Here is a 62,482-nt window from a genome sequence, read left to right as displayed (position 1 = left end):
AGGGACCTATTGAAATTGTAGTGGTAGGCAAAAAGACTCAAAACACATTCTTCTATATCTATTGGCAAGGTTAAAGGTACGGTGCCGAGGTGAGGCCGGGCACCACCACACACATAGCATGCGGTTCTGTTATGTTTGTTGGCATTATATTTCATCCATTCCAACCATAAATTAACATCATTAAAACCTGTTTCAGCGGCCATGGTATCTTCAAAGGTGGGGTTCGCAATGGCCATCATGTCTTTAAAGGACTGGATGTGTGGTTTTAATGGATTTGAGACCATATGGGTGGCCCCTTGCCACTCTGGAGAGTGGCACATATCATTCAGGTACACAAACATAGGGGTCCTTTGAATGAGGAATATCTCTATAGATATTTTGAATCTGTGATGTAGGGAATGGGCATTCTACAATGTCACAGTAATCAAAAGTATAAGTAGCCACACGGGTACATGAAGAATTGTACCAGAAGGTATACCCACTGGCATCTTTGGTGATGGCTACTTGCTGGGTCTTAGTTAGGCTAACTAAGGAGAAGATGTACCAGAGGTACATGGTTGTGCGGTATCTGCTTCCTCTGGGGCAGGAACTTTCTTGCAATGGGAAGCGTGGATCCAATGTGGCCTGCCAGCCAATTTGACGGAGGTTGCAGTGATCAGGAGAACTTGAAATGGCCCGTCAAATCTTGGTTCCAGGGTGTGTTTCCGCACAAATTTCTTGACTAGAACCCAATCTCCGGGAAGCAGGTTGTGGGTACCCGTATCAGATTCGGGATCTGGAATTGAAGAGAAAACTTGGGCATGTATTTTGTTTAAGGCATTTGCAAGTTCAGTTACATAGTCTACTAAAACATCAGTTTGAAGCTGCAACTGTTGCGGGTAATAACAACCTAGTCTGGGTGCAGTCCCAAATAGAATCTCATATGGGGATAGTGAGTGCTTCCCTCTAGGTGTGTGCCTAACACTGAATAAAGCTACTGACAAGCTTTCTGGCCAGGGCATCTTTGTTTCTTGTGACATTTTTAACATTCTGGCTTTTAGGGTGCCATTCATGCGTTCCACTTTGCCACTACTTTGTGGGTGGTAAGGGGTGTGAAGAGCTAGGGTCACTCCCAGAGCATTCCAAATTTCTATAGTCACTGTTGCTGTAAAGGCTGGGCCCTGGTCACTTTCAATGACTTCTGGAAGTCCAAATCTACATACAATATCTGCAAGTAGACGTTTTGCTGTTGTCTTGGCAGTGATATTGGCCACTGGGTAGGCTTCTGGCCAGCCTGAGAACATGTCCACTATTACTAGTGCATACTCATGAGGCCCACTCTTGGGCATTTGTATGTGATCAATCTGAATTCTCTGGAATGGGTACATGGGCTTAGCCAGGTGTTTCAAGGGCACCTTGGTTGGTTTTCCTGGGTTGCATTTTGCACAAATGACACAGGCCCTACAGAAGCTGTTGATCAATGTTGTGATTCCAGGTGCTTCATAATACTTTTGTATGAGGGCGGCCATTAAGTCCTTTGACAGGTGTGCAGGTCCATGTGCCCATTGGACAACTGCTGGATATAAATTCTTAGGAAGGCAGAATCTAAAGTTGTTGTAATATACTCCATCCTTTAGGACTGCTCCTTTCTTCTTCCACTTCTGTATTTCTTCGGGGGTAGTTGTAGCTTGCTGTTCCCGTAAGATTCTTAGGTCAGTAGGAAGGGTCTGCAAGGCAAAAATAGAAATTTCTTCGTGTCCGGACACTTCTTCATCCACTTCCTGCAATTTTCTTAGCAGCCTGATCAGCCAAATGGTTGCCCCTTGCTTCATCTGTATCCAACTTCCCATGTGCCTTCACTTTCAAGAGGGCCACTTCTTCAGGGAGTAGGAGGGCATCCATTAGTTCCTTAATTGCAGAGCTGTGTTTGACTGGTGTACCGGCAGTGGTAAGAAATCCTCTTGTTTTCCAAATTAGGCCGAAGTCATGTGCCACACCCAGAGCATATCTTGAATCTGTGTAGATGTTGGCACGTTTTCCTTCGGAGATTTTGCATGCTGAAGTCAGGGCTTGCAATTCAGCTTCTTGTGCAGACATTGCTGGTGGTAAAGGTGATGATTTGATAACTTCATCTGTTGTGGTTACGGCATATCCTGTGTGGTATTTTCCTTCTTCATCAGCATACCTTGAACCGTCCACAAACAGAGTGAAATCAGGATTTGTTAATGGATTCTCATGTACAGTTGGTAAGTGTATTGTCTCCATTTTCATCTGTTCAAAACAGTCATGAGGTGTCTCTGGGTCATAATCATTCACTATGACCAGATCTTGAAATTCATTTTCCAGGAAGTGGCGTGGCCATGCTTCAAGATGGTCAGTTGTTGGGTATTTGACAATGCCATTTTCCTGTAGCTGTGATTCATCCATGGTGGCCCATAATTTTGCCATGGGCCCAAGATCATTCCATGATTTTGTTTTCAACTTGGTGACAGGGACATGTGGAATGGCAGTATCCCAATGACGGTACAAGTATTTGAGTTCTGAAGGTAATTGAATCAAGGCCATGCTGTTGCCTTCAGAGTCACAGTAGAAGTCTTGGGCAGTGAGTTTCGCCTCCACTAGGTGATAAAGCTCATCTTCGTAGCAAGGCTCAGGAGTGCTGTTTGGCTTATACCACATGGTACAGAAGGCATATCCTGGTCCCTCGCAGAGAGGAGCTTGTCCATCATGAAAGGATAAATCAGGATGCATTCTCTTGATTGTACCAGCAAGAAGGTAGATGTAGGTTTCATCCATGATAAACCCATAGTGGATACCTCCCTCAGGTAGTGCGAGAAGAGTGGACGGATTGAGAACTTGACATCTTTGTATGGTAATGTTGTCAGGTAACAGGAGATGACATTGGAGGCGTAGGTGTCTTGCAGGAGACACATGCTTGAGTTGTACTTGGTTGATGATGGCAGAAATGTCATGAGGGACCAAGACAACTAGAGGGTGGCCAAGGACCAGGTCTGCAGTTCTTTCAATGAGTTCTCTTGCTGCAAAAACTGCCCTAAGGCAAGAAGGGGTCCCTCTGGCCACAATATCCAGCTGGCAGGAGAAAAATCCAATAGGCCTTTGACGGCCTCTTAAGTCATTTGTTTGGGTAAGGACTCCTGTAGCATGGCCTTGTCTTTCAGAGACAAACAATTTGAAGGGTTTGGTATAGTCTGGTAGGCCTAGAGCAGGAGCAGATGCAATGGCACGTTTTAGTGTATTGAAATTATCCAGTGCTTCATTGGTCAGGCAGAATGGGTCTGACTTGAGTGCATCATAGAGTGGTTGCATGAGCAGAGAGGCTTCTGGGATCCATGCTCGGCAATAGGAAATGAGGCCTAAGAAGGCATGTAGAGATTTTGAAGTCCTTGGAGGTGGAATGTCCAGTACTGCTCTGACTCGGTCACGGGTGAGATGTCTGGTACCTTGAGATAGACAATGTCCAAGGAAGATTACTGTAGGTTGACAGAATTGCAGCTTGAGAAGTGAAGCTTTGCATCCTTGTTCTGCTAGATAGCAAAGGAGACTAATTGAACATTCTTCAGTTGTAGGTATGTCATCTCCACAGAGCAGTAAATCATCCACATACTGGAGCAGGACAACTTTTGGATGGTCTGCTTGCCATGGATCAAGGATAGAGCACATGGCCTTTGCAAACTGACTTGGAGAGTTGTGTGCCCCTTGGGGCATGACAGTCCATGTGTACTGTTGCATTTCATGTGTGAAAGCGAACAGGTATTGGCAAATTGGATCCAATGGTACACTGAAGAAGGCATTGGCCAAATCAATGACTGTGAAGTATTTTGCTGAAGGTGGGACCCCAGAGAGCAGAGTGTGTGGGTTAGGCACAATAGGGGTGTCCAGGACTGTTGCTTCATTGACTGCACGGAGATCCTGAACCATTCTATACTTTTCTGGTTCACCTTTTGGAGTTTTCTTCTTCACAGGAAATAATGGGGTGTTACATTTTGATTCACATTTCACGAGAGCACCCTTCTCCAAGAGTGCTTTGATTTGAATTGAAATAGCTGCAGCTTGAGCTGGTTTTAAAGGATATTGTGGTTTTCTTGGTAACTTTGCTCCTGGAATGAGCTTTACCACCACAGGTGGAACTTTTAGGTGACCTATGTCCTCTGGGCCTGAGGACCATAATTTTGCAGGTACCTTTGTCTTTAGTGCATCTGGAAAATTGGACCTCTGTTCCTTTGCTTCCCCACGGGGTTCTTCTAAATGCAGCATCAGAGGCAGGGAGCACAAGGCTGAGGTGTCTGATTCAGATAGAGGAGTAGACAGTTCTACTTGTCCATCTGGAGTGAAGATGATAGATGCCTGCAGGCGTGAGAGGACATCAGCGCCTAACAGGTTAATTGGGCATGTGGAGGATACCACAAAACGAGCAAGCAAGCTAGGGTAGTTGCCAACTCGTAATGGAGTTGTTAAAGGACTGTGTCTTGGTTGGCCGTCCACTCCAACACAAGAGACATCAATATTTGACAGAAAAGATGGGTCTGGCAGGTCTTGATCTCGTAGAACACTTCGGGCTGCACCTGTGTCAACAAGAAATGTGGTAGGTTGTCCTTCAATGGGTAGAGTCACAGCGGCAAGTGGCCCCCCCTTATCCCCTGAAGACACTGCCATGACAGGGGTTAATGACACAGGCTTGCCAATTTCCTAATCATCTGGTTCCTCAACAATTGGAACTGTTTTTGGGGCTTTGGGGACAGGTGCAGCCTTTGTCACTTTCTTGGTCTCTTTCTTGGGCTCTGGGCATTCACCTCTGAAATGTCCTTTAGCACCACAATTAAAGCAATGTCCATCCTCGGGTTTGGTGCCTTTTGGGACAGGTCCGGTGCGGGACACCATGAGGGGAGCTGAACTGGGCCTTCTAGGAGTCTGGGCAGATTCCAGACCCCTAGCAACTAAGAGTAAGGTATCCAGAGGGACCACCTTATATTCAGGGCGTGCAGCAATGATTCCCTTGCGTATGGAGTCTTTAACACCTTGGACAAATGCACCAGACAGCATTTGAGAATGGATCTTGTCTGTGAGATCAAATCCTAAATCTGTAAACATTTGAAACAGTCTTGCATGAAACCTTTCCACTGATTCTCCTTTGTCTTGTACAATATCAGTAAGGCCAGCAGCCTGATCTGCAAGTTTGTCCTTAGCCCATTCTTTTAGTTGGTTACAAAAAGTTACTCCGCAGGGGTAATCAATGTCACTTATGAGCAGATCTGTACTGAGGTGGCGGGCCATGCTGGGCCAATATGCATCCCCGGCCTTAATAGCACAAATGCTCAGTAAATCACGCCATGCTGCGGAATAAGTCTTTTGAATCTGAACTATCCCTCGGTAAAAAGGCATAGATTGCTTTTCTGGGTCAGGGAGTGATTTCATCAGGGCACTAGCCTGAGTAGGATTAAAAGCTACATATTTAGGAGGGGCCCGATCCCCCCGGCCCATATGTCCGAAAGGATCATCGAGGGAACGGCGAGGCGGGGGCCCCGTGGCATCCTGTGAGCCCTGGGATCCCTCCTCATACTCATCTTCATCTGTGACCTGGACCCCTCTGATTAATGGGGCCAATTGAGGTGTCAGAACCGGGGGAAATGAGGGAATCCCAGAAGCTGGGGTGGCCAGTGGATTATGAGCTTGGGGTGAGTAATCACCGGGAAGTACCGGCATTAAGGGTGCCGGATGACTGGGGGCCGCCATATTGGAGGCGTGAAAGGAAGCTGTGTTAGGGTTAAGGGAAGAAGTGGTGGCCATGTTGGATGTGGGCACATCCGGGGCAGACTGTGCCGGACTGGGCATGACCGGGGTCTGGGGAGTGGCTTGGGAAAGGAGGTAGGCTTGGTTTGGATAGGGCAGGGCCAAGGGGTAAGGGAAGGGGTAGGGCCAAGACAACTGGGTAGGATTTTGGGCGGAACCTGGGGAGGGTGGGTTAGTTGGGCAGGGATTAGGGGAGGAGGTGGGACATCCGAGATACGGATATGAAACTGAAGGGGTGGGAACCTGGGCTGTGGGAGGGGTGGGAAGGAGAGAGAGCGGAGAGGGATTAGCAAAAGCAGGTGTAGTAGGAGGAGCTGGAGCGGATGTAGTAGGATTGACAGTAGCAAGAGGGGAGGGGTTAGTTAACTGGGTGGATGCAGAGGGGAGGGGAGGATTATTGACGGAGAGAGAGCGTAGAGAAGGAATGGCGGATGAAATGCTAGGATTAGGCAGAGAAGGTAGTGCAGGGATGGATGAGGATGATGGGAATGTTAGGGATGATGATGGGGAAAATAATGATCCATCAGAATTCAGGACCGGACAAACAGGGGAAATGACGGAATGGGTGTTGGGAGGATTGGGAGTGGGGAACATGGTCAGCTGGCTGTCACTTATTGCTGACTGAACCTTGGGGATGGACATCCCCTGGGCGCCATTTTGGGGCGCTGGCTGAGGGAATGCCCCAGCAACACAATTATTATGGTACACAAACAATTTTACACCTTTGTGATTTATTTCTTCCTCAACCCAACCTTCCTGCTGAATAGCCTTCGCTACTCTGTACCATGCTTCAGCAGTACGCAATAAATCATTATCTGTAAGCTTGCCTTTCTTCTCTGTCAGTAATCTACGCCAGCTTTCTGGCTGCAATCTACCACATGAAGGCACAGCAATTTTACACACTTTAGCAATCTTTTCAACTCCTTTAACCATCTCTTCACCCTCTCTATCCTCAACTAAATCACACGCTAGCCAGCCCTTACCGGGCTTACTCAATTCCTGTCCCATCCCATATCCCCCTATAAAAGGCGTCCCAGACATAGGGAAAGGAAAATGAAACAGAACGTCTACAATGCTCGACTGCCACTCAAGAAGGGTGGGTCCCCCTCAAGTGCGTCTTCCCAAAACGTAGACTAGTCACTAAATCCGCCTACCCGAGGTGGTAGTCACGGATTGGAGCGGGGTGAGAAGTGTGTGACCAATCACTTCTCTCACAAGAGAAATAGGAGTGGAAAGTGTAAATAACACAGGAAGTAGAGTAAAAGTAAAAGTAAAGTGAAATTTAGAGACAGACACAGGAGTTTGAATGACTCCCAATTTAAACAAAAACAACAATACAATTGAAATACAGTGCATGCATCACAGTTCAAATAAAATCAACAGTAATCCCTTTCCTTTACTCATGTGACCAAAGTCACCTCCCTCAACCTCGTAGTGTCCCCGCTCGGAGAACAACTTTCGTAAGTTACACTACCAGCGGCCACAGGAAACAGCAACCATCTCCGACCCGAATCCTGTATAGCCTCCCTTGTTACAGCAGTCCACTAAGTGTGGCTACCACTATCCTCACCCCCGTAGCGCCCCTACGGACCCACCCATAAGTCTCACTACCACGTGGTGCTGGAGACAGCAATGCCTGCTTGAATCCACCCGCCACAAATAAAATTGGAATTCCACCAGCCTCAGCGCTCGAAGCTGGAGGGTACCACCTCTCTGCAAGCAGAGTTATGTACACAATGAGGCTAGCTAGGCTATCAAAGTGACACCATGGGGAATCCCCAGGAAGCAATGAGTCTACACCCCCTCCACAGATTCCCCCCTCCTCTTTTTCCTTACTGCTGCAGCTACCCAGCACCTAAAAGAGGTAAACAGGCAAAGAAGACCCCCATGAAAACTTCCACAGGTCCACCCCCCCTTTTTCCCTACAGCCACAGCCACGTGGCTCCTAAAAGGGGTAAACAGGCAACAGAGGACCCCCAGGCAAACACCACAGGTCCACCCCCCTTTATCCCAAAAGGGGCACACAGACAAACACTCCACCCGGGCACTTAAACTAAACAAGCCAGTACAAACACTCCCAGGCAACAGATAGACTAAATGCAGGTAAACAGGTGGGTAACAACAAGACACCGGGCAAGATATTACCTGTCTTTGATGTCCTCCCGGTAGCAGTCACAGACACGTGGACGGGTCAATCAAAGGGGCTGGAACATACCGGATAAACTCTGCAGTAGTCTCTACCGTGTACAGGGAGGTGATCAATCTCCTTTCCTTCCCCCCGGATTCCTCCGTCCAACAGCGTCTTCCTTAGGACGGCTTACCGGCCAGAGGCCATAGCCCGGTGCCCCACGTTCTGGGCGCCAAATTGATGTAGATTAATTTAGAAATAAACAAATATGTTTAAAAATCTATCTGTTCCTGTCCAAATTTGAGATGATTAAATTGCGTATACGCAGAAGTAAATTCACACTGACACACGGAGTTCAGGTTAAAATAACTTCGAGAAAATTGAATGGCATCTGAAGAAAAGCGGGCTCGCAGACCCTTATAAGAGCGAAATTACATCATCATTGATTATCGAGATATCAGTAAATCAACATCATTAATTGGATTAAATGTTAAGTGGCTATGTCAATGTCCACCCATCAATATTATTAATTGGCTCTAGAACTAAGTGGTTAGCTAGGTGTCCTCCCACCGGGAGGTGGTATTGTTCTGGACACGGGTGTGGACAGATGGCTCAAGCGCCATCTTACCCAGCACGAGGCTTACTCGGCGGGAAGGGGGGCTTGAGCGTCATTTTGGGTAGTTAGTGATGTCAGACTCGTGGTCAGGTGTCGGGTTCTTTTATGAATGGAACATTTCATTAGGCCAGCTTCTCATGGCCTTGGCTATGGCCTTGGTTATACTTTGTTGCATGTTACAGGAGATTCAATAATTCTGGGGTTAGTCATGTCTTTATAGAAAATACAGTCTCTATTCATTACACTAAATGCTGTTAGGAAATTATGTCATGTAATGTAATTTAAAATGGAGGATTCTGTCAGGTAGTGTGGGTTAAAATGGAGTTAGTGCAAAAATTCAACACATGTTCAATACAGGTTTTTAATAATTCTACATCACTCAGTTCTGTATATTTATTAACAGATGAAACATAATTCTGCATCTTAACCCCTTAAGCACAAAGGCAATGATCTAACTTCTGGACCAAAACCATCGTATTAAAATTGAAGTGCACCATACAGAGGTGGCTCTCTAGGCGAGTTAGTGGCCACCTAACTCCCCTAACTGGAGATGGAGACTTGCCTTATACTAATAATGGGGCGGCTATACCAGGGAGTTTGCAATCTGCCCCTGCAGTGTGCAGATCCAGTGCCTAGCTCCATGACTACCACAGCAACACTCTGCTTCATTACCAAGCACCTAGCAGAGAGAGTTATGGAGTTATGCACCCCTTGGAGGTGCAGACCAGATACTGAGCTCACCAGACCACCCGGGATTAACTCCCCAAGCAAGTAAAAAGGGAGGAAAGAAGATTTGGAAAACCCAGAGTGCCGGTATTTTTCGGAAATATATGTGTTTGTATCCTAACTCATCTCCTGGTACAGTGGTAGGCAACCTTTTCGTATTACTGTGCGAAAACAAGATAATGAAGTCCATTGACGTGCCAGTCCTGTTTTGTTAAATTGAGGTGTGTATGTTGTCGTATTCTGCTTGTGTTATTTACGGGTGCTACAGTTGCTTTGTAGTGTTGTATTTGTGCATATGTGGGCTGTTATACTGTATATGTTCATGTAACTGCTTGTGGAATTGTGTTTAGTGGTGTGTATGTATGGGGTTGCTTGTGGGATTCCATGTGAAAGGCTGCTTGTGTGGCTGTGTGTAATGTATGAGGATTGTCAGTGGGGTTGTGTTTGTGGGGCCGGTGTGTGTTTGTGTGTGGGCTGTTTATATTATTTGTATGTGAGCAATGTTTATTCTGCAGCTCTGTGTTTATCTAGAAGTGTGGCTGGCTTCCCAGGGGTCCAGTGGGGACCGAGCTGGCCAGGTACATGTCAAGAGCTGTGATAGCTGCTATGGGCTGCTCTACTCCAGTGATGATTCCCGTTCAAGTGCTTGGGGGAAGTAATCCGAGAGTGCTGCAATACGTAAATTGAGGACTGACCCTCACCAACTTTTTAAACAGCAGATATCTGAAGTTCCACATGGACTCCTGATAGACCAGAGACGGTTAGGCTCTAGCAGCCTTGAGTGCCGAGCAAATGCACCTCGAGTGCCATAGGTTGCTGACCCCTGTCCTAGTATTTCTACCCTCACAAATTACAGTCCTTATTCCCCCCCTCTCCACACACACACTGGGCAGCCTCTATCCTGCCCCCACATCAGATACATAGTTACATAGCAGAAAAGAGTCATGCATCCATAAAGTTCAGCCTAAACCAATATCCATAAACGCACCCTACATCCCAACCATCTCTCTCCACTCCCCACTCCCCACTCCTCCCCTTCTCAGACAAAACCTTCTCCCAGTCCAGTATCCCATTTATTCTATGGTATAAATATACCCACATGTCAGGACACTGTGGCAAATATCAATATAGTTATGTAAAGCGGAAATGCAATCCAGTGTAATCCAACTGATATATTGGATAAGCTTGCTGTCTTGTAATAGAATGGTTAATAGGCAAAAGTGTATGACCAACAATATGATTTTCAGTTGTACCTAGGCTTGTGTCCACTCAAGGCCAACAGATGTTAATGCTCACCCGCCTTGCAAAATACATGTTAATAAAGGGTATGTGTACTATATTGTGAGAAATGGTAGAATGGGGAGTGTACTTCATGTCAAATTCTAATAGCAGAATTATTATTATTATTATTATTACTGGCATTTTTAAAGCGCCAACATATTCCGCAGCGCTGTACAATTGGGAAAAGAAACAATATAAATAAACCGATACAAAAGGTAGATGGCACTGCCCGTGAGCTTACAATCTAAATTATGTGGTCATGGATGCTCGATTAACCCCTTAAGGACACACCTTCTGGAATACAAGGGATGACGGAATATTTCCGTCATGTGTCCTTAAGGGGTTAAACACTGTGGACTCTTTACTAAACAGTGAGTGGCAGTGAATGTAAACAACATTTGAAGACCAGCACCAAAGTAGACTTGCTGATAAATTGGTGAATCATGGAATATTTTTTTTTCTCCTGTTAGAACCTTACATCTGCACATTTTTCACGATTTCTTACCAAACTGTTGCAGGCTGCACTGGTGAAATAAGATTTTACCACTGACCACAAATCGATACAGTAGAACATTGTGTACTGCACGTCAGTGGCATATAATGGGCTGTGCTTAAAGACCACTAAAGTCACCCAGACCACTTCATCTTAATAAAGTGATAAGAATGCAGTGGTTTTGTCATTTTAGCCTTTCCATGTAAAATATTGTCATTTTGTTGAAACGGTAATGGTGACATGGATTAAATGCACCTCAAGTGCTCGTCTTCCCTCTTTTTCCCCCTTTTATACTTGCCAATTTCTTTTTGCTACAGGTTACTCAAGAATACATTCTCTTCACCTGTTTCATGGGGATTTTTTTTCTATAATTCTATACAGTGATTCTACTGCCTAACTGTGAAACATGTTTATTCTGCAATTGGTTTCTACTTCAATATGTTATGGCGCATTTTTCAGTTTTAAAGTTTCGATAAAACTTTAATAAACATATTATAAAGAAATGAATTTTTTTACATTGTGAATTTAAAGCACTAGTATATAACTGTGCCTATCAAATTACAAAAACAAGTTCTAATGGGGGCTCTTCCTCCATTGGTGATCAGTCAGTGCTCATGCACTTAACGGTTACCTGTACTGAACATGATCGATATCCTTGGATCCACATCTTTCCTTGTACTGTAGTCATATATTTATTGTACAGCAATATGCATGTGAATCTCTAAATTAAAATGGGTGCAAACCCAACTCCTATGAATTCATATTCCAAATCAATGATTGAGCCAGTGCAGCAATTCAAACAATAACGTTTGTTTTTTATTATTTTTTTTTTTATGAAAACAAAGTATCTTTTAAATTAGCATTTACAAAATTTTGAACAAATATAAAAATAGGAGTTTAACAAATCACTTAAGTATTTGATAAAAAAAAAAATTCAATAATAAATACAAACCTGCAAATCACTATGGGAAACCTTTAAAGATGAAAGTGCTAGTAGGGAATGTGCAATTTCCAGCAGGGGGATTGTCAGTATTGCTCAGAAATAGATGATCCCTTGTCCAAATGTGTTTTAACCCCTTCACAACATGCACTAATGGCAGCAGACATACCTCACACAATACCTGGTAAAGGCAATCAGAATCAGTAGGACTATCACTGTGGCAGCCTGTCACAGCAAATGCAAGTCCCTGCCCATATGACAAAATTTAATACCTCTGGCTCTGGTATAAGCCAAAAAGTATTAGCCTATTACTGAATGCCTCTTAATGGTTAAATTAAATTTGAAATAGCTTGGGATGTCTGCTTTTGCAAACATAAATTAAATTAAGTAACCAAGTAATCAGCCCCAAAGGGTACATGGCCCAAGCAAGTCAACTAGTCAAAATTAGAGAACGCCTTTAATCTGCCCCTATAATTTCCCAAAACCGTATACACACAAACATATACATGTGGGCATTGATTTACTTACCGATTAATTAGAAATTGTAAAATTGCTGGATAAGGGACAGCACAATGTGAAAAAAGTATTTGCCCAAAACTAAATCAATCTTGTAAAGCAAATTCAAATATCATTGTACACTTTCAAAATGTACTCATTAAGATACACAGCTTAAAGCCAATATGTCAAGAATAATTATTCAAATTCTCTAAACACTAAAATCTTAAAGACCTAGTGTTTAAGATCAAATATATTTGGTAAGGTAATGTGTTTCATGATTTGAAATATTCCTTCCAATTTGTAACAGGAAACAGTCTCTCTCTTGTTCATGATAACCAAATGCTTAGGCAATCCATAACAATTAGAGTCCACTTTACAGCATAAACATTAAGAGCTTCCAACAAATCTGTGACTGGGTTTCCAGAGATAACCGCTGTCTTGACACAGGATCGTTATTCACTTACACCTAGTGAAAAGAGTCACTTGTAACTAGAATGCTTTGATAGTCCAGGCTTTACGAATTCTGTTCCATGGTCCACCAAGAACAGAAGCAACGATGAAGAAGAAAACCAAGATCATTCCTTTTGCAAGAGTCAAGTGATGAGGTTCTCCTGGGATAATTAAAATAAAGTATCATTAGAAATCTCACCAAAACAGGTGGTCCTCACTTTTATATGCTAAACGCAATATGAAGTTAACGGTTTCAAGAAAAATACACATCACACTGCTTTATAAAAACAATGAAAATATAATGTATCCCCCAAACAGTCTGAATTGTTTTTGGCATGGATTCAACAAGGTCCTGGAAACATTTTGTAGAGATTCTGGTCTATGACATGACAGCATAATGCACTTGCACATTCTTGTTATGAACCTCCTGTACTATCACATCCCAAAGGGGAACTCTGAACTTATTGCCAAGTTTGTGGAACCAGGTATGTGCTTTGTGACATAGTGTGTTATTCTGATGGATGTAGCCATATGTGTAAACTATGGCCATGTTGGTATGGACTTGATCAATAAGATTACATGAGGTAGGCTTTCCTATTTAACCATAGTATTGGTAAATAGGACAGCCTATCTCATTTAAGATTATCAAATGAGGTATAAAGGGGCATGATATGATCTGCTCTCCCATGACAGTCAATGCCTTGGCACAACAAGGGAAAAAAGCCTGTTCTCCTAATTTTTACAAAAGCTGCTAGCACAACGTATAGATAGAATTGTAAGCTGAATCTAATGAGCACAAGTTATTTGAACATAACAGGTCCCTTTAAAGAGGAAATGTCACCTCTGAGCTGGTGACCTTTCAGTTTTCACACATTTCACACAGCCCTATAAGTGTGGACTTGCGAGAGCTGTGCAGCAGAAAAAAATAAATAATAAGAATCACACCTTCACAGCTTTACACAAAGTATCCTGTGTTACATCGTTGCATCTGTGCCAGGCTGTCCTTTGATGACTCTGCATATGGAATAATTGATAATGAAGAGAAGCAGAGTTTGCAAAAATGGGGCTGTGTAAAAAGTGTGAGACGTTACAGGGCCTCTTTCAGAAAATATTCTCTAGACATACATTGTGCAACAATATATATGTATCTATGTATATATGGACACGGACTGGAATGACAAGATCAATGAGTAGTGTGTAAGACAAAAAAAGTTGTGTTATTGCAACATATACCAGCATGAACTTTGTAGCAGTGCTTGGTTTGTACCTGTATAATACTGTGTAAGCGGGTATGCAAGCTGCTGCCAGCAGACGTCATTCTTTTCACAGTCATATTCTGTGTAATTTATCTGAAAACTAGAATATATTCAAATAAGAGATAATGTGAAAGGATGCTATTGAAGCAGATATACACCTGTTAACTCTATAGATGGTAGTGGAAAATGCATGTGACATTAAGGAGAGCATACACATCTCAGATCTATATGTACACTGTAACATAACCCTGTGGCAACATTATGGCGCAAGTCCACAGTGCGTACACAACACTCGAGATGTTGAGATGTCGGGACTGTAACACATATTCCCTGCCATGCAAAGCCAGGTTCAAAGTCATAATAGTTACAGTCTGCTGCATCTAGGGTTAGGTTAGGGATAGAGGGCTTTTCACGGGGTTTAGGAAGTACATTGTTGTAGTAATAATAAACATTAGCTTAAAAAGGCAAAAGCAATCCCATGTTTACATGTAAGACATACCGTATTTATCGGCGTATAACACGCACTTTTTCTCCCTGAAAATAGGGGGAAAATTATGGGTGCGTGTTATACGCCGATATCCCATATTTACTTACCTGTCTTGAAGCGTGGGCCGGAGTTCAGCGCGCACCGCGGTACTGGAACTTCAATTTCAGGTTCCGGTTTCCAGCGGGACTGAAAGGAAGTGTGCACACTTCCTTTCAGTCCCGCCGGAAACCGTAACCTGAAATTGAAGTTCCTGTACCGCGGTGCGCGCTGTGAAGCCGGCCCACGCTTCAAGACAGGTAAGTAATTATGGGACAAGGGAAAGTGCACTATGGGACAAGGGGAGGGGGGACACTATGGGAGGGGGTGGAGAATACTATGGGAGGGGGTGGAGAACACTATCGGAGGGGGGGAGAATACTATGGGGGGACACTATGGAAGAGGGGGGGACACTATGGGATGGGGGGACACTATGGGAGGGGGTGGAGAATACTATGGGAGGGGAGAATACTATGGAAAGGGGGGGAGAGTACTATGGAAAGGGGGGAGAATATTATGGAAAGGGGGGAGATACTATGGAAAGGGGGGGGAGAATACTATGGAAAGGGGGGGGGACACTATGGGATGAGGGGGGGGGGAATACTATGGGAGTGGGGGAAATTTCCTGCAATTTCCTTCTTAAAATTAGGTGCGTGTTATACGCCGGTGCGTGTTATATGCCGATAAATACGGTATTTCTTCATGAGGCAGAGCCACTAAGGGTGCTTAATAAAATTCACACTTGCTAGTCCCAAAGACAGAAATTAATTCAGTATGATTATGCAATTCTGAATTTACAGTCTTCCTTCTAAATAGAGAATACAAATCTTTTTTTTTTTTTTTTACAGTTACATGTTTCAGTTTCAGAATAATTTGTAAATGACAATAACTGGACCTTTCGGTTTAAATGTTCCATCATGTGTCCTCAAGGACCTATTAAAAACTGCAGGAGCTTGATTTGCTGCTTCTAGAAGCCCAACCAGCTTTACAAGGACTGCGCTTCTGAAATTAAAGTTACTGTTTGAAAGTTCATAGAGGATTATCATCAGGCCCCTTATCTTGTGCCTCAGACCTATTTGCTAAGACATACATGGCAGATGAAAATAAACTTCAATGGGAGTAATATGTGCTTGCCCTTATTTTACTTAGGTCCTACATTTCTGGCTATTTTACTCTGCCAAACCTTTTAGTATAATCACGTCTGTTTTTCTTTTACATTGGAGATTCTGGGCTGGGGATTTCCACCACATGCCTATGGTTATAGGTTACAGATTAAATCACACTGTTAATTTGCCTTCTGTGGTCACAAAGGGCTTTTCTTTAAACCACGCTATTATATGTGGTGTGGCTCTGAGCATTTTTTTATCTAGATGGTTTTGCTTACTATTGTTTTTACAGTATGAGATACTCTTGATTTGTTTTGTTCGCTATTATAACGGTACTTTAAAATATGTTTCAAATACTGGATTTTTTTATTTACATTTATTTCATCTTATCATTTCAAAAATGTGCAACCTACCATGTGTCGGTTATTACGAGGGTATTCAAATTAGCAAAACTAATTAGCAAAACTAAAAAACAAAATAAATAAATACTGGACTTTTCAGTTAAAAATCACAGTACCACAAGGGTGGAATATAATTGATCAGTAAATTAAATGCTTATAAACTACTAGTGAGGGTAGAGAATCTCTGAATAATTATATGTAAAAGTTATTTATTGATATAAAAAAATAGATTTCTCTTAAAGGGTCACCAATAACGATTTCTCTTAAAGAATCACCAACTCTAAAAAGGTTCCCATGCTTACTGCCCTACTTTTAGTACTTTACACCACTATTAGAACAGAACACATTTATAATTCTCCCTCAATATGTAAAAATTATGGTGCTTGTTAAATACCTCCAGAAAACCCTATCTGTAAAATACACGGACGTTTGATGCAGTGTTAATTTTGTCGACTAACAATTTTAGCTAAATTTGAGTTGACTAAAATGAAAACAATTCAGATGACTAAAATATGATGAATACTAAAATGACTTTTTAGTCACAACACTGACTAAAACTAAATTTAAATTTGCCTCCAAAATTAACACTGCACAGAGGGGCTGTGGAATGGGCTGTGGAAGGGGCAAATGAGAGACCAAGGCTTGGGAGAGAGACACAGAGGAGCTGAGGAGCGGGCAAAACAGATAGATCGAGGCTTTAACTAAACCCATTTTTAGTCATGTCGACTAATATCTACTGAAGATTTAGTCGACTAAAACTAGACTAAAACTAAAACAATTCAGAAGACTAAAATTAAAATGGCTTTTTAGTCAAAAGATTATGACTAAAACTAAATTAAAATTCGCAGCTAAAATTAACACTGGTTGGATGCTACACATTAGTGTACTTCTAAAGCAGAGGGCTACAAAGCAGTCCTCATGTTTGCCTATCCATTAATAGAACTCAAACTGCACATAATAACTCGTTTGGGAACCACAGAACAATAACACAGTATAACAATCTATTATAAAGAGTCACATTCTAAGTTGGGCTTTGATTCCCTCACCATCAAGAAGTCTCACAGTCATATGGAGAAAGAGTTGGTGTGGACCTAACCCAGTAATAGCTAAATCAGGGGTGCCAGTGGGATTCACAAAGGAAACATGTTTTGTGAAACAATTTTCTGAATTAAACATGGTCTATTGGTAATGGAAAATCTATAGGATTTATTTTCATAGAATAAGAACTCTTATAACAAAACATATCTTTTTGTATAAAACATTTACCCCCATAAAGAAAATGGATACCTATTTAATACATTACAGTTGCCTTAACAGCCATTGTATGTATATATGATCTGAAAATATAATTATTGTGGTGTTTTTACAAAGGTTTTAGCATATAGTTTATCCTTGGTACATGTATTCGTAGATATGAGATCTACCATCAAAACATACATTCTGTCCTTGTTTCACTGTATAACAAAGATACTGCATTCGTTATAGTACTATAGTATGTGCCTAGGATTTGTACCAGACTGGAGTCAGAAATATTATTCTGTACGAGTTCGAAGATAAAGTATAATGCCTAGTGCAAGGTTTCTGCAATTAAAAAGTGACAAAGATTACAGCACTTCTTTACCTTGAGACTCTAGGAGTGGCTTGGGCAGGAACTTTGATGAACTGTACAGAACTGCTGATAGGTAGTGATAACGTGCAGGATGTGATGCAATCAACATTAACTGTAGAAAAGCTAATTGGAAAACAAAAAGAAATCATATTTTTATTAATATCAAAATTATGCGCCTTGTTGGTAGGTACTTTATAGAGATCATGAGTATGTATTGCATAATGTTTCAAACGGTCTGCAGGACCAAAATGGTTAAAGCTAAAAACGAACTCCATTTAAAGCACCACTGTCATGGCCGAACCCATTTTAATTTTTTTTAACCCCCCTCCCGACTCCATTACATCTAATTGTCCCCCTAGTCAAACCGAAATGCCCGTAGTCCCCCCATATCACCTATTTTTTTATCTTAATTTCGTGCCTGGTCCTAGGCGCTGCCATCTTTGTGTGGGCAGATGAAGTCCCTGTGGGGACACGTCATCTGCCCACACTAGATAGCGCTGTGAAATTCCTGCGCATGCCCAGTTAAAGGACCACTATAGTGCCAGGAAAACAAACTCGTTTTCCTGGCGCTATAGTATTAATACGTCCCTCCCACCCTCATGGCCCCCCTGGGCTGAAGGGGGAGGAAGGGGTTAAAGGCTTACCTTTCTCCAGCGCCGGGCTCCCTCCTTTCTTTGGACGTCACTGGCTGAATGCGCATGCGCGGCACTCAATGCTTTCCGATGGACGCTGGCGTCTTCTCACTGTGAAAATCACAGTGGATTAACACAGCTGGATTAACCCATATGTAAACATTGCAGTTTCTCTAAACTGCTATTTTTACAGCTGCAGGGTTAAACCTAGATGGACCTGGCACCCAGACCACTTCATTAAACTGAAGTAGTCTGGGTGCCTATAGTGGTCCTTTAACCACTTGGGCATTCGTTATTGTCCGAAATTCGGACAGGAATTTCATCTATTCATTCATTCGTCAGAAATACGAAGGTATATATTAAAATTTCAGTTTGTTCAGTTTATTACAAGGAGGGAGCTACCAGCTCGCAGCTCCCTCCTTGGAATATATACAAATAGAAGCGGCAGGGGGCAGTTCTCCCCGCCACTTCCTAAGCCCCCCCATGTCCTCCCTCACTCTATGGGGATCTATGGGGATCAATATGACCTCCATATTAGCATAAGCATGAAATCTCCCGAATGCCCCTACTAAACAGTTGTGAAAAAAATAAAATAAACCCCCCCTCCAACAAATGGCCCATGGTGGGGCATCTGTTAACTAGCAAGGGGTACATAGTGTGAGCCTCACAAGAAGGGTCTATGCAACTAAACGGGGGACATAGGGTCCGATGAGTGGCGGGTGGGGGACCTAAAAGTCAATGGGGGGAACCTATTGTCATCGTCCCCGGCCTACCCATGAGCGGCAGGTGGTGGCCCTAAATGAAAATGGGTGGGGGCCAGGGGGTGGACAATAGGTCTCCCCCATTGTCTTTTAGGGCCTCCACCCGCCACTCAAAGAGAGGGGGGGTCGGAGGGTGGACAATAGTTCCCCCCATTGTCCTTTAGGGCCCCAGACGTCGATCATGGGTAGAGGCCAAGGGGGACCCTATGTCCCCTGTTTAGTTGAATAGCCCCCCACTCGTGGGACATGGGTGGGGGCTCGCTGTTTAGTAGACATGCCCCTACTTGCTGCATAGCGAGTAGGGGCAGACTAATTACTAATACTTAGTACTAGTAAACTTGGCTGAAAGACTAATCTTGGTAGATAGCTCCCTGATATCGTGGGAATTAGGGAGCTATCTACTAATCGGCTGCAAGATGCAGCCACAGCACAGATCGGAATTTCATTCATTCTAATGAAATTTCGAACCGATCTAAAAGTGACGAATGTCGTCTTAACATGAATGAACAAACTGTTGTCATTCTGTTAGGATGAAATTCGGGAGTTCCGCCGGCGTTTTGTCTAAATGACAGGATGTTCGCGAATAGTGAAAGCAGGCATCGCGAGATCACGGAGGAATGGGTGAGTATTGTGGGAAAATTTCTCTGACCGTCAAAAGGAGTGGGTCAGAGCGGGTCAAGCATAGGGAAATTACATAAGACAAAGTAGTCAACAATCTTACTTCTGTCCTCTATGGCCCAATCCTTAAGGGTTTTAAACCTCTGCCTGGATCTTCTTAGCTTCTTAACGGTGAATGGCTTTTTTTCTATTTTTGCATGACTTTAGATCTGCCTCAAGGAGCAAGATTCAAAATGTCCTCGCCATGCACTTTACATCAGCTGCCATGATCTCATCCTATTGTAGTAGAGTGACATTGTAATGAGCTGGCGGTCATCCCGGTCAATGGAGAGTTATTGTTATGAGCTGGCGGTCATCCCGGTCAATGGAGAGTCATTGTAATGAGCTGGCGGTCATTGGAGAGTCATTTTTCTCTTCTACTGGTCTGTGGCATTGTTATCTCCAATGTCTGCTGCTTGACCTCGTTCTTATGAACCCCCATGTTTGACAATTTTGGGATGGAAGCAACTTGATACATTATACCTCTACCCGTACAACCAGAATTTAAATATACTTTTCCATACTCAAAACCTTTCTTTTTAACTCTTTTTGCATGTTCAATAGTTTTTCGTTTTTTTTTATTCTAAGGTGAGGTTTTACTAGCACTTGTTTTAGCCATCTAGCTGTTCCTATTGCAAGACGATAGTACTGACTACAGCAGTTATTTTTATACTTTTTATCATTAAATAAGATTTGGTTTAGGTGGCTCACCTAATCAGTACCTCATTTAGTAGAATGAGGTGTGCCTGTGTTGAGTTTTAAGAGACATTGTAATGGAAACTATACATGTAGAGATACTAATTTAAGAATAAATTGAAGTGGTCTCTTAATTTTTTATGTACATGATGCTTTTTAAGTTGGGGTTAATGTAGGGGTGTGGTATCAAGTGAAATCTCTATACAGCAATATCAGTTCAACATTTCAGTTCTTCATGAACGTCCCAGTGGTTAGAGTACCAGAAAGTAGAAATTCACCCCTGGTGAGTATGCTGGCTAGTAGCATAGTACTTCAAATTCCAAGTCTTTAAGGCCTGAATATATAGGTGCTTGTGAATATGGATAAAACCATTATCTAAGAACATGAACTAACCTTATTTTCACTCCAATGATCTCTTCCTGTGGAATTCCTTCCACTGCTCCAGTGACTGCAGTGAGGATCTGTATGTTCATGTTAACAGGAACGTTTAGGCACATTACGTTTTGTGCTGCACAGTCACCCAAACAAGTGGAATTACTCTCTTCATCTAAACAAAAACAATTCAACTATACATTATTTAAATTGCTTGGTACACAATTTTAAAATTAACTTTAAAGTGGAGATGTAATTTCCCTGGATTTTCAATATAATTCCTGTAATTAAAAAAGAGATATTTGTGAGTTCACTAAATGAAATGAAGAAATCCACACCTCTTTATCTTTCTCCCTGTCAATCTTTGTAACTTGCTTTGTCCATTGAACCTGCCAATCAGCATAAAGAAAGGAGGAGAAATGTAACAATGTTTCTCTTTCTCCTACTCATTTGCAATGTGTGCCCTGACCGTGCCTGATAGAGAACGTTTGAAATGTTACTCTGTACACTTTAATAAAGGGACACAGAACAACTGAGAACATATTGAAGTATTATTTTTGGTCTATTGGTTGTGCAAGGACAGACGTAGATTGTGAGCTTAATTGCTAAACATTTAATGTAAACGTAAGAGAAAATATAGCATCACTTTTGGAATGTGGGCTTGTGGAGTGACAGAAATTAACTGGGAGGAAACACTTAGCACAGTAAGATAGATATTCCCATTTCTATTCTATTACAGTCAGTTTAAGCACCATAAGCACTTTGGGATTACTGCAAAGCATTTAGTGCTTTGAGCACCCGGATCTCACAATTATTTTTTAAAGTGGGCTATGGATGCAGTTACTTAGAAACATCACTGCCGCTAACGAAAATACTTCCAGGTTGCTTATATCAATTTTGTCGCTGTTTGTGAGAGTGTCTCTCCAATGGCAGGCTGTGCATGCTTGATACACAACAATGCAGAGGCTAAAATTCAGAGTAGTACATTAAATAGTGCAGACCTAGGATGTGGATGCTATTTGTTTAAGAGCAGTTCAGATCATCTAATATGATAAACGTCTTATCTAATACTTATCTCATAGCTATCCCATATCTATATAATGCATGACAAATACGGAGTGAAAACTTCTTTAGACAATGTCTTTAAGGAAAGGCAGGTGTTGACATTTATAAAGAAAAAAAAAAACAACCAAATAAAACAAACAGACCAATCTACTTGCCGTCACACAAACATACAAAAATCTGTGTGTAAATGAAGGTCCATATGTGTGTAATCCAGGGGCAAATGTGTTTGAAGGTTAGTCTGTGAAGATGTAAGTATTGGCACCCCAATTTCTCCTGACCGACTAATAAGCTTTCTTTCATCACACCCACAGTCAGTATCCCATTCTCCCACCTTTCATACCTGTAAGCCATTTCTCCCATCCCTATAGCAATAAAGAACATGACCCCTCATTGCATGCAAGCCCATCGCCCACAGCTTCACTGTGTGTAAATTTAGCACGGTCTGCTGTGGACAAGACAATCGTGACAGCACCCGCTCATCCCCCACATATACAGAGATTGCAGCCAATGCTGCAATCTACATGTCCACAACCGCGCAAACAAGAAATAAAAAAAAACAAAAAACTCCCGGCTTGACGCCTAGATCTAAATGCGTTGGTGATTGGGATTCCACATCCCTGCACGTGTTTACTATAAAATAACTATCCAACATATGATTCAACAATAATGCAGATCTTGGGTGGACTTACAGATAATGGAAACCCATTCAGTGAGGTCAGTGGTTTTAGAGTTGCCGCTCATTGCTATGTAACTAACTGGAACAAAGGATTTCAGTAAGGCAGTTACATTCTCCCTGGAACAATAAAGAAAGAAAAGCGGTTTCAACATGGCTGTCATCAAGTCTGCCAACCATAGGTCCACTGGACAAGACGTGTACTACAAATGTTACTAGAGAAGAGCACTTGATGCATTACATTAGTTCCACTGAAAACTTAGTTATGGGTTAACCTTTTACTGAATAATCTAGAACATAAATAAACACATTCACATACACATTTTGATATTACAGTTCTGCTAAATGATGAACCCCAAGTCTTGTGTGTTAGATTATTACAGTACATATGATCAGATTATTACAATAGTTTTTACCGTTGTGGTAACTATACTGAGATGTAGTTGTTATAGTGTATTGAGAACGTATCTCCAGAAGGATATTGATACTTTAGAGAGAGTTCAGAGAAGGGCTACTAAACTGGTTCATGGATTGCAGGATAAAACTTACCAGGAAAGGTTAAAGGATCTTAACATGTATAGCTTGGAGGAAAGAAGAGACAGGGGGGATATGATAGAAACATTTAAATACATAAAGCGAATCCACACCACAAAGGAGGAGACTATATTTAAAAGAAGAAAAAACAGAACAAGAGGACAGTCTTAAATTAGAGGGGCAAAGGTTTAAAAATAATAATCAGGAAGTATTACTTTACTGAGAGGGTAGTGGATGCATGGAATAGCCTTTCAGCTGAAGTGGAAGATGTTAACACAGTGAGGGAATTTAAGCATGCGTGGGATAGGCATAAGGCTATCCTAGACCAGGGACTAATTAAAAGTATTTTAAAAATTGGGCAGACTAGGTGGGCCGAATGGTTCTTGTGACAGACTACCTGGCACCCCGACTGGTTACCTCCATCAATCGCTGCTTCCTAGTACTTGTGAGCACCATAAGCACTGCACTGGAACACCATAAACACCATTAACCCCACAAACCGCCGCAGCTTAGTTGGGGTCTTGCTGTCCTCCACCCACCCTGGACCCAAGACCAGGATCCAGCTTCCAGTGGGTAGACCTCTCCTAGTCCAGAGAGAGAAGCATCCTGACTAGCAGAAGAGCAATTGTTGTGATCCAAGGGCAGGCTGCACATCCCCAGTGAATATAGCTCTCCAATCCCCCAAACATGAGCCTAGACTTCATGAAGGGTAAATCGAATCTCTTTAATGGCAGCCACAGCTGGTCTTATATGCAGGTCCCCATGCAAGGGACATTCCCCCCTGGATCTGAAAGTAGACTACAGTAAAAACATACACACTATACATTGGACCTCAGGTTCAGGACACTCCCATACAAAATAGGTCAAATCACCCAGATCAGTTCAGGGGTTTGGGATTTTCATGGAAGTCAATTATTTGACCGACCGTGCACATGGTCCTTTGCCCAAAACAGTTCCAGGGAATCAGGAATATCTCTTTCTGGAGTACAAAAGTACATAACTCACATGAACGGAGACTTTTCAAGTGCATTGGGCAAGGTATATTGCAGGGCCCATAGTCCTGAGGCAGGAGGCAGGAGGCTGGCAAGCAGGCTCCTCCAGGAGCTCGTGGCAAACGATCAGAATACAGGGCGTTTGTCACAGTTCTTATCTGCCGTCACATTCTATGTTACTAAAGTCCCCCTTTTTAAAGGGATTCTCTGGGAAATCTGAAGTGTATTTAATAGGTTTCATATTCAGGTTGATTTTTTTGATTTTTTTCTCCACATTCAAATCGATTTAGATTTGCTGGTTTCTGCAACACTTTCCTCAAGTCACATTTGACAAAGCATTAAAAAAAAAATTAAAATAAAAACTTTGAATGTGGAGAAAATTGCAGTATGAACATTAAATTGTGTTGGTACCCGGTCCTTTTAACTTGTAATACTTACCACATTTGTGAATGATAGGTCCTTTGTATAGTCATGGTTAGCTGCTGTATGTAGAGAATTCAGTTTAAGATGGAATGTCAATAGTGAGATTTTTGCTCAAACTACTAGCTAACTAAAAGTTACATAGTGGTTGTGCTAATCATTTGTAAAAGAGATAAAACTTCTGTATGTATTACATGCACAGTGCATGTGTGCATGAAGCAATAATGAAGGAATGCCTTCATAGAACATTTCTGTGCAGATGCCTGACTATGCACAAATTTGCCCAAGCATCATGATGTGGAGAAGACACGTCCAACAATAAAGTATAGCAGAGGTAAGTGCATTTTTTTTTACCACTGCTGCTTTTTATTACCCATGTAAATACTGGAATAGCTTTTACTGGGGTTATGAAACGAGGAACTGTCACTTTCAGAGAAGTGTCAGTTTCATTTTAATAAATTATATACAAATATAGGTTGTTCAGTAAAAAAAAAAAAAATCTTTGCAAGAAAAGAAAAACAGGAAATAAAATGTACTAAACAGACCTTATCTGATTGCAGTCCTCATTAACCACTTGCAAAATACACCCAGAATAGGAATTTTGTCCATACAAAACAGGTGTGGGAGAGGCTGAGGAACACAAACTATCTCCAACTGCAATACAAAGAGACGAATACAAATTAAACCTCAGAACAACTAAACATGCAACAATAAAAAATAAATTTAAAAAATGAATTTATATTATTAAGATTCAGGTCTTAAAAATTACTTTTCAAAGTCTTCAAGTCAATAAAATAATATTCATCTAGACTTATAATGTCAGTGTCACAAGATCTCAGACAGAGCAGGACGAGAGATTCTATTTCTCGGAATATGCTCCATGATGCTCTGTTTCTATTTTAATTAGAACCATTTGAACATAGGAACAAAGCCAAAATGAATAGGTAAATATTACAATTATAGGTAATTCCCTTGGTCTACCAATGAAGTAGCCGTTTCCGATGTGTGCAGGTAAGCATCACTCTTTCTTTACAGTATAAAGAGATATATTATATTCAAATGTACAGCAACTTGACTAACCTGCCGCCGAATTATTTCACCACTAGGAGGACTTCCGTGTAGCCAGATCAAATACTCTGACACTGTACAGAAGGAATGAATTGCTGGGTCCACCAATTTTATGAAAAGGTTGCATTTCATTTGGAATCATTTTACATACTTGCACTTTGCAGCATTGCTTTAGTAAATTATTAAGTTTAAGTAGATTATATTAATTTACATGATATTATCTGAACCCAAGGAAGATGCTCCCTGATGTTCAGTGTTGTTATTCTCTCTGCATGTGTGGGATACTTGTATATTTAGAAATCTAGACCACAAACTATTACCAGGTTTCCAAAGATTGAGAGTCATTTTATTAAGAGGTAAACTTCCACTGGCTGCTATCACAGGCTTGCCAACTTGGTAACCTACAAAAAAAAAAAAAAAAAAAAAAGTGTCAATGTAGCACAGTTGCCATGGGAAGTTTCATGGGAACTATGCCCTATAACTGGTCTACTTTTCTACCATTGACCATGTTCTGTTCTTTTAAAATCCCTTACTCTAGTATAACTTTGTATTGGACAACATAAAACACAAGGCAAAAAAAAAAAAAATTTAATAGCCACCTCCATTAGCATTTTGTTACTGGAGTTCCTCTAACATGACCTATTTAGAATGTTTTTGGACAATTATGCCTGAACTTCTCTGCAGATCTTATGCTCCATATTCTTTTCCCAGATACTTTTATACAGCAATGTTCTGTTATTAACCTTGTATCATTGTACCGGAGCATAAACTCCAAACTCTCCTTTTACCCATCTCAATCCTAACTTGCCCTAACTCTGCAACCTCACTCTACAACTCGACTCTCTCCTCTCAACGCGACATCATTGCACCTCCTACAATTAAACGCAGCAAGCGCCCCCAATTACAACCCTGGCACACCAAGCTTATCCGTTACCTCCAAAAAAGTTTTAGAACTGCTGAACGCTGCTGGAGAAAGTCTCACTTTGTATCTGACTTCCTCCACTATGATTTTATGCTGCGCTCCTACAGCCTGGCTCTCTCCGCTGCAAAAGTAAATTACTTTACCACCCTCATAAGTATACTGTCCTATCAACCCAAACACCTACTTCACACTTTTGATGCTCTTCTTCACCCTTTCACTCCCCCGCCACAAACTTTGCATCTCACTTCACTAAGAGGATCTCTACAATCAGAGAAGAGATCTCTAATTTATCTTTTTCCCCTACCATTACATCACCCAACCCCACTCCCTCCACCATTCTACGCTCATTCGCACCTGCTACAGCAGAAGAGGTTTCTGCTCTGCTCCGGTCCTCCCGCCCCACCACCTGTTTCCTCGATCCTATTCCCTCGTATCATACCCGCACTTAGTCTCCCTCTCACAGAAATTCAATCTCTCCCTTGCCTCTGGCACATTTCCCTCACCCTTCAAACATGCAACTGTAACCCCAATTCTGAAAAAGCCCAGCCTTGACCCCAACTCCCCATCCAACTACCGCCCTATCTCGCTACTGCCATTTGCCTCCAAGAGAGTTGTGTACACCAGACTGACTGACTTTCTCGAATCCAACTCCCTGCTTGACCCCCTTCAGTCTGGATTCCGCGCTGGTCATTCTGTCGAAATGGCTGTGACCAAAGTATCCAACTATATAACTGCTGCTAAATCTCGCGGCCATTACTCTATCCTAATTCTCCTTGATCTTTCTGCTGCCTTTGACACTGTTGATCATCATCTGCTTCCTTGCATTCTCCGTAATTTTGGTCTACAGGACGTCGGGGACGTACTATGCCACCCACCTGTGTTTAGGACCGGGTCCCCAAGGACGGCATAGTACACCCGCCATCCTTAATGGGTTAAAACAGATACATTGGTGATAAAGAAGATTTATTTTGTTTAAGAGCAAAAGGTTTTGAAAGATCACAATATGAAGCTTCAAACACCAATGAAATGGTAATGCTACCATTATTAACTTATCTGTTTGGTCATTAAACTTTTAATTGTCTGAAATGTCGAAAAAGCATGTTTGCTAGTGCAGTAGTAAGATAGCAGACCTGGATTTCCAGAGAGAACATCAGATGCATTGATATTGTCACTGGTGAGAAAGGTTACTGCAAACTGTTGAGTTAGTGGAGCTATGGAAAAGAAAGAAAGAAAATATCAGTAATAATATGCAATTGCTATGTGTTAACCATCCCTTATAAATCCGTGTTGTTTTTTTTTTTTTTTTTTAATTCTTTATTTTCTTTGTGCAAGGAGTTAACAAGGATGCATACTGTGCCACAACAGCTTTCGTATGCCACATTTCAACAATATTGGTACAGTGTGATTCAATAGTGCACATTTTTTATTTTTGAGTAGAGGTCATTAAGCACTCTGCAGGTATGCAAGGTTATGTCCTTGGTTTGGGCGTCAGGTTCTAGGACACCTGCAGAGTGTTGTGATACACTAGTAAGATATAGGTGTTGGGTTTCTAATGGTTGTATGTCGTGTGAAGTAATGTAGGGCGTTTTAAGTTGATTAGGGCCGTGGATCTGTTAGAGGGACCCAGCCCCAAGGGTCTTATATAAGGAAGCTGTAGCCCTGCCGGACACATAGGTACTACGGTGGACAGTCGTGTGAGTCGTTTAACAATTTACACTCAATTACCCCAGAGTGTTGGGGGGGGGGGGTGGAAGGAGATCTCCGGTTACTGTGCCCTCCTATTGGGACATGTCATATAAGGTGTACTAGCACCTGGGATCAGCTGTGTGAACAGTGTTGAGCAAAGCTCTGGGTGTTAACAGGCATTAAAACATTAACTTTTAAACATTTAAACGGCAGTGGTGCATAAGCATCGGGGTCTGGTGTAGGGGTCAGTCTCTTTTCTATTGGCTGCTCATCTTCAGCGTCAGCCGGTGTCAGCTGCGGAGCGTGGGGTAAAAGGAACGATCCTATGCATGTCCCAGCTGTGTCCCGGGCGAGTCGTGTGGGCAGATGCCATGGTGAGGCCCAGTCCCTGAAGGAATGCCGTGGAGTCTTCTGCGGTTGGAAGCTGATGTGTGTTCCCGTCTTTCTGAACAATTAGTGCGCGAGACGGCCCCCATTTGTAGCTGATGTTTGCAGAGCGCAGGATCTTTGTCACCTGTTGAAAGGATCGTCTCCATTCCAGGGTAGAGCGGCATAGATCTTGTAAGAATTGAAGTTGCATCTCCTCGAACTTGAGGGGTGTTCTGGATTTTATACTGTCCTGTAGGGCCAGCTTGTCGCGAAGCAGTGGGAAACGTATCAGGACGTCTCGGGGCACTCCGGCCGGGGCCCTGTTTGATTTGGCAAGCCTGTAATAGCCGTCTATCTGTATGCTCTTTGCAGAGCGCTGCGGCAGCAAGGTAGTCCATAGCCGGCGTAAAAAATGGGGCAGCTCTTGTTCCGTAATTGATTCGGCTATGCCCCTTATTTTAAGGTTATTGCGTCTCCTCGCATCGTCCTGGGCATCCAGTCTGACCTGCATGGTCTTGTGTGATGCTTGGAGCTGCAGCAGTAGCTCTGTGGTACTTGCTTGCTTGTGGGCTAGGGAGGTGATGGTGTCCTCGTTGGCCTGTACTCTGGCAGTTACCTTTGTTACATCCTCCCGTATGACGTTCAGATCTGCATTGAAAAAGGCTCTGATATTTGACAGCAGAGTCTTAATATCACCTTTAGTCGCTGGGGCTGTCAGGTCTTCCTCTACTCGTGGGCTAATTATGCTCACCGAGCAGGGGATGTCATCCGGTGCATCCAGAGTTTCATCCTCAGAGGATGTGTAGTACGAGTCAAGTTGCGGCGCCATTTTGGGCCTAGGCCGCGGTTGTAGGAGGTCGGCGATATCGCGGGTGCCGTTCCCGGTAAGGGTTTTGAGCTTCTTTGCTTTCTTCCCCATTGTGAGGTGAGCTGTGTAGTTCGTTCTCGGGCAGGGTAAGGGTAGGTAGGAGCCCCGAAATCCGCCGTTTAGTGTGCCGGCCGCGGGAGCTTAGCCGACATGCGTCTGCTCTCGTTAGCGTTGAGACCACGCCCCGTTGTTTTTTATTTTATGATTTATTTTTACTTATGTTTACATTGCACGGTAAAATCCACCTCTACTGGCTGTCGTACTGACAGCCACTATAGGTACTTCAACTTCAATTGCACATTAGGTCCCCAATGATCCTCATAGGTTCCACTCAAGGACAATTTAGGGACAATGACACCACATATGAATGTAAGTGCTCATAAAGCCACAGTATTTCCAGTAAAGGTTAGTAGTCATTTACAGCATTTTAACCCCTTAAGGAAACATGACAAGTGTGACATGTCATGATTCCCTTTTATTCCAGAAGTTTGGTCCATAAGGGGTTAAACAAAAATACCAAAGTTACATATTATCAAAACATTGTCTTACACTGATCAGTCACAACATTAAAACCGCTGAAAGGTTAAGTGAATAACATGGATTATATCATTACAATGCCATCTGTCAAGGGATAGAATATCTTAAGCAGCAAGTGAACAATCGGTTCTTGACTTGCACGTGTTGAAAGCAGGGAAAATGGGCAAGCGAAATGGCTAGACGATAGAGCAGTGGAAGAAGGTTGCCTGGTCTGAGAAATCATGTTTTCTTTAGATCAGGTGTATGGCATGTGCGTCATTTACCTGGGGAAGAGATAGCAGCAGGATGCACTATGGGAAGAAGGCGGGTCGGCGGAGGCAGTGTTATACTCTGCGCAATATTCTGCCGTGAAACCATGACTCATAGCATTTATGTTGACGTTATTTTGGCACAGAACACCTGTCTAGCTATTGTTACAGACCACATGCACCCCTTCATGGCAATGGTGTTCCCTGATAGCATTGGCCTCTTTCAGAAAGATAAAGAACTATCCCTTCCTGCAAAAATTGTTCAGGAATTGTTTGAAGAACACGCCAAAGAGTTCAAGATGTCGCATTGGCCTCCAAAGTCCTCAAATCTCAATCCGATGAAGCATCTGTGGAATGTGCTGGAACAACTCCGATCCCTGGAGGCCCCACCTCGCAATTTGCAGGGATTAAAGGATCTGCTGTTAATATCCGTCAGATACCACAGAACATGTTGAGAGGTCTTGTGGAGTCCATTCCTCAGAGCATCAGAGCTATTTACGCAGTACTAAGGGTGCCTACAAGATATTAGGCAGTTAGTTTTAATGTTGTGGCTGATCAGTGTATAGGCATGATCTTTGTGGTTGACACATGAAGTTCACGTGGCAGTTGCCTCTCAAATGGACTGCCATATTTCAGGGTCTTGAGGGGGGCTCTGCATCTGTTTCCAAAGTTTACACATACAGCAATGACAAGAGGAATTGATCAGAGTCTATTGAATAGTACATAGTATTAATATGTTGAAAAAAGTCTTAACATGCTCTTGCTCAAGCATTATAATATACTGTTTAGCTCATTATCCAATAAAGCTATTAAAAGAGCAATCAAATGCTCAAGCATTTTTATTTACAGTGTCAGTCTCTGACATCCAGTTATTCACCGAATACAAGAAGTCTTATGCATTGCATACCACCAGTTCTTATTCCCATTGATATGACCCACATTTAATTTAGGTCCCTAACTGCTTTAACTTCAATTACGGTAAACTTTGATTGCCATATGCTTTAGCAGAAAGTTAAAGCAGTTACAGTCTAACGAAAGATTGGGGTTGAGTTTGACACACACAGAGTGACTTTGTGTTAATTGCCCCTGGAGAAGCTGGCAGTGAAATAAAAATGGTGATAATAAAGAATAGCAACACCCATCTTAATGTATGGAATGGTGAAAGATGCTCTTTAAAATAATGCTCAGGGGAAATCCAAGAAAGTGTATTTGTAAAGAATCAAAGGATTGACAAAAAAACACCAAAAAAAGCACAGATACCTGGAAGAGTCAGATTGATATTCTCAATAAGGACGGTTATATTGATTCCTCGAAGTGTGTTGGACTCCCAAATAAACGTGTAGTTTGCAGATGATATAATGCCCAGACACTGTATGCCTATTGTGACATAGGAAAAAAAAAAAAAACATGCATTTTAAAACCATTCCTTTCTGTTTACCCGGACAAGGACCATAAACTCTATAGTACCATTTTGGGTTAAAAAAGAAAATATAGTAATATACATTATGCAGTTACAAAAGAATCTTACCGGAAACTGTCCCACTGTCCACAGTGTTGTTTTGAATTACTATTTGGGGAGTAATTGATCCTAAAAAATTGCAAAGGCACATTATTTGTTTAACAAACAGTTGCTATATAGCACTCTTCTCTAAAATGTTTTACAGAATGTAGCAAACAATCATACATAAGATTAAAGACAAAAGGATATATAACAAGACATACTGGTTGCTATATAGCACTCTTCTCTAAAATGTTTTACAGAATGTAGCAAACAATCATATGTAAGATTAAAGACAAAAGGATATATAACAAGACATATGGTAAAAGGAAGTACATTGAAAGTATACATTGTTACACTTGTTAATAGGAAAGTGGATACCTCACCTCCTTTTCCATCCTGAACAGTCACATTAAAATTTGGTGTCAACACATCGGCACATGTTTTCAAATAAGTAACGCATGTAGAGACAACATTCTGAAGGTAAGCCACAGGGGCATTACTCTCACATCCTCCATTTGTGGACTGCTAAAATAAAACCAGAACAACAATACAATTGCAATTTCTTTATATATGTATTTGTTTATTTATTCATTTTACTTCCCTGCAACACTGGTTGTCACAATTTTATGATAACCTTAAAGCAGCAATTTCACTTATGGGGTCTTTGCATTTATTTATTTTTTTGCATAGACCCACCCCAAGATGGCATGTCCGCTTATCTTAATTTCTCCCTCCCAGGCACCTCCATCTTCTCTCCACCATACTTCGTGACTTCACTAAACAAGAGCCAGTGACACTATTGTACTCTCGAGCGTGCATGAGACTACAAATACAGGGTCAATCGTCTATAGATAGTCTTGTGTAATAATATGCCAAACGTATATACTGGTCATCACAGAAGATGATGCCCGCTCCTATCAATCTTCAAAAGAAAGGATAAGGGCACTCCAAAGGTTCAATTTTCAGGCAATTATTTGTCACCAGAATGTGCAAAACAACTTTTCAGCCAGTGTGGTCTTTATCAAGCTTGATAAAGACCACACTGGTCGAAACTTTGTTTTGCACAATCTGGTGACAATAAATTGCCTGAAATTGAACCTTTGGAGTGCCCTTATCCTTTCTTTTGAAGTATTATATTTGGGATTTGGTGCTGAACCCGGATCTGGTTGCACCCTGGTACTAAGGTTGGAAGATTGAGTGCAGTTCCTGTGTTTGATGCTCCTATCAATCTGACAGCTGATGGGATATTGCAGCAGAAACTTTGCTGAGTGCCAAAAATTGTCCCTTACACGAGAAAATTTAGTTCCTACTTTGCTTAATTACATATATTTTCTTGTTGCGTCAACACAATCAAAACACAGTCAAAAGGGGATTTACATAAAGAATCTTGCTCTTTTAAAAAGCTACACAGCCACTTTCATACTGACATTAAGTCTAACATTAAACTCAAAAAAAAAATTCTGCTTGGAATGCATTGTTCTTTTAGTAAGCCTGATCAATTAAACGTTTCAACATGTGAAACCCTACAATCACAGGCTATAATGGCCAGGTGTGGCCATTTTTAGTCATTAAGTTAAGTTTTATTATTATTATTATTATTTTGTTTTAACACAGATTATTCTATTTATTTGTGTTTGTGATATTGCTCACTCAAGAACCAGACTTTACCACAAAAGTTATAAACCCCTAAAAATCAATTGTTAAAATATTTACATCTATCATGCATCATTAGCATTGATCTAATTTATAGAACATGACTTGATGCAATAGGAATAATGTGGTTATGCAAGGAAAAGAATTGAAGCAGGAAAGCAGAATAATACAATTTGTAGTAGAGATATTATTTGTACATATGGGCTTTAACAGTTTAATATAATAATGCATGCCTGTCCCATTTATTGAACTCACTTTTTTGGGCAGAATTCCCTTTATTTTAAATACACAAAGTAGTGACAAAGAAATTTATGACAGTAGCATGCCAGTCTTAAATTTTAATAATGTCTATGCAAAACAGAACACATTTACAGCCTTTAAAGCAATTGTGATGGTGTAACAGCAAGTAAACAGACTCAGCATCAGGAAATGTCACTCGCCTGAAAAACTAACCCACTAAGAGAAAATGGACATAATTTCTTATAATAGAAACATAGAATGTGACAGCAGATAAAACCCAATCGGCCCATCTAGTCTGCCCAATTTTCTAAATACTTTCATTAGTCTCTGGCCTTATCTTATAGCTAGGATAGTTTTATGCCTATCCCAAGCATGCTAAATGGTGTCCGGGTCATCAGCATCAAGGAGCATGTCTCCCTGCCTATCCCTGCACAGTAACACAGTATGGAGAGAGTAGGGTAAGACTGCCAACCCATTTACATTTTCAAATTTAATAATCAGGCAGGCTGTAGACAGCTTTAGTTCTGCAATCTTGTGCTGCTCTGGGGGCCAGCCTAAGACAATAAATCATACTAATATCTCTCAAAAACAAACAAACAAACAAAAAAACATTTCAGTCACAGTATCAGTATTACTTTTAGATGCTTTAAACCATACCTGTGGAATTGTAAGATACACATAGTATCCATTCTGCTGTACTAAAATGGGATCCCCTTGTTTATAAGGATTCACAGAAGCTTGGACAATGGTCTGGGAGCTCACACTGAAGGTATAGGGCTGGGTGACAGATCTGTAAACATGTCAAAGCCAGAAAGTCATCAGAGAATAGTGTATTCAGCCATGCTTAAAATATCAAACAGGAATTGACGAAGGAGGTGCCGACTTTAGGTCATAATAGCCAAACTGGAATAACTGCCTAAACCCAGCTATTTTTCCATTTTACCAATTCCCTGGTCAATCATCCACAATTCCAAGTTTATTAAATAACTATGAAATAATTTATTGTTGAATATGTTAAAATTTTACTTATGTCTATGTCAATTTATGTAACATTCATCTTAGAACAAAATTGACATTGACAATACACATTGAAAAATCCACATCATCAAAGCAAGTGCGAGGGATGGTCTCAAATTGCCGGGGTCAGCCACAGCCATTGTCAATCCATTTATTAAATGAGCAGACACAACAAATTTTTTATATTTTAGAACTGAGAAATAACCACAAGGAAAACAATAAGACGCACGCATTCATGGTAATTTGAATGCTATTACTTGTACTTGTGAAAACAGACATAAAGATATTAATTCCACTTACACAGTTGAACCTTGGAAGAAGTAACCTAGAAATGGTGAATTGTCAATGGATGATTGAACACAAAGGAACGGAAACCAATCCGGAGCGCGTTTAATTTGCTCAACACTACAGAGCTGGTCAAAAGGCGGTGTTACATTTCCACCAAACACACCAGTGTAACAGAATCCATTAAACAGCTCCCTGAGGCTTGATGTACACTCCTTCAATGAAAACAGAAATAACACAAAGCATGATACAAGTATACCATATCATCTTAAAAAAAAATATATATATATATATATATGCCATGACATCTTGTTTTGTTCAGTAAAATAACTCTGGTTAGTACACTCTTTTATAGAATGGCATCATTTTGCTTTATTTAAGCCATACTGATATGTATATGGAAAACAAAATTACCTGATCACAGCAGCAACCAATATCACAAGCACCAGCTGTCAGGTTACAGGGGCATGGCCCAAGTGGTTGATATGCCTGGGTAGGTATCACTGTTGCATTGTCTGCCGAAATAAAGCATGGTACATCTTCTGAACAGTTGCTTTGTGTTATTTTTCTTATAATTGTAAACAAAAAAGGGGTACAAGAATGGGCACCAAATAGGAGATGGTGAACAAGGAGTATGTCTGACCACACTAACAATCTCTAGCTAGTCTAATGATCAGCCTGCTTCATTGATAGATGGTTAATATCTTTATTTTCGTAAATTTGTCTCAGACCCAACAACTACTTAATTCAAGACGCAAGTCGGACTGAATTTCAAATATATTGTTTAACCTGTCGTTTACACAACCTTGCATCTATTACAGTATGACTACAAATGCTTTTTAACACATACAAAAAATGAACAAGCTTGGTTATTTGACACTAAAGCAGAGCTGGCCAACCCTACAGTCCCAGCTGTTGTCACACAACTCCAATAATCGTCTATTGCTATTAAGGTCGAGAAAGGTAGATGGGATTTTTTCCCCAGCAACACCAAAAAGATGTACCACACAGCCCTGATTTAATCAAACAAAACTCAAATTGTAACTAGGGAAAGCTGATCTAAAATTCAAAGAAGTAATTATTCAATTAAACACCATCTACATTACCTGACACATTTCCTGTGAAGGTGGTGTTGCTATAGATTTCTGCTTGAATTAGGAGACTTGCAATAGGTACATTACTCTCACATGCGGAAACCTGAATTGCCTCCACAAAACACGGAGTCTTATCCAGAACGCATGACAAGGTCGTATTCAAAGTCACAGTGACTTTATACAAATTCTACAAAACAAATGAGGACAGAATTAAGAATTGCACAGATAATGAGGAGTTTTGTGCACATGTTGTGATGGTGCCGTCTCTATGGAATGTCCATGCCTCTGATGATTCCTTTTACAATTTAGAACATATAATAGGCTCAAAAGGTTTAGAGATTAAAATGTATTTCTATTCTGGATTGCATGCTATCATTTTTTATTTTTATTTTTATAATTTTTTTTTTAAAATCAGATACAATAAAATCTAATAAAAATAATAAAAAGGTGGAAGAGTTGTAAGTAGCATTTACATGCATAATACATATGTATGTACATGGATAAAACATGCTAACCGTAGTGGAGGTGACACTTTCCAAAAATGAGGCCCAATTTTCAGTGCTGCTATTGCCATTACAGTTTGGTTCTGGTACAATAGCTGAAACAAATAAAATACACAGATCAGTTAAAGCCAGTTAAGAATATTTTACATTTTTCATTAGTGTTACATTACTTTTGCATTAGTAGATTTGTAATATTATTAACTATAACTTAATTTAAAATACATTTCACTTTTTTTACTGTTACAAAGTTACATTAACTCATATTACAATAACGTATATTTCAATATATTTTTAAATGTTTAGTACATAAATTTAAACTAAAGTATGAGATTTAAAACAATGGTATTTCACCCTCTAGAAAGACTGTTCTCGTGGTCATTTACTCTATGGCATATCCACTGACCTATAAAGCGAGAGTCAAAGCACCAAACATCATTCCATCTTAATGAATTGATTTTGGTACACCGATGTTGCCCCTGCTCTGTCACTGCTGGGTATTATGCCGTTTCTAATAAACAGTTCCATAAAATGTTGCTGTCCCTACACTTCTAGGGGCTGCCATTCACCAAGCAGCTAAGACCTTCAGACTAAAAAAAGATTTCAGAATTGAATCTAATCTACATCCGCTGTCTTCTTGCATGGTATGTTGACTCTGTTTCCTGAGAAAGCATCCCATGTTTCTCTGTAAGAAACATTTTATTCAATGCTTCTCTATATGAGAAGCACTGGACTTGCGGATCCCAGCAATTGTCGAACACATTCCATATGTTTACATTGCTTGAATTACAGGCAAGTTTCATTTCAATTTAAAGATTTGTGTTAAAAGCATGGGGCTAAATGTAAACAGATGAAGGGAGGAAAAATTAGGATTTCAAATTTATTGATTATATATTTTTTTTTTTAATTTTCACAATCTACATTTGGATTAAGTGTAAGTTCCCAACTCCTCTCTTCTCAGCAATAAAACACTATACCGAGGTACATGTGCGGCTCTAATGTAACAGAATGTTGATACTTAGATATTTATACACATACTTACTGAATAACCATAGTGACTCGAGGAATAACATTGATATATGCTACTTTGGAATACATTTTAATAATCAATTGGACATGCCAGAGAATACTTAGATATCAGGTAAAATATGTTTTATTATATTTCAAATATACTTCTTGATATTAAAAAGGATTTCAAATAAAGGATTTTTTGGATGTGGTAGATAAGACTTTGTTTAGTATAACTGTGTCTTTAATGATTTACTTTCTTGAGGCAACATAAATAGATAAGAGTTTGTTAACATACATGTATTTCCAATGACATCCAGATATAAATTGACAGATGCGTTTCCAACGAAGTAAGATGTTGCTGTAGGTCCAGACAAAAGTATCCTAGAAGGAAAAAACCCTATAAAATACAGAAAACACCTTAAAATAACATTAGATTTAACATTCAAAATGCTCAAGCATCAGATTATAGTTTAAACTACAATACTGTGTGTGTTTTTCAGTAGTCTGAACGGTTGAAAATGCATAGGGGTCTACGAACAAAACTCAGAATTTTCAGGATAAAAATGCTTATTCTGAAAATTCTTCAACACAGCTAAAATTACTGCGAGTCTAATTTGGAATGAATGTTTCTATTCGGGTATTAATTTGCCAGAATACAGAGTTTAGTAAAAAACACTGCAATGAATTGTGCATTTCACATTTCACATCAGAAGAGCTGTTTAATACTATCAGTACGCTGTCTAATACTATCAGTATGCTGTTTAATTACGCTGTGTAATACTATCAGTACGCTAATACTTATACTCTCAGTATGCTGTTTAATACTATCAGTACGCTAATACTTATACTCTCAGTAGGCTCTCATACCATCAGTATGCTGTCTCATACTCTCAGTAGGCTGTCTCATACTCCCAGTACGCTGTTTGATAGTCTTAGTAGGCTGTCTCATACTATCAGTACGCTGTTTAATACTATCAGTAGGCTGTCTCATACTATCAGTACGCTGTTTAATACTATCAGTACGCTGTTTAATACTATCAGTACGCTGTCTCATACTCTCAGTACGTTGTTTGATAGTCTTAGTAGGCTGTCTCATACTCTCAGTACGCTGTTTGATAGTCTCAGTAGGCTGTCTCATACTATCAGTACGCTGTTTAATACTATCAGTAGGCTGTCTCATGCTCTCAGTAGGCTGTCTCATGCTCTCAGTAGGCTGTCTCATGCTCTCAGTAGGCTGTCTCATGCTCTCAGTAGGCTGTCTCATGCTCTCAGTAGGCTGTCTCATGCTCTCAGTAGGCTGTCTCATACTCTCAGTAGGCTGTCTCATACTCTCAGTAGGCTGTCTCATCCTCTCAGTAGACTGTCTCATGCTCTCAGTAGGCTGTCTCATACTCAGTCTCAGTAGGCTGTCTCATGCTCTCAGTAGGCTGTCTCATACTCAGTCTCAGTAGGCTGTCTCATACTCTCAGTTCGCTGTTTTATTTCTAATATACGTAATATTCCAATGCTAGAACTAGTAAACACAGCCCAATTAATGAAATAAATCCGAGTAATGTTATCCTACTGAGAGCAGAGTAGGCCTCATTCAGTAAAGCCATTCAGATCGCCCTCCGGCTCTCACCCGCCATATTCTGGGCTCCTATCGCTGTCACCAGCAGAGCACAGGCGGCCCAGAGTAAGAGCGGAGACCCAGTGACATCCATAGCCGTCTCATAGATCGCCGATGGAACCGCTCGCACAGGTTGCTAGGGCGCCATATTGAAAGACGCATTGCGTTCCATGGTAACCAAGGACGTGCCCATCGAGTACGCCATGTCCAATGAGACGGCCTGACCCACCAATCAGGGAGAGGCTGCGGGTCACATGTGTTTCTACGTCATCAGAAAGACCGTTATTGTTGTTGCTGTGGGCTGTTGCTGTGTGAGTCTCTTTACGGCTGGGTGTGAAACATGGTCATATCTCCGGGGCCCTCCTGGACGGACAGACATTGTAACATGTCAGTTCAGGAAAGCTTAGTTTTGGATCCCCCTCATACCCTCCCCATATGGACCAAGGAATATTGGCAGCCCAAATCTGAACCCCTATACCTATCGTGTCTTAAAGTGATGTTCTATGGCTGAGAAAATAATCGTGAACGTTAAAACAAGGTTTTACCATTGAAAAATCACATTCTATAGACTGAGCATGATTTAGGAAATTAGACTATGGTAACATTATATAACCGCTACAGTGCTACCAACCTATTGTTTTACCCTACCCTTACCATTTGTGTCACTATACCCGCTCCCCCTACATTTATTTATTTATTTATTATTGCTATTTATAAAGCGCCAACAGATTCCGCAGCGCTGTACAATTAGTGGAGAAACGTACAATATACACAGATAAATACAAGAGGTAAGAGAGCCCTGCCCAAAAGCTGATATCTAGCCATTGGAGCTCTTTTATACAAAGTGCTTGGCTAGATGGCCCGTGAGCTTACAATCTAAAGGATAGAATGTAAGCTCATTGAGCAGGGCCATATTTCTGCAGTTGAGTTTCACTTCAAATCTATAGGAAACATAACATACAGTTGCAAGCAAAAGTATGTGAACCCTTTGGAATGATATGGATTTCTGCACAAATTGGTCATAAAATGTGATCTGATCATCATCTAAGTCACAACAATAGACAATCACAGTCTGCCTAAACTAATGACACACAAAGAATGAAATGTTGCCATGTTTTTATTGAACACACCATGTAAACATTCACAGTGCACGTGGAAAAAAGTATGTGAACCCTTGGATTTAATAACTGCTTGAACCTCCTTTGTCAGCAATAACTTCAACCAAACGTTTCCTGTAGTTGCAGATCAGACGTGCACAACGGTCAGGAGTAATTCTTGACCTTTCCTCTTTACAGAACTGTTTCAGTTCAGCAATATTCTTGGGATGTCTGATGTGAATCGCTTTCTTCAGGTCATGCCACAGCATCTTAATTGGGTTGAGGTCGCTCCCGCCAGTGTAACGCTGTAACTATCTGCCAGACATCCCAGGCAGATAGTAACAGCCAATTGCGGCGTGTGAGCAATCCGCGATCGCTCACAATTGGCTGCTGTCAAAGTGGTTACAAACACTCACTTTGACAGTGATCTCTGCCCCTCTCTCCTCTGTAGCGTTTTGTGAGGCGAGAGAGACAGAGATCGTGATAGTTTGTTGCAGCAGAAGTGTTCCAGAGCTTTATACAGTATCTAAAGTGAATTAAAAAATCAGTTTTGGGGGCGGAGCTTGACCACTAGCCTGAACAGACGCCATGCTTGCAGGCTCCTCCGAGCAACCTTAATAAACCACGAATATCCCGAAAAGTAAAGCCCATCCAGCTCTCAAAAGCTAACAGGCACACTCCATAACACCTCCTGAGGTGATAGATGCCTTTTTTTCTACCATCGCACCAGCCTAGACGGAGGCGGAAAAACGGGGCCTACCCCACGTTGACGCTCCCGAGCCTGGAGGTGCTCCTCTCCCAACAAGTAAGGGCCGACTATCCCCAGACCTCACCTGCCACCCAGGCCCAAATGCCAGCAATGGGCCGTCGCTCGCAGAAAACAGCGACAGACAGCAGGGACATTGGGACAATGTTACAAAGGTCCCGCGCAGCCCAAACCCGCTCTCGCGGCAACCCCGTGACCCGACTCCCACACTTACCCAACTGAGCAAATAGGGCCCAAACACCCGCTAGCCGCACAACCGACAACACCTGCAGCCCACACCGACGACCAGACACGACCTGAAGGTCTTACTGGCAGACTTTCACAAGATCCTGGCGACGGAACTCGCCCCTATCAAACAGGATATGAAAGCCATTACAGACCGAGTACAGGCCTCCGAGAGAGACATCTTGGACATGCAATCACACATGTCAGAGCTCCAGAACTCTGTTCAACAAGTCTGGTCACAACAACGAGCTATATCTGCACAGTTGACGGCCATGGAGGACCGCCACCGCCGCACCAATATAAAAATAAGGGGTGTCCTAATGGCAGTCTCCGCGGACGAACTACCGCACTATGTCAGGCGCTTACTAGCCTCTATCCTGCCACATGCAGTGGCAAAAAAGCTGTTAATTGAGGGGATATACCGCCTACCTGGGCCAGCAAGCGCAGCCACCACAATGCCAAAAGACGTCATCCTCAGATGCCACACAGCACACGACAAAATACAAATAATGGCAGCAGTCAAAGGCAAAACTCCGATAAACTTTGAAGAGGCCGCTCTGACATTCTATCAGGACTTAACAAAAGCAACCCTCCTGCGGCGAAAAACTTTCCGTCCAGTGACAAAACAGCTCCGATCAGCAAACCTAAGCTACAGGTGGGGAACAAACGGATCCCTGACGGTGGCCCGAAACGGAAGCCTGCACACACTCACCTCGATAGAAGAAGCAGCACCATTCCTGACAGCGTTAGACCTGGCGCCCCTGGCGGTCAGCACACCCCAGAGAGCCTCCACTGCAGCGACCACTTGGAACCCAGAACGCATAGCATCATTCGTCCCGAGGTCCGAGAGCACACACGCGACGGAACCAGGAACAAGCTCAAGAAACAATCCGACATAGGGCTTTGGAGAACCGGACAGAGACTTACTTACCCAGCACAACATTTCCAAGTTTCCCATGACACCACTTGTTCAGGACTCTAGGCTCAGAACAATAAGTTCAGTTATACTATACTAACATACACTTAAGTGCTTCCCATCTCTCTCCCCTTTACTTCACCCACCAAGATTGCTCAATAAGGAAGAGCTAACTAGCAATATGGCGCACAGCCCAGGGTCGGGGACACCACCATGACACCAACCTTCCCCGCAACAGGGAACGACCACTCCCATCACACATAATCCCATGGGTGACCCCAGAATCCTGCACACACGCCGACCCCCGCCACTCCCTCAGTTAGGAGTGAACATACCCAGTGCATAGACCTAGCCACGGCACATCATACGCACCCGCCCAGCCAACACAACGACCATATACTAACAAAGCCCGCACTGCTATATGCGCTCATCGCTGCCTCACCTCACAAACATACACAGGCACATATGCCAAGTATCCAGTTTAGTAGCCCTCCACCGGCGCTTTCAGCATGATGAGGCATCACCCTTAGGTCAGCACAGGAACTCCGCACGTTCGCAACACACAAGCTACCTAGGCTTATACAAACTTGCAAAAATAAAAATAGTGCACGAACCCAATGTTGACCCTCTATACTCATACAGCATATTTTCTACCTACTGTTTACCACTGTATTATGTACGCTATGCACTGAAAAATAAAGATTTTTTTTTAAAAATCAGTTTTAACACCTTCCCTGCCAGATCTGTTACAGCAGTGCATTTTTACTGTCTGTATTTTTATTTTTTTGCCCTTAAAGGGTTAAATTTGTTTACAAAATCTGTGTCTTGGTTTGTTTTGGTCTGGCTTGGTCTGTCTTAGTCAGTCAGTTTCCTTCCCCCAAATCTCCATTAGAGTTTTTGTGACAGGAGTTAGTTTAGGGATTGCTGTTTAGTCTGTTTTAGTAAAAAAAAAAAAAGTATAATTTTTTTTTTGTGTGTTTGTAATTTGTTTTAGTCGTGTGTAAAACATGCAGCGTCTGTATAACTTGCAGGAGGCATATGCCTTCTTGGCGTCAGACTCTGACGCCACTGACACTGCGTCAGATTTTGATCCAGGTCAGTTTTCCGACACGTCTAGTCAAGACGACATGTCATCTGTGTGTGAGCCGGCTGAAGAAAGAAGCTGTGCTTCCTCTGCTACGCCGAATGTGGAGGAGGACTGGGTACCTCCACAGTTAGCCGAGCCCAACGTCCCCCCTTTTAGTGCCAACGCAGGCATTAATGTTAATGTGGATGGCTTCTCCCCAATGCAGTATGTAGAACTATTTTTAGGGGATACCATCTGGGAGGAGATTGCTTCCCAGACTAACTTGTATGCTACCCAATTTATTGATAACAATCCAGGTAGCTATACAGTCAGGGAGCATGACTGGCATCCCACAGATGTCCCAGAGCTTAAAAAATTCTGGGCTCTTACAATGCTCATGGGGATTATAAAGAAGCCATTGATTCGCTCATACTGGAGCACCAACCCAATAATGTCTAATCCAGTATTCTCCCAAACCATGCCTAGAGCCAGATACGAGTTACTGCTGAGACTTTTACATTTCAGTGACAATACCCTCTGTCACCCTAGAGATCACCCCCAATACAATTAGGCTTTATAAAATACGCCCACTGCTAGACCATTTTCAGGACAAATTTTCGGATGTTTATACCCCCCAACAAAATTTATCCATAGATGAATCTCTAATGAAATACAAAGGGAGATTAGGGTTCAGACAATACATCCCCTCAAAGCGCTCTAGGTATGGCATAAAACTGTACAAACTGTGCGAGAGCAAAAGTGGATACACATTTGCCTTTCGTGTATATGAGGGGAAAGATGGTCAACTGGACCCTCCTGGCTGTCCTGACTCCCTGGGGACAAGTGGGAAACTTGTATGGGACCTACTAAACCCCTTGTTTAATAAAGGTTACCACCTTTATGTGGATAATTTTTATAGTAGTGTCCGTCTGTTTAAAACACTTTAAGGTTTACAGACACTGGCCTGCGGCACTGCCAGAAAAAATTCCAAAGACTTTCCACGATCTCTCATAGATGCAAAATTAAAAAAAGGCGAATGTAAAGCACTTCGCAAAGCTGAAGTGCTTGCACTAAAATTTAGGGACAGGAAGGATGTCAACATGCTAACCACCATCCACGACGAACGCATGTCAGACGTCTCTGTCCGGGGCAGAGTAGAGTCCAAACCGGTAAGCATCAGGGCGTATAATAAGTACATGGGGGGTGGTGATTTGGCTGATCAGCTGATGCAGCCATATCTTATTTTACGAAAACTATCTGATGCAAATAGCAACCCACAACTCATTTTTGCTTTTTAAAAAAAATAATCCAGGGAAAACCACCTTTCTCCAATTTCAGTTGAAAATAATTTCTTTAACAATTTATGGAGATGGACAAGTTCCAACAACGGTGCAAGCTGAGTCCAGACATTTTATTTTTAAGTTACCGCCAACTGCTAGAAACCCCCCCCCCCCCCAGAAACGTTGCCGGGTCTGTTTTAAAAACGGGAAAAGGACAGACACCCCTTTTCACTGTCCTGATTGCCCTTCGAAACCAGGACTGTGTGTAGGAACATGTTTCAAGCTGTACCACACAGAACAGTTGTAAGAAGTGTTCCTGAATTTTTATTTTATTTTTTGTTTCTTTGGAAAGCAGCCATTTTTTGTTAGTCAGCTTCCTTCCCCCAAATCTCCAGTTAGATTCTATTTGCAGGAGTCCGTTTAAAGATTGCTGCTAAATGTACATTTGCTACCTGCACATTTGGCCTAACAAGTTTTCTGGCAGTAACACATAACCAGCTGGCCAAAACCAGATGACGTGTGCATAAAATCCAGAATAAAAAAATGACCACTACACTTTCTTTGGGGGGCAAAATGGTTGGGGGAAAGAAGTCAAAACACCCCATCCTCTATAACCTTTGATGTCTACTTTATAAAAATATATACTATATATACTGTCATGATGGTAACATTAACTGGGGGGTACAAAAATATGTCAAACTGAAGATAGACCAAGCATACCTATATATCAAGTTGAAAAACTGACATGTACAAGTTCTGATTGTTGCCTTTTGGCCCCCAAACAACCCAGCAACCCTATACATGGGGGGTATCACTGTACTCGGGAGATGTTGCTGAACATATTGGGCAGTGTTTGGCAGTGACACATAACAGGATCTGTTAATTCATGCCTAAAGTACAATGTGTGTGACAAAGAAACAAAAAAAGATTACTATCCAAAAGTTTGACAAAGGCTGGTGGTAGAATTCAGTGCATGAAAAGTGTTAAAATACCACCATTTAAAATACCTCCATTGGGGGCGTGGCCGAACCGTCGATGCACACGGACGTGTTTCACTAGTGCTCCGCACTCATCGCGCCTTAAAGCCCACTAAAGCGACCTATTTACACGCAAATTGCCCCAAAACGGGCCCCCAGACATGGAGAGGAGGATAACTAAAAAGCAGGGGAAAAAAACAGCGGAATCCGGGGCCTCCGTCCTTGACCACTTCGCCATGCAAAGGCCTGGTCGGACAGGGAGCCAAGATGGCGACGGAGGATCTCCGCACACCCCGACCCGGGCCGATACTGAGGCATCGACCGCTGAACAGGATACTGTCCTGGCCAAGCTGGCTGAAGTCAGGGCCTTCCTGGCGGGTGAAATAGCCAGGTCCACGGCTGTACTCCAGGCAGATATCGGGGCCTTGGGGGAACGCACTGCAGCCCTAGAGGACCGCATGGATACCACAGCTCGAGCCCATAACGACGTAGTCGAAAGGGTGAATCGGATGGCGGCCCGCATGGTTGACACTGACCTGGCACTGGAGGACATGGCGAATAGGTCCCGGAGAAACAACCTCCGCCTTAGGGGGCTCCCTGAGGTGCGGGACGAAAATCTGCGGGAGACCCTGCTTACTCTCCTACGGCCTCTCCTCCCTGACCTCCCTGAAGAACAGTGGCACATTGAGCGGGTGCACAGAGCCCTGCGAGCCCAGAGGGCGGATATCAACACCCCGCGGGACGTCATTGTGCGCTTCCTCTACTTCGGCACCAAGGAGGCCCTCATGAGAAGAAGCCGAGATGGGCCCATCCGGCACGAGGGGGCTGTTGTCTCCCTATACCATGATCTGGCGCCCTCGACACTGCAACGCCAGAGGGAGTGGCGGCCGATCACTGAGGCCTTGCGAGGAGCAGGCCTGAAGTATGCCTGGGGCTTCCCTTTCAAGCTGCAGGTGTTCAGGGGTGACCGGGCGCACGTTCTATCACCTGGCGGCGATCCCCAGCGATCCCCAGACGTCTCCCTGTACATCGATGACCTCCCTCAGCTGCCGAACGACTGGAGTGCTGCCGGAGCCAGGAGCCATCGCTGAAGGTCGCAGGGTATTGTATGTGCCTTACCCACACCGTACCCGGGGGACTCCTGCCTATGGTCCGTCCCCGGACGGGTACCTTTTTTGCTTTCCCCCTTGGGGAGGGGGGTTGCTGGGGGGGAGGTGTCCTCACGGGTCGGGGAGGCTGTCGTCTTCCCTTTTGGGTGGGGGTACGGGATATGGGGCTGAGGCCAATGCTGGGCGTTTTTAAAGCCCTGGCCGGGTCCAGATCAGCGGTGCCAGTTTTGCCCCCCCTTCTGCCTCTGTTTTGATGCTTTCACTGCGGGACTCCTCTGCAGAAACACTTGTTACCCCCGGTTTGACTGTTTCCCCTTATTTAAATGTATGCCACATCTGCCACAGAAGGAAGTTTGTTTGGGCAGCCCGGGTACCCCTCACTTGGTTTTAGGGGGGCTCGAGGCTGGGTGTCTTTATGTGTGGGCTTTTTCAGCGGGCTTGGGGCTCCGACCCGAAGTCACCGGCCTCCTGGGCATCCGGTTCCTGCCCTATCTGACCCTGAGTTAAATTACACCAGGACGGAAATGTAATTGTCACGTTTATTGTAATTAGCCTGTATCTGTATTGCTATGCCACTTATGTTTTTTGGATCGTTGTGCCCCCTCCTCCCTCCCTCATCCCCCCCTCCCCCCTATCCCTCATCCCCCCCTCCCCCCTATCCCTCATCCCCCCCCTCCCTCATCCCTCCTCCCTCCTCCCCCCCTCCCCTCTCCCTCCTCCCCCCTCCCCCTCCCTCCTCCCCCCTTCCCCCCGGATTCCCCCCCTCCACCTCCCCCCCCCCTCCGTCTTCCTCCCCCACCTGCCTCCTATAGGATTCAGTGTATGCCTTAGGAAAGGGTTCGGCACTTTCTCAGCCTAACACACACATTTAATGCCTCCAAAAATCACAGATGACAAGGGACACTGAAGTTGTTAATGCACTCCTTCACACCGAAAGCACAAAACATACACACAAAAAAAAAAAAAATTAAGTGTACAGGTATTTGGTTTTTTGATTCTGACAAAGTTACAAAATAATTATTTAATAAAAAAAAAGAAATGATGATGATGAAAAATAATTAAAAACTGTTAAAAAACGCCAAGCACAGTATATATATTTAGATGTTTAACTCAGTAAATAAGCTTCAAAAAAAAAAAGCGGGGGGAGGGGGGGACTATTAGCTCAATTGGGACAAGTTGCTATGACCTTAATTTCATACGTGTCTCCCCGCCACTGTGTACCCCTCCGTCCCTATGTTGCGGGCAAAACAAACCTTTTGTTTAAAAAAAAATATATATATGTAAATACTTAAAGGGCACAGATATGATTAGTATGCTGGTATCTTTATAAGGGCATCAAGTTGACCGTTGTTTTTGATTTTTGTACATGGCTTTTCACATTGTCTAGCATTGTATCTAGGTTGAGGCTCCACCTCATTAAAGGGATTGAGGGATGTCATTTGGACCCCCTGACTTACAACTTACAGCTTGAAAGTTTATTGGTACAGGCCTAAATATAGCCACATGGTTTCGGTTATGACGCGGCCGGTTTTTTCCCTCCGGCTGCTGGGCCCAGTGGTTGCGCCGTCGGCATGCAGAGGGGGTGGGCCCCTTGCCCCCCCCCTGCTTCTCCTGTTTCATATTTTCACCTTATACTTCCCCGCATTGCGGTGCCCCCCCTTGGGGGGCGTGTCGGCCCACGGGTTGATTTTGTGGGGCTTGCCCTGCTTCTCCCCCCCCCCCCGCATGGCGATGGCGCTTCATCCAGACATGGGCTGCGTAATGTTGCTACCTTGCTGCTTTATTAATTGTATTTTCACTATATGCTCTGTACACACGTGTTGACATATATGTTTATCACTGTTCTATACTCATTCTTACTGGGGTTCACATTTGCAACTCTAGATATAACTTGCGGTGGGCCCCCTATACATGTTGCTCCGTCGCGGATGCTGCGGGGTTGTAGACGGATGGAGGAGCGTAGTGGATCTCCCCTCGGGAGATACTTTCAGACTCCGGTCCCAGGCCCTGCCCTGACCTAGCTCAGGCTCCAGACGGGGGGAGGGTGGATACCTGTCAGGATCGGGACAGGGATCCAACACGCAGAGTACAAACAGTAGCCAGATACGTATACCGGACCTTAGAATGGCCGGACTAACGTAAGTAGTACAGTATAGAATGGTCAAAGACAAGCCGAGGTCGAGGGTAACAGAAGACAGGTAAGCGAGAGACAAGCCGAATCAAGGGTAACAGAGATAAGCAGAGTAAGGTAAACAAGCCGGGTCAAAACCAAAAGGGATAATAGAATACACAAGCACTGAGTGACTAGAACAAGCTAGAACCACGACAGGGCAATGAGCTAATGAAAGAAGCTCTGTTAAATACCCTGTTCAGAGCAGTAACCACGCCTCCAAGGCGTCCTGATTGGTCCTGCAGCCATTGACTGACAGGTTGTTCCGGGGGAGTGTCCTGATGACTACTTCCTGCCTAGATGCTGTAAAAGGCAGTCATTCCCTCGCGGCCGGCCTAGCATGACCGGATAGACCGCGGGGAAGGGAGCCATCAGACCGTCTGGATGGAGGAACAGCTAAGTCTCTACCTCTTTCGGAGGTAGAGACCACAGGTACCCTGACAGTACCCCCCCTCTCAGATACGCCCACCGGGCGGAATGAACCGGGACGAGATGGGAAGCGAGAGTGATACGCCCTGCGGAGACGGGGAGCATGAACATCCTCCTGAGGTACCCAACTCCTCTCCTCAGGACCATATCCCTTCCAATCAACCCGGGAGATTCGAGAATCAATAATAGAGTTAACCTCATACTCCTCCTGACCCTCCACCTGAACGGGGCGAGGAGGGGCTATTGTGGAGGAAAATCTGTTACATATGAGTGGTTTCAGCAATGAAACGTGAAACGAGTTCGGGATGCGTAAGGTATTAGGAAGAGCTAAACGATACGCAACTGGATTGATACGGGTCAGCACCCTGTAGGGTCCAATATAACGAGGAGCGAACTTCATGGAGGGCACTTTTAAACGGATGTTCCTCGTGCTCAGCCATACCCTATCACCTGGAACAAAGACCGGAGCCGCCCTTCTACGTTTATCAGCGTGTTTCTTGACCAACATAGAGTTGTGCACAAGGATTTGTCGAGTTTGATCCCACAACTTCCTCAAATTGGCAACATGAACATCAACCGACGGCACCCCCTGGGAAGGGGAATCCGAAGGAAGAATAGACGGATGAAAACCATAATTCATGAAGAAGGGGCTTGAATGAGTAGAATCGCAAACGAGATTGTTGTGTGCAAACTCCGCCCAAGGAATCAAACCGACCCAATCATCCTGGTGTTCAGAAACAAAGCATCGTAAATATTGTTCGATTTTCTTGTTGGTACGTTCAGCAGCTCCGTTAGACTGAGGATGATAGGCAGAAGAAAAGTTTAATTTAATACCAAGTTGAGAGCAGAAGGACCTCCAAAAGCGGGAAACAAATTGGGAGCCTCTGTCCGATACAATTTGAGAGGGTATCCCATGTAGGCGAAAAATCTCCTTAGCGAATATCTCTGCCAATTCGGGAGAAGACGGGAGTTTAGGCAGGGGAATGAAGTGTGCCATCTTAGAGAAATGAAAAACCTCTAGGGACCAGAAGACTGGGAAGAAAAAAATTTTCCGAACCCAACTTCCGTGCCACAAGAGAGACGGTCACCTAGACTGGGTGATAGGGCATAACCCTGAAATTACGTAACATGAAAGAGAAAAACAACCCAGACCGGGTGTCTTACGAGAAGACAGCCAGATGGGTAGAAGCCCAGTCCAATCTTAAGCTAAACGTAGCAAAAAAACTAAAAAAACTTTATTAAAGTCTATTAAAAAGCCTGGGTCAGGATAGTAATAGACAGAGTCCTATAAGGAGAGAGATGGTCGCATGGATAAACGGCTTACAATAAGCTGATACAACTCAACAAGCCCCTTGCTAATAGGCCGAGGCAGTATGCTGAACCATGCAACAATCCGGGAAACAAAACAGCAGTAGGGAAAGGAGGGAGGAAAGAAAAATAAATTGAATTGAATTGTCTCCCACACAGATCCCCTTAATCCCTGTGCTAGCCCTTATTCTCCTAGATAACACCTTCGTGGGTGTTCTATTCTTAGACTAGACTCAGTCTATACATATAAAGCCCCAGTTAAATCACTAAACGAACATAAGTGCAAAGGTGCTGAAGTGCTCAGGTAAGTGAAAACAGACTGAACCCGACGCGCGTTTCGGCGTAACCGTACGCCGTCATCAGGGGTATCTGAAGGGAGGCTGTCCCCGCGGTTTATTTTATACCGGTATCTCAATTATGTCCACCTGGGTATCTACCAATCCGTGTGCTCGGAGCATTTGGCCGGCTTACGAGTGGGGCAAAGGGGGCGTGGCGTATCATGCCGTAAGTCCGGCCCCTCACGTGTTAGCCGACCAAAAAGAGACGAGTGCACTTAGACCGGGAGGATTAACCCTTTGAGTGCCTAGTTAGTTCCCACTGACAATGTAAACAAAGGACCTTTAAATCACTTGGATATAGATTGTATAATCCGGAGCCCGGAGCTAGTTCATAGTATAGTTCATACGTACATATCCGTTGTAGCCGATTTTGTAACAATCTGGCAACATAAGAACAGATACTGTATTGTCACTCAAAATGTATCTATGAATTTCCTCCAAATTTATTTATTTATGCAAGTGAATGGTCTTGATTTTAGGGTCATGGCAGGGGGTATGATAGAGCACTCAGTAAAAGGGAACAAGGTAAACCACAGGCTACGCAGGACATGGTGAGAGTATAGATTAGGGGTAGCCAAAAAGTGCAGAAAAATAGAAATAATGAAGAAATATGTACATATATACAAGCTTGTTATTAAGATAACATTGTTTATCAGAATACGGCAGTACTTTAAATGAATGGGGAGTAAGAGAAACCCTCATTCAGCCCCATAGGTGAACGTGTTTTTAAATGATAGATCCAGAATGCTTCTCTTTGTCTAAGTCTTAAATCCCAGTTCCCTTTCCTAGGGGGTTGTGGTATATGCTCAAGACCCATAAATCGAATACCCGCTGAGGAGTGGTTATGGTGTTGGTGTAGGTGTCTCGAGACTGGCGTCTCCAGATGTCGCCTGACCGAGTTAACGTGTTCGCGTATCCTAAGTCTAAAATGGCGAAAGGTCTTGCCCACATATTTTAGACCACAGGAGCAAATCAACAAATAAATTACTCCTGTTGTGTGACAATTAAAGAAGGAACGAGGTTTGAACATCTTTGAATCACCAATGTCAGGGACTGTCTTGGATTGTCTACTAATGAATGGGCATGCACTGCAGTGGCCGCATTGAAATGTACCCATAGGTAAGTATTTTTGAAAGTAGCCAGAGGGGGAGGTTGTCGAGAGATGACTAGGTGCTAAAATATCTCTCAAGTTCCTGCCTCTTCTTGCTGTAATCGAAGGGAAGGGTGGCAGGATTTCTTTAAGGTGCTTATCAGACTTGAGGATAGGCCAGAATTTTTTAAAGAGATTTGACATGGTATCCCATCCTGCATCAAACGTACCGATGCAGCGTATTGTGTTTAGCTCGGTCTTTCGACTCACATCTGTGATCAGTGTTTCACGTTCAGTCTGGATAGCCCTGAGGTAAGCTCGTTTTAGAACCCTATTTGGGTAACCCTTGGTCTTAAACATATGTCGTAATTCATTCGCCTTTAGTTTAAATTCTTCCATTGTTGAGCAATTCCGGCGAAGTCTCAAGTATTGACCTATGGGGATTCCAGACTTGAGCGGTGTGGGGTGATAGCTGGACCAACATAAGAGGTTATTGGAGGCCGTCTTTTTCCTATATAAGGTTGTATCAATTTTGCCCCCAGATACCTGTAGCGTTAGGTCCAGAAAACAAAGCTTTTGACCTCCCACTTCACTAGTGAAACGTAGATTGAACTCGTTATTATTGAGCAAATGTACGAATTCATTGAATTTATCTGATGTGTCTAGCCATATCAGAAACACATCATCGATGTATCTTTTCCAGTAAAAAATCTGATCGATGTAAGGTTTCAAATTTGGGTCTAGCTTAATACATTTCTCCCACCAGCCGAGATGGAGATTGGCATATGAGGGCGCACAAGACGTCCCCATAGCTGTACCAGTGGTCTGGTGGAAGATTTTGCCATTAAACAAGAAGACATTATGGGTTAAAATGAATTCAAGTAGTTCAGTTACAAAGTTCACATAGTGCTCAGGTAGGTTAGTTTCAAGTTTCAACATTTCACGTGTATGTTTAATGCCAAGGTTATGGGGAATTGAACTATACAGGGCCTCCACGTCTAGGCTGCATAGAGTGGCGTTTGGCGGTAGGACGAGATTGGTTATTAAGTTTAGCATTTGTTTCGTATCTCTGAGAAAAGATGGTAGTTTCTGCACTACTGGAGATAGGATTTTATCAACATAAATGCTCGCATTCTGTGTCAAGTTGTCACAACCGGAGACAATAGGTCTACCGGTTGGGTCTGTTAGTGATTTGTGCACTTTAGGCAGACAGTAGAAGGTGGATAAAACTGGCTGTTTAGTGCACATAAACCCAAACTCGTCTAAATTGATGAGTTGTTGATTGACTGCTTTTGTAAGTAAGCTTTTTAACTCAATTTGGTATTGTAGCGTAGGGTCTTTAGCAAGTACACGATAGGTGCTTTCATCAGATAGTAATCTTTCTGCTATTTGAATATAGTGGTCTTTATTGAGTACCACCACATTCCCCCCTTTATCCGAGGGTTTAAAGATCAGATTCGTATAGCTCTGTAGTTTTTTAGAGCTAATGCTTCCTGTGAACTCAGATTACCACTGGGAGATAAATCAAAATCTTCCACATTTATGTTTTCAATTTCCCTAGTTACCATTTCGAGAAATACCTCTAGGTTTTTATAATCTTGAAAGTGTGGAGTGAACTTACTCTTGGGTTTCAAGTTAGTATATGGAATGTCATGATGTATGGAGCCCTCCCCAGAATTAAGCAATTCAACGAGAGTATCAAGGCACTCCAGGTCTTTTGGTAAGAGGCCCAGACTTTGTGCCTTGATTTCTTTTCGTACTGCATGATATTTGAATAAAGCCAGCTTCCTCACAAACAAATTAACATCCTTAGTCCAGGTGAACTTGCTGAATGTTGGAACGGGTACAAATGATAGTCCCTTTTCCAGTATGCTAAGTTCGGTTGTGCTAGGGGTAGTGTTGGAGAGGTTAATGACACGCAGAGAAGATTCTTTTATTCCCTGCGTCGTCTCTGACCTCTGCCTCGGTACCTGGTGTGCGGACCCTGAGTTAGGTCCGCTTGTCTTAACCCTAAAAAATCCACCCCTTTCTTAAGAATACTTTTGGGTGGATTTCTAGGGGTAGAGACTTGGGACTTTTCTGTTTCCGTGTCTGTTGAGTCATACTCGGATGTACTAAATTGATCGGAATCCACCTTGGATCTCTTTTTAAACGAGCGGTAGATTCTACCTTGTTCAAAGTCCTTTATGTCTCTCATATATTTCTGGTGTTTCCTTACTTTTACTATATGTGAGAATTTATCCAAATTGGATTTCAGTTTAATTTCAAGTGACTCAAATTGTGGTTCTGTTTTGAATCCCTGGACCAACTCAATTTCTTTGTCCAATTCAAGTTGAACATTGGTTAGTTTCATGGACTCGTATTTACAGATGATATTCATGAAAGTATTTGAGCATCTAGATGCTGCCTCCTCCCATTCCTTATAAAACTCTTCTGTCTCAGCTTGTCTGGATGGGAAAGTCTGAACCCTTAACCCTCTAGGTATGATATTTTTGGAAATATATTTTTCAAGGGTAGAGACTTCCCAACTTATCCTGATCTGCTGTTTAAAGAGTTTGGTTAGTTTGTTAAAACTAGTATGAATGTTAGGGGGTGTCAGGAACCAGGAACCAGACAGAGACAGAAGTAGATGTAAACACACCTTTATTAATAAATAACTAATAAATAACAAAAGCAAAGTCCAGGAATCAAGCAGGGGTCAGTCACCAGAGCGGGTAGTCAGACAAGCCAGGATCAGGAGCACGGAGAGCAGCGGAGTCAGGAACAAGGCCGGAGTCAGGAACCAGGAGCAAACAGGAAACACAGGAACAAGGAGACTTCTGGGAAACAGGAAACCACGCAAGGGCAAGGAGGTTCTGGGCTTAGCTGCTTAAATAGGCAGAACTGATTAGCAGCAGGGTTGATTACTACTCACAGGTGAGTAACCGTGGCAACAAGCAGAAGCAGCTCATAGTAATTGCAGCTGAAAACTCAATCACTGAAACAGAAAGGGTTGCTGTTTAAAACAGCAAAGAAACCCTGACAGTACCTCCCCCTCAACGACTCCCCCCATCTCTGTTGGTGGGTCCGGGCTTCATGGGGAAGCGGGTGTGATAGGAACGAAGGAGGGATAGTGCATGGACGTCAGAGGCTGGAACCCAGGAGCGTTCCTCTGGACCGTATCCTTTCCAGTGCACCAAGTATTGGATCTTTCCTCTGAAGACCCGAGAGTCAATGATGCTGCGTATTTCATATTCCTCATGATTGTCAATCAGAACAGGATGTGGACGTGGCACTGAGGTGGTGTAGCGATTACAAACCAACGGTTTCAAGAGGGAAACATGGAAAACATTTGAGATGCGCATGTTAGCAGGAAGGTCAAGTGCGTAAGCTACAGGGTTAACCCTTCGAAGTATACGAAATGGCCCAACGTATCGGGGTGCCAGTTTTTGTGAGGGAACCCGGAGGCGTAGGTTGCGGGAAGACAGCCAGACCCTCTCTCCGACCTGATAGGTAGGTGCAGGAAGGCGTCTGCGGTCGGCCTGGAGTTTGTAGTTCTGCATTGCGCGTTGCAAAGAACTCTGAACCTGCACCCAAGTGGAACGGAGTTCCCTGAGATGTTCCTCCAATGCCGGTATCTCCTGTGGCAAGAACGTATCAGGCAACATGGACGGTTGAAACCCATAGTTTGCCAGGAACGGGGATAGCCGGGAGGAGGCATTAATCGCACTATTGTGGGCAAACTCCGCCCAGGGTAGCAGATCAGACCAGTTGTTCTGGTGGTCAGAAATGTAGCAACGCAGAAACTGTTCCAGTGTTTGGTTAGCTCGTTCCGCTGCACCATTGGATTGCGGGTGGTAGGCCGAGGAGAAGGAAAGCTGAATTCCCATTTGCGTACAAAAAGCTCTCCAAAATCTGGACACGAACTGGCTACCCCTATCTGAGACTATCACTTTGGGTAACCCATGCAAACGAAAGATCTCCCGACCAAAAATTGTTGCAAGTTCCTGGGAAGTTGGTAGTTTTTTCAAGGGAATGCAATGCGACATCTTCGAGAATCGGTCAACAACCATGAGAACGACTGTATTGCCACGGGAGACCGGAAGATCTACGATAAAATCCATGGACAAGTGGGTCCAGGGTCGTTCACCATTAGGTATGGTTTGCAGGAGACCCACTGGAGGGCGTCGTGGGGTTTTGTTTTGAGCGCACACAGGACAGGCAGCTACAAAAGCGGTGACATCCGAACGGAGACTAGGCCACCAAAATTGCCGGGATACGGACCAGATTAACTGGTTTTTGCCTGGATGTCCAGCTGCTTTGGGGTCGTGGTATGTACTCAATAGTTTCGTACGGAGGTTAATAGGTACAAAACAACGGCCATTAGGTTTCTCTGGAGGAGCATTACTTTGTGCAGCCAGAATCTCCTCGCCTAGGGGTGAGGTGAGGTTAGTACGGATGGTTGCCAGTATATGGTCCGGAGGAATCACAGGAGTAGGGGTTATCTCCTCTCTAGATGGAGGGGAGAACTGTCGAGACAAGGCATCGGCCCGAATGTTTTTTGTACCGGGCAAGTAAGAAACCACATAATTGAATCTTGATAGGAAGAGAGCCCATCTAGCTTGCCGGGGGGAAAGTCGCTTAGCTTCAGAAAGATATGTTAGATTCTTGTGGTCTGTGAGTATGAGGATTGGCACTGAAGTACCCTCAAGAAGGTGCCTCCATTCTTTGAGAGCTAAAATTATGGCTAGAAGTTCTCTATCACCAATCTGGTAGTTGCATTCCGCCGGGTTCAATTTCCTCGAGAAATACCTGCACGGATGCCTGGAGCTCTCTGGGTTAGGACGTTGAGACAGGAGGGCGCCCACTCCTGTCTCAGACGCATCTACCTCAAGAATGAATGGTAAGGCAGGGTTAGGGTGTGCCAGTATAGGAGCAGCAGCAAAGGCGACTTTGAGAGACTCAAAGGCAGTAATGGCTTCCTGTGACCAATGCTGTGGATCAGCATCTCTCCTGGTCATGTCCGTGAGAGGTTTAACCAAGGAAGAAAAGTTGCGTATGAACTTCCGATAATAATTGGCGAAGCCCAGAAACCGTTGTATAGAGCGAAGACCCGTAGGTCGAGGCCATTTTAGTACAGCCGAAAGTTTCTCCGGATCCATAGAGAATCCAGTATCTGAGATAACATAACCCAAGAATGTAACCTGTTTGCAGTGAAACTCACATTTCTCCAATTTGCAGAACAGACTATTTTCTCTAAGTCTCTGTAGAACACGAGAAACGTCTGCGTGATGGTTCTCGAGAGATGTGGAATGGATGAGAATATCATCAAGATAAACCACCACACATTGCTGCAGCATATCTCGCAGGACGTCATTTATAAATTCTTGGAAAACCGCCGGAGCATTGCAAAGACCAAAGGGCATTACTAGGTATTCGTAATGGCCGCTCCTGGTGTTAAATGCGGTTTTCCATTCGTGGTCCTCTTTTATCCGGACGAGATTATATGCCCCTCTCAGATCAAGTTTGGTGAAGACCATTGCTCCCTTGAGGCGGTCAAATAATTCCGTGATTAATGGAATGGGGTAGGCATTCTTAATAGTAATGCGATTGAGACCCCTATAGTCGATACAGGGTCTCAACTCGCCATCTTTTTTCTTTACAAAGAAAAAGCCGGCCCCGGCAGGAGAAGATGACTTCCGAATAAAACCCTTAGACAGTGCATCGGTAACATACTCCTCCATGGCTCGATTCTCTGCTACAGACAGTGGGTAAATCCGGCCCCGGGGAGGATTGGTACCCGGTTGGAGTTCGATACCACAGTCATACGGACGGTGTGGTGGCAGAACGCTGGCTTGACCCTTGTCAAATACATCTTGGAATTCTTGGTACTCAGCGGGTAAGGAAGAGGCAGAACATGCGCCCAAAACTTTGACCGGTTTCTGGAGACAGGACAATGTGCATTGCTGGGACCATGATAATATCTCAGCTTTGCGCCAATCAATTGTGGGGTTATGCTTCTGTAACCAAGGGTATCCCAAAACAACCTGGTAATATGGAGAGGAAATGACCTGGAATTGGGTCGTCTCATGATGTAGAGCCCCTACAGCCAGAGATATGGGCACGGTTTCTTGGGTCACGTGGGTTGGCTGTATTGGTCTGCCATCGATGGCTTCGAAGGCTAGTGGGGAGTTGCGAGACTGTAAGGGTATAGAGTGCTTTGCTGCAAATGCACAATCTATAAACAAGCCTGCGGCCCCAGAATCAAGTAACGCCCGGGTTTCAATGGATGAATCAGGCCAGGAGAGGATAACAGGCACCAAGGGTTTGCGCACACATATCTCTGGGTCTGCAGAAAGACCACCCAAGATCTGCCCCTGACAGTATCTTGGGTGCGGGCCCTTTGCCGGACGAATCGGGCAAAATTTTAACAAGTGACCATGGTGTCCGCAGTATAGGCACAGACCCTCCCTCCTCCTAAAGGCTCTCTCCTCGACCGAGAGGCGTGAGAAGCCTAACTGCTTTGGCTCCACACAGACAGAGGACTCAGGACCAGGAGGCATGGGAGGTGAGGGAGGTTCGGGTGGGCAAGAAAAGCTCGGTGCCAAATTTACAAGAGGCCTCCGCAGGCGCTCCTTGGATGAGGATCTCTCTCGGAGTCTGATGTCAATGAGGGTGACAAATGATATCAGTTCCTCGAGATCTTTAGGTAATTCTCTGGCTGCAATCTCATTTTTAAACACATCGGAGAGACCTTGTGCAAAGGCAGCCACGAGAGTCTCGTTGTTCCAGCCACCCTCTGCTGCCATGGTACGGAATTCACTGGCATACTCGACAATAGTTTTTGTGCCCTGAGAATTAGACATGAGTAGTTCGGCAGTAGGGGTGGAGCGAGCTGGAATATCAAAAACCCTATTGAAGGATGCAACAAATTCAGGGTAATTGTAAATAATAGGCCTCTCTGCCTCCCAGAGAGGTTTTGCCCAAGCTAGGGCCTTTTCAGACAGCAAAGAAATCATGAAGTGAACTTTGTCACTGTCTGTAGGAAATGCCTGGGGCAGGGTTTCAAGGTATCCTTTAACCTGATTTATAAATTCTCTGCACTGTGCTGGGTCGCCCCCAAAATACTGAGGGAGCGGGACAGACCCAGTCATTTCTCTAGCCGCTACAGGTTTGGAGGCTACAACCGGTGCTAGAACAGGAAGTGAGGCAGAGGCGGCCGCAATCGCAGGCTGGCCGGGTACTGGATCCAGATGGGCATACTGGTCCAAAAGGTGTTTCTGCTGGTCCCACCGGGTAAATAGGTTAGGTATAGGTGTCTTGCCTGTACCATCTGTATTCATGGCCCTTGCGTAATGTCAGGAACCAGGAACCAGACAGAGACAGAAGTAGATGTAAACACACCTTTATTAATAAATAACTAATAAATAACAAAAGCAAAGTCCAGGAATCAAGCAGGGGTCAGTCACCAGAGCGGGTAGTCAGACAAGCCAGGATCAGGAGCACGGAGAGCAGCGGAGTCAGGAACAAGGCCGGAGTCAGGAACCAGGAGCAAACAGGAAACACAGGAACAAGGAGACTTCTGGGAAACAGGAAACCACGCAAGGGCAAGGAGGTTCTGGGCTTAGCTGCTTAAATAGGCAGAACTGATTAGCAGCAGGGTTGATTACTACTCACAGGTGAGTAACCGTGGCAACAAGCAGAAGCAGCTCATAGTAATTGCAGCTGAAAACTCAATCACTGAAACAGAAAGGGTTGCTGTTTAAAACAGCAAAGAAACCCTGACAGGGGGTGACAGTGTTTCTAGAGTGCTATCTGTACTGAAAACAGAATCAACGTCCGCACACCAAGTACTTGCATTAGGCTTATTAGATAGGAAACCAGCCATATTCAAATTAATGAAAGTATCGAGACTGATAAGTAGTAATGTTGGTGACCATTTAGGTGAATAACACCAAATTATGAAATAGAGAAATGAAAAACCTCTAGGGACCAGAAGACTGGGAAGAAAAAAAATTTCCGAACCCAACTTCCGTGCCACAAGAGAGACGGTCACCTAGACTGGGTGATAGGGCATAACCCTGAAATTACGTAACATGAAAGAGAAAAACAACCCAGACCGGGTGTCTTACGAGAAGACAGCCAGATGGGTAGAAGCCCAGTCCAATCTTAAGCTAAACGTAGCAAAAAAACAAAAAAAAACTTTATTAAAGTCTATTAAAAAGCCTGGGTCAGGATAGTAATAGACAGAGTCCTATAAGGAGAGAGATGGTCGCATGGATAAACGGCTTACAATAAGCTGATACAACTCAACAAGCCCCTTGCTAATAGGTCGAGGCAGTATGCTGAACCATGCAACAATCCGGGAAACAAAACAGCAGTAGGGAAAGGAGGGAGGAAAGAAAAATAAATTGAATTGAATTGTCTCCCACACAGATCCCCTTAATCCCTGTGCTAGCCCTTATTCTCCTAGATAACACCTTTGTGGGTGTTCTATTCTTAGACTAGACTCAGTCTATACATATAAAGCCCCAGTTAAATCACTAAACGAACATAAGTGCAAAGGTGCTGAAGTGCTCAGGTAAGTGAAAACAGACTGAACCCGACGCGCGTTTCGGCGTAACCGTACGCCGTCATCAGGGGTATCTGAAGGGAGGCTGTCCCCGCGGTTTATTTTATACCGGTATCTCAATTATGTCCACCTGGGTATCTACCAATCCGTGTGCTCGGAGCATTTGGCCGGCTTACGAGTGGGGCAAAGGGGGGGGGCCGGACTTACGGCATGATACGCCACGCCCCCTTTGCCCCACTCGTGATTTAAAGGTCCTTTGTTTACATTGTCAGTGGGAACTAACTAGGCACTCAATGGGTTAATCCTCCCGGTCTAAGTGCACTCGTCTCTTTTTGGTCGGCTAACACGTGAGGGGCCGGACTTACGGCATGATACGCCACGCCCCCTTTGCCCCACTCGTAAGCCGGCCAAATGCTCCGAGCACACGGATTGGGAGATACCCAGGTGGACATAATTGAGATACCGGTATAAAATAAATCACGGGGACAGCCTCCCTTCAGATACCCCTGATGACGGCGTACGGTTACGCCGAAACGCGCGTCGGGTTCAGTCTGTTTTCACTTACCTGAGCACTTCAGCACCTTTGCACTTATGTTCGTTTAGTGATTTAACTGGGGCTTTATATGTATAGACTGAGTCTAGTCTAAGAATAGAACACCCACGAAGGTGTTATCTAGGAGAATAAGGGCTAGCACAGGGATTAAGGGGATCTGTGTGGGAGACAATTCAATTCAATTTATTTTTCTTTCCTCCCTCCTTTCCCTACTGCTGTTTTGTTTCCCGGATTGTTGCATGGTTCAGCATACTGCCTCGACCTATTAGCAAGGGGCTTGTTGAGTTGTATCAGCTTATTGTAAGCCGTTTATCCATGCGACCATCTCTCTCCTTATAGGACTCTGTCTATTACTATCCTGACCCAGGCTTTTTAATAGACTTTAATAAAGTTTTTTTTTGTTTTTTTGCTACGTTTAGCTTAAGATTGGACTGGGCTTCTACCCATCTGGCTGTCTTCTCGTAAGACACCCGGTCTGGGTTGTTTTTCTCTTTCAGTGTGCCATCTTAGTAAACCTGTCAACCACGGTGAGGATAACAGTCTGTCTTTTAGAGATAGGTAGATCGACAATAAAGTCCATGGCCAAACAGGACCATGGTTTTTCTGGAACCTCCAAGGGGTGCAGGAATCCACATGGAAGCGTATGGGGTTGTTTGGTTTTAGTACAAACTTCACGTGCAGCGATGAACTCCTCAATATCCCTCCGTAAAGCAGGCCACCAGAAGTCCTTAGAGATCAACGCGTAAGTTTTGCGAATACCAGGATGTCCCGCCATCTTGCTATTATGTAAACACTGTAAAAGTTCCAGTTGAAGAGCAGGAGGAACGAAATGACGGCCCGCAGGAGTCTGTTTAGGTGCTAGATGTTGCAACTTAATGATCTCGGCCAGTAATGGAGAACGAATCCTGAGATTCGTATTAGCAATGATATTGCATTTCGGAACTATAGAAGAAAGAACTGGTTCAGGTACAGTAGAAGGTTCATATTGGTGAGATAATGCATCGGCTTTAGAGTTTTTAGAACCAGGTCTGTAAGTCAGTACATAATTGAAGTGAGTCAGGAATAAGGACCAACGAGCTTGTCTAGAGGATAAGTGCTTAGCCTCCCCAATATAGGACAAGTTTTTGTGGTCCGTCAAAATTGTAATAGGGTGTAGGGTCCCCTCCAACAAATGTCTCCACTCCTTTAAGGCTTTAATGACTGCTAACAGTTCCCTTTCCCCGATGTCATATCTGCTCTCAGGCCCAGAAAATTTCTTAGAGAAAAAACCACAAGGGTGTAACGGTTTATCCACCCCTAACCTTTGAGACAGAACAGCCCCAACTGCTGTCTCAGAGGCATCGACCTCGAGCAAGAAAGGCAGAGTCGTATCAGGATGGACTA

At 43.3% G+C, this 62,482-nt stretch overlaps 1 protein-coding gene across 3 annotated transcripts; it reads right to left on the bottom strand.

The window, feature by feature from the left end:
• Positions 1-12,033: 12,033 nt before the first annotated feature.
• On the bottom strand, positions 12,034-39,371 carry TCTN2 (tectonic family member 2). Of its 3 annotated transcripts, none has more exons than XM_063457016.1 (18): positions 39,237-39,371; positions 37,911-38,012; positions 36,620-36,702; positions 36,117-36,291; positions 35,425-35,525; positions 35,026-35,225; positions 34,366-34,498; positions 32,199-32,340; positions 31,843-31,902; positions 31,575-31,691; positions 27,737-27,817; positions 25,992-26,085; positions 25,162-25,260; positions 22,687-22,790; positions 20,954-21,107; positions 17,827-17,937; positions 14,187-14,275; positions 12,034-13,080 (listed from the first exon to the last, which is right to left on the bottom strand). In XM_063457016.1, the coding sequence occupies exons 1-18, from the start codon at positions 39,316-39,318 to the stop codon at positions 12,959-12,961; spliced, it is 2,049 nt and encodes a 682-aa protein (XP_063313086.1). In that variant the 5' UTR covers positions 39,319-39,371; the 3' UTR covers positions 12,034-12,958. The 3 variants fall into 3 exon arrangements, with proteins under 3 accessions (XP_063313086.1, XP_063313087.1, XP_063313088.1); XM_063457017.1 differs by having other exon boundaries at positions 25,162-25,270; positions 26,005-26,085; XM_063457018.1 differs by having other exon boundaries at positions 32,199-32,337.
• Positions 39,372-62,482: the final 23,111 nt, after the last annotated feature.

The sequence above is a fragment of the Pelobates fuscus genome, chromosome 5, assembly GCF_036172605.1.
Source record: "Pelobates fuscus isolate aPelFus1 chromosome 5, aPelFus1.pri, whole genome shotgun sequence".
NCBI classification, from domain to species: domain Eukaryota; kingdom Metazoa; phylum Chordata; class Amphibia; order Anura; family Pelobatidae; genus Pelobates; species Pelobates fuscus.
The sequence above is the reverse complement of the archived record's forward strand: the minus strand, read 5'-3'. Positions and strand labels throughout refer to the sequence as shown.

Excerpts from the sequence above, each read along its gene's own strand:
- TCTN2 (XM_063457016.1), bottom strand. The coding sequence starts at position 39,318 with ATGGATGTCACTGGGTCTCCGCTCTTACTCTGGGCCGCCTGTGCTCTG. Across the intron at positions 36,703-37,910 it reads GGATGTCATTGGAAATACAT|CTATTGTACCAGAACCAAAC; the intron begins GTATGTTAACAA and ends TATTTGTTTCAG. Across the intron at positions 27,818-31,574 it reads TATCAATCTGACTCTTCCAG|CTCCACTAACTCAACAGTTT; the intron begins GTATCTGTGCTT and ends TCTTTTCCATAG.